Consider the following 53347-nt stretch of genomic DNA (forward strand, 5'->3'; position numbering starts at 1 on the left):
CATGGTGATAGTTATGGATATAGACTTTCTTATCATCTAATTGTGAGTATTTGGATACTTGTAACTCATCTTTTTCAATCGATTTGGGAAAAATGAGTTGCAGGTTTTTTTTTTAATTTTTTTTATAAGGGCAATTTTGATAATTTACATTATATTTTTAACGATATTAGTCATAAATTGACGGAATGGATTTATTTATTACCGTTTATAAATCTCAAGAGGTACATAGAATTTTTCAAAATTGGGGGATAAAATTATTCTTTCATCAAACCTCAGGGATGGTATGTATAAATTACCCTTTATTTTTTTATGAAATGTAATCACACAATCCACACACCAATCCCAAAAAGTTAACCATTTCTATTGGTATTTTTGACCGTCTGAAATTGATTTTTTGACTTAGTGGTTTGGTTTCGATCTGACCTATTATTAGTATTAGCCCAACCCGGTTCATCCTGACCTAAACCTGATGAACCGACCGATTGAGTTGGAGTTGCTCACATTTTCTTTTAGATCGACTGACAAGTGACAATCATCTTTGCTTTTTATCCAAAAACAAAAAGACAACTAGACAATCATCTTTGCTGTCCCTTATCCAAAAAAAAAACATCTTTGCTGTCCTCATTTTTTTTGTCTTGTGGGATTGAGATGCGGGCAGCTGGCTACCCTACCGTTGACGATACCGACCTAACAAAAGAAAAGGCGTTTCTATAAACAGTGATAAGATTTGGTTTATTGAAGGGAAGAAATACTAGTATGACAAAAAGTTTATACAGCAAGTACTAGTATCAATTTTTATTTTTGGTAAAACTTGCAGAAAATCAATTCGGGGTAGTGAATCTGATAAAAAAAGAAAAAAAAAAGGTTCTCAAAGTGAAGAAGCAAGACTGAATACGTACCGTAGAAGCGGAAGCTGCGGCTGCTGAACTGCAGAAGATTTCGAACTACTAAAAAAACATCTTTTTTTTGTTTTTTTTTTTTCTCTCTCTCTCATAGGTATTCCGGTAAATAGATTGCATGCATTAATGGAGAAACATAGAGGGTCGTTGCCTCACGAGTTCAGATCTGCTACTCACTGGGGTTGGTAAGCTGAAGAGTAGAAGGCAGAGCTTAAGGTTGGGAAGAGAAAGATGAACACCAGGAACAAATGGGTAGCAACCGTCGCAAGCATATGGATCCAGTGCACCAGTGGCTCCTCCTACGCCTTCGGTATTTATTCACCCGTCCTGAAATCCAGTCAGAATTACGACCAGTCCACCCTCGATTTCATTGCGGTCTTCAAAGATATTGGAGCTAACGTTGGTCTTCTCTCCGGCCTACTTTATGCCGCCGTCGCAATCCCTTCTTCACCTTCTCATTCTTCTTCTTCTTCATCATCATCGTCATCTCCTTCTTCCTCCTATTATGGGATTGGTGGGCCATGGGTTGTTCATGCGGCCGGAGCGATCCAGTGCTTTATTGGTTACTTCTTTATGTGGCTTTCGGTCATCGGATTCATTCCTCGCTCGCCTGTCCCGCTCATGTGCTTCTTCATGTTTCTTGCAGCTCATGCTCAGACCTTCTTCAACACTGCCAATGTCGTCACAGGTGTTCAAAACTTCCCTGATTATAGTGGCACCATCGTCGGCGTCATGAAGGTCCGTCTCTTCAAATTTTTTTTTTTTTTGGGTTTGGTTTCGTTTTTCTGTTAATATACATAGGTTGTAATTTCTGACTTTCTGTACATTAGTGTTAATGCTAGCATGGTAGTTGCAACTGTAATGTTGATTTTCTCTCTCTCTCATTATGTATGCTCTTGTATAAATAACCCATTCTACAATAATGAAATACAAACAGAGATTTACAATTCATAACAGTTTCCTGGTGGAGGATCTAATTGGTTTGATAGGCTGTCAATAAATTGTGCCAATCCTTGTAATTCAAACTGATGAAGCATATCCATGCACGAATTCATGTTGCGATTCCAGAGAAATTTGATGGGTTCAAGCTTAAATTTGAGGAGATTCCATTTCTATTATTTTCGAGCTCCCGCTTAGAACCTTGCATCATAAATCTTACAATATCTGATTATTTTTACTCTCTGTTCTTATGTAGTGGCTTTGCCACGACAGTTTGTACTCCTAATTCATTGTGTATCTTTTTCTTGCCCAACTTATTCTGTTCCCAGTTCCTAGCTGCTGAAAACAGGAAAACAAGTCATTTTTCACACCTGTCTTTTACTGGAATGATTTCTCTTGCTGGACTTGTCTATTGATAATTAGTATCTGCAAAATAGTGTCTTGAAGAGCATTGCTCACCTTACAAAGACCACCCTTTGGTGTAGGTTGTTTGAGGCCCAGTTTTGTTAGTGACTCTTAGTGATCCTGTAGTGGCTCCAATCAGAGGTTCATAAGAAATGGTCAAGGCTTCATAATTAAAGTCTCTGGTAATTTTGCTTCATCTCCGTGATTCAAATGAAGTGGATTCTGATGCTTGACAGTTGACAACCATGTTTCAGTATTGCATCAAGTGTTTGCTCATTAGGCTACTTGCACATTGGATGGTCCTTGGCATGTGAAGTTATGTTTGTATTTCCATTAAGTGTTTGCTTTGTAGTCTTTTAATACATTAAAGGGGCCTTGAAGTCTGACACATGATCAGCATGTTAAGTCATTTGGTTGCAGTACTAACCATGTTTCAAAAGGCTGCTTTTTAGGTATTTCAAGAGCCCCAATTTATGTAGTTACATATCATCAACAATGTCTGGTACTTTATAAATTCTAGCATTGGTAACAATTTGCTGAGAGGGTGCCCATCATGGCTGAGGCCATCATCTGTCACTGATGTGGCATTACCCAGAGATTTATCAGATTTTAACTAGTATCTTTTTAAGGTTTTGAGTTTGCTGATAGTTTATGGAATGCATTTTGCCAACTCTGTTAAACTAAAAGCACAGGATATGTGATGTATTTTATGATACTTATCAAACTACTGATTGATCAATATGTTCGTTTACCAGGTCTCTGTCTTGAAATTTACTTTCATGCCTCTATTTGATTACTGAGACCTTGTGTGGGTCTTTGAAGTGCTAATTTTTTAAACAGTGCTAATCAACTTTCTCTATTAGGGCTTTCTTGGTCTGAGTGGAGCAATACTAATTCAAGTTTATGACACAATATTTGAGGGAAATCCAAGCTCTTTTCTTCTCATGCTTGCACTGTTACCAACCATTGTCCCCTTCATACTCATGTCTCTTGTGAGAATCTATCATACCAACACAGGAAATGACAAGAAGCACTTGAATGATTTCTCAGTTATTGCTCTTGTTACTGCTGCTTATCTTATGGTCATAATTATTTTGGAAAACATCGTAAGTCTCAAATTGTGGGCACGCATACTCACATTTATAGTCCTCCTCCTTTTGCTTGCCTCCCATCTTAGCATTGCAATCCGAGCCCAGTTGAGAGATAGCCAAAGTTTAGTGCAGACTTCATCACTTGAGAGGACCCGAGATCCTGTTGGTTATCATGAGGTTCCCAGTGATGTGGATAAAAAATTGATTACCAATGATAAGAAGAAAATTCTAGGGGAAGAAGACTTGAATCTCTTGCAAGCCATGCGCACAGGGAACTTCTGGATGCTGTTCATTGCCATGGCATGTGGTATGGGCTCGGGACTGGCCACTGTAAATAACATCAGCCAAATAGGAGGATCTCTTGGTTATAGTAGCGTGGAGACGAGTACTTTGGTTTCTCTGTGGAGCATCTGGAATTTTCTTGGCCGTTTTGTAGCTGGGTATGTATCTGATTATTTCCTGCATCTGAGAGGTTGGTCAAGGCCATTATTCATGATCATTACTCTAGCATCCATGAGCATTGGCCATGTAGTGATTGCCTCTGGGCTGCCTGGGGCTCTATATGCTGGCTCAGTATTGGTGGGTGTTTGTTATGGTTCACAGTGGTCATTGATGCCAACCATCACCTCAGAGATATTTGGTGTTCGGCATATGGGCACCATATTCAACACCATCTCCATTGCAAGTCCAGTTGGATCTTATATTCTATCTGTGAGGGTAGTTGGGTATATTTATGACAAAGAAACATCTGCTGGTGGGAGCAGATGCAGTGGAACTCACTGCTTTATGTTATCATTTTTCATTATGGCGTCGGTTACCCTTATGGGGTCTGTTGTTGCCTTCGGATTGTTCTTGAGGACAAGAAAGTTTTATAAACTGGTTATATGCAGAAGACTACAACATTTTGCAAGCCATGAGGAGGGAATTTGATTGCTGGTTGAGGATAAGAACCACAACAATGTTCCTCTTATAGCCTTATTGTCAACTAGTCAATGTTATGTATTGTGCGATAATAACCACAACAATGTTCCTCTTATAGCCGTATTGTCAACTAGTCAATGTTATGTATTGTGCGATAATAACCACAACAATGTTCCTCTTATAGCCTTATTGTCTACTAATCAATGTTATATATTGTGCGGAGATTCACTTCTCACACGTCTTTCTTGTATGTTCTTCCTTATTTACATATATAACAATATGTAATTTTTATGGTTCTTATTCCTTTCGGTTAATTCATCTCAGCATTCTATTTTGGTTATTTATTTGAAATGCATGTTTAAAGATTTGCCTAACATTTCACTGTACAAAGCATGCTACTCTTATGATCATCTTTGTGTTCCCTTTTTCTTTCCTCATTCCATTTAGTGTGTTTGACTAAGAGTCCTTACAAACGCACTTGCCATTGCAATGGATGGAGACATGGCATGGGCTAGCTGATCGAGATTTTCACCAGGTTTGTGGGGTTTCATTTTTCTGCTCTATTTGGGAAGAAGAAACATTGGTTGATAATGTTTTCAACTAGCCATTAGATTTCTATAAACCTTGCGATTTTCATATCTACTGTTAAAAGCCCTTTAAGGTATGAATATTTTGGAATGTAAGGCACTATTAGTAGTTGAAATGGATGTAATGTTTTTCTGCTAGTGGTGACGTGAGGAACTGGAGGGTATTGTGGTATCTTTTTGTTGTTTTTACTGGATTTGAAGTGGTTTTTCGTCCTAGTCCACTGTCTCCAACTCTTCTTGTCTATCAGGGAATTAACAGAGCATGGTTCTTCACCCACCTATATTGATTCACATAGCCAATAAAAGGGGAAAGGGAGGTAAAAAGGTAAAAAAGTAAAAGCCCAATACAACATAATGTACCCACACCCAAAATACCCTTATTACATAAACTCCTAACACATTTAGTTGTTGGAGAACAGACTCTCCATGCCTATGTTTTATTTATCAATTTGACGATTGAACTTACAGATTTTGATCTATCAGGTTGTGTACTGAGCATAATGTTTAGCTCTAAACCACAAGTAATTGACATTTTTATTTTCTTTCATTAGATTTATTCATTTGTATGAGAAATTGACAGGTCTATTTACTCCTTCTATTCAATGCTTGCTAATCTGCCAGTGATTTGTTGTTATGTTGCAATGTAACCATTTCTATTCGGGACTCTCTGAAATTTCTCAATGAAATACTGAGAAACACAAGAAGTTTGGCTGCGGTTGCTGGTTTATCTGGAAATTTTACTATTTGCAAGATTCTAACCAACCGAGCTGAAAAACACAAGAAGTTTAGCTGTGGTTGCATGTTTATCTTGAATCTTACAATGTGCAATGCTTCTAGCCAGCCATGGAATTACATGTTCTCATAGCTACCATATTTCCTTGTGTGTAGGATATTTATATTATGCATTTATGTTTTAAGTTAGTTCATCTGAGCTCTTCTGAATAGTAGTCGTTTTTCATTGGAAACATTGTCAGGAGCAATTTATTGGTCAGGATATTAAACACATTTCCTTCTTTCTTGAAAGCCAAAGTACAATTTATGCATGTAAATCAACAAGTGGTAAGAATGCATTTCACTTTTGTCCTCGGTTTACAAATGGTAAGTGTTTGGTCAACTTCCAGATCGAAAGTCGGGAAGAACCACCGGAGGAATTTTTCAACTAATGTTGAGCATTTTACACCATAGTTGTGACTTTTAAGCATCCTTCTACCATCCGATGCTAAACAAATTTTATTTTCAGGTAAATACACCATTGGTGGCATGTGACTGTTTGTTACATAGAAGGTCATTATCCAATTAGCAAAGTCTTAAGGATTTATGATGAACATATATGGATCGAGAGAGTTACAAAGAAGTGATCTTGTGAGCCAGAAAGTACCTTGGTAATAATACTTTTAAAACCACAACCTAGTTTGCACACTCATAACACTCATTTCTCTCTCATCTGAATGCTCTGGGTTTGCTGTTGTGTGTATGTATGGGTTCAAATGAGTTTCTTAATTTGAAGATCTTGGTTATCCTTCTCAATTTTCAGAAAGTCTCATGGGAAGAAGTTGGTAATGCTACACGCAAGGGCAAAATGGCAGTTAGTGTTAGAACTGGGGAACTGGAGGAGATAAAGATTCACCTCTACCCCACAAAAAAATAAAAAAAATAAAAAAAATTAAAGGATTTGTTGGATGGGCAGGAAGAAGCAGCTCTCAGTGCAGAGAGGAATTAAAGTTTTCGTCACTCCCCTAGGGTATTTGTACAGAATAATTTCAAAACCTATGGTAGATATTTTTACAGTCCAAAGAAAAAACTCCCGTCTTAATTAAAACTGTTTTCTGAATTAAGTTGCAATTCTTGAATAGGTCCACTAGGCTTGAAACTTGAGATGTGAGCAAGGGTCGTCGGTGTAGGAAGCCCTTCTTATGTGGGCCATGCGGAGAAAGCGAAGAGGGTAATATTTACCTCTAACCCTCCAATTTTACATGTAGCTCAAAAGACTTATGGAGGAGGACGACCCTGGCTGGATGGGTCTCCTCGCTCGGTTCCACTCCCAGGTTTGAAGCCCGAAACCATCCTGGTTAAGGAAAGACTTTTGGGTAAGCAGTGAGCTGATCATCCTCGACGAAGAAGCTCTCTGTTAGATTATGGGTTATATGCCATACATGTAAGTCCTTATAACTTAGACTATACTCCGAGTTTCAAGATAAGAAAGTAAGTAATGTTCTTGAAACAATGGTTCCTGTAATCTCTTCTATACATTCATTTTAAATCGGGTAAATTTACCCTATTTAAAAAAAATAAAATTTTAAATAGAGTAAATTATACGTCACCCTTTGGTTTTCAAAAGAAATTCAAATCACCCCCTGTATTAGACCCCAATATGACAAATTAGCCTCTATCGTTAGTTTTATGCTGTTAACTGATGATGTCAACAATTTAAATAAATTTAAATCCCTAAACTACCCTTGACATCTAAACATAGATTTTGAAGGGTAGTGTTGTTTAGATGTCAAGGGTAGTGTTGTAAATTTAATTATAATGTTTTAATATAAGGGTAAAATAGTCCTTTCACACCAATAACTAATAGCAAACTAACACCGTTACTATAGAGGGGGACGGATGAGTATTTTCAAAAACTAGGGGGTGATTTGAGTTTCGTTTGAAAACCAGGGGGTGACGTGTAATTTACCCTTTGTCACATAGATAAATGATGTGGTTATTTTGACCATTGGATAGAGAGGTAATCTTATAGACTATTCAAGCTAAGTGTGCCACATTTCAATGCCTTATTCAATCAAATACCTTTTCATTTATTGACATGTGTCTTCATGTATGTCTCTATGCACTTTATACTATGATCGCTACCATGCACTTTCCCATAGTTTGGATTTTCCAGGAGCCATCTGACAAACTATGATAAGGCTGTGCAACTTGACGCGTGAGTAGGGAGACTAGGGTTCACAAAATTTGGTCCCATATATATGATTTGCCAAATGACAATTCTTAGAATTTAAAATGGATGTGTAAGAAAGGTTACTATCAGGACAGTGGACTCCCAAACTTCTTTTTCCAAAGTGAAGTATGTGTTAGATTGTTAAGCGTAGATATGCTCTTTCCCTAGTTATCTATGTCTAAGAAATGAGATAAATGAAAGTTTTCATTTTTGTGAATCTAACCTGTGGCGGCATTTTAAATTTATGGGTAAATTATATCTGAGGTATCTAATGTTTAAGGAGTTTAAGGTACCTAAAGTCTTAAAAACTACATTTGGGGAACCCAAACACAAAACAATATTAAAAAGATGTAAATATGACGACGAAATGATCAAAATGCCTCAAGTTCTTATATTTATCAAAAAGATTTCAATTGGCAACATCACATTTTTATTTTTTCCTAACCTTTGATGGATTAAAGCCGTCCATAGAACATTTTAAATCATGACACAACCTAATTTAAGATCACACTAGTAATAACTCAAAATTTTTTAATTTGAAGGATAGCATTCAACCACAATGTTATTATATTTTTAAATGTTTGATTTGTATTGTGATTGATCAGTTAATATTTTAAATCATAACAAATACACTGGTACAACCTGATCTAAGATTAGACCATCAAATGAAAAAAATATATATAATTCAAATGTTATATTTTGGCATGTTTAGAATTTTGATTTGTATCATAACCATTCATTTAACATTTTAAATCATAACAAATATAATACTAATGTCTGATATATGATCGGATCACCAAAAATATCCAATCATATGATTGAAATACCGATTGCAAGATACAAAATCAAATCATAGATCAGTTGTAATGCTTTTCATGATCCAATTATAAATCAATCGGTACTATTGTATTAAAGATGCTAAATGAAATCAAAGATCTAAAAATGCCAAAATATGTTTGTTGAATATATATATATATATATATATATATATATATGGGAAAAAGTTCTCCGTACGGGAGTGTGGCCTACGCCACTACTTCCATGAGTCTATCTCTCTCCTCCTCATGTGAAAAGACACCTCTGCCCCCTTGTTTTAAGGAGGAGAGAGATAGACACATGGGAGTGCTGGCGTAGGCCACACTCCCGTACAGAAAACTGCTTCCCTATATATATATATATATATATATCTTTTAGAATTTCATGATGGTTTGATCTTTAGATCAGGTTGTAAAATTGTGTTTGTCATGATTTGAAATACTAATTGAGCAGTCATGATTCAAATCACAATGTTAACAATGTTAAAACATTATGGTTAAATCTCATCCTTTTAATTACAATCTTTTTATGCAATGATTTAAAATTCTACATGAACGGCCATGATCCAAATCAAAGTAATAATATATATAAATGTGATGGTGAACTATTTCTTCCAAATTAGAATCTTTCTAGTAGATACAAGAACTTGGACCATTTTATCATTTCATCATCATATGTTAATATACATCTTGTTTGTGCTTGGGTATCCCAAACATAGTTTCTCTAACTTAAAATGTGTTAAATGTGGTTCAGAAATGAAGGTGTGGTAGTAGTAGTTCAGAATTGAAGGTCATCAGTCATTTAATAAAAACCTTTTGCCTTGGTTTCTTCATTTATGCTGGTGATGCCTTGGTGGTGGTGCAGTGTTGTTGCTTCTGCTACTGCCGCAGCTAGCCCATATAACAAACAACCACAGCAATCCAATGTGGAAGGAAACAAAGGCATTAGTTTGTAGCTGCATCATTTGAATTTGAACTCTGAAGAGACCTTTTTTTTTTCTGCAACACTTCATTTCTGGTGCTATGCTTCTATTGTATTGCCTATCTTCTTCTGTCTGCATGCTAAGGAATGACTACTTTCTCTTTCATATTAGCAATCAGAATGATCTCTCTTCACTACTCTCTAATTTGTCTTCTGTCTTTAATATCTCCACTTTAAGTTTAGCTTTCTATTGAAATGAGTTTTGGGAATTCGCCATTTTGGATAGAAAAGTAAATTCTGTCATCAGATCAGTGCACAAACCTCAGCAGAATCTTAAAAAGAATGCCTCAAAGAAGTACTATTACAAGGTATGTAGTAGTAGGAAAGAGGCTAAATTATGTGTAGTTTGCCATTTTTTCTAGGTTCCCAGAAAGAAAGAAAGAAGAGAAAGGAGTATATCTGAGCCCACTATAAACTGCATCAAGAATGAGAAATTAAAGGAGTTTAATTTGCAACAGTGTCCATACATTGGTAAAGATTATTATTCATATTTATTATATTTATATAAAGAAGTGTATGAATGATTGTAGAAATTTAGCCAAAATTGTGGAATGTCATCTATCTAAATGATTTAAGAAAAGAGAAAAAAAAAATTAAAGAGATGAATGAATGAGAAATTAAAAAAAAAAAGGGCAAATCACGTTTAAAATTGGATTGAGACACTCTGATCGACAATCTTCACTTGGTTGCTCTATTATTCGATCAATTGACACTGGTGGCGAACCTGAAACATGCAGCTGCGTTCTTCAGTTCATTCTCTTGAACATGCTCAATGGGTTGTGTGGAACCCTTTAATGAATCCTCTGAACTGCTATTCAGAAAGAAAAATTATAGTTAGATATGCTAATAAAAAACTGAAAAACAAAAAGAAAATGAAGGAATTTCATCATCCTCTGAACATGGATGGTCGATTGGTTGTACCTGGAATCATAGGCTTCTTTGGAATCAATGTAAGATTGCCTGTCATCAATGGTGTCAAAAAATGGAGGAATTTCATCATAATCTCGTGGAGCTTCGGTTGGTTCTTGTAGGATGGAAAGTCCTTGTGAGACAAGGAATGGAGATTGATTTGCTGCCACCACTGCTGAATTATTGTTGCTGATAGTACTGTTGGGGGCACTGTTATAAGGATTCTGATTCTGATTCTGAATCAATAATAAGTTGTCTTTGGATTCCATGTAAACAGCTGTGTTGTATCCATTATTAGTGACATTGTTTCCATTGGTGGTGGGAGAAAGGGAGATTCCAGTAATGGGCATAGCAGCATTGAAAGGTTGAAGATTATGGTGGAAGAGTGAGAGAGTATTGTTGGAAGATTGAGGAGGAGGAGGAGAGGTAGACATACCCAATTGTAATTGTGAAGAAGGAGAATGGTGTGGGGGAGAGGAAGAAGATAGGTGGTGATGATGGTGGTGTTGATAGAAGGCAAGCTGAGCCTGAACAGCAAGGAGTTCTTGCTGGACCTGTTCAATCTGGAACCTGAGTTGGCAGATGATACCATAGCAACCATGGACAGGGAATCTGTCACGCATGTTGGATTGAAAAATGATGGAACCCATAGCGTCGTTCTTTTGATTTGGGTTCAATTGCTTCAGTATTTTGAGGATGTTACTTACACCAAACAGTCTATGTGCATTCTGAAAGGTCTTGGGCTCATGAGGAGGGAAGTATGGTGCGAGAGGACAATCGGCCGCGCACTTCCTCCGTTGGTATTTGCACGCAGCACACGCCTGGCTTGTGCCGCCCTTCACGGTCATCTTACGTACGAATCCAAGATAGATGAAATTGATTGATTGATTAGGTTGGTAATTGAGAAAGATATGGAAAGTCACAGACGAAGAAAGAGGAGAAGAAGCCGTTGATGTTCATGTCGATACAGCTTTAAACTACAAGATCGAAATGGGAGAGAGAGAGATTTGATCGTTGACACCCAGATAAGAAAACAAAACGGAAATCGAAAACCACAAGAGAAACCAGCAGAGCATTAATCAGAACAGGAACATGTGTGATTGTTGCGTATTTGCTGGTGGTGGAAGACTGAGTAAAAACAGAGGAATTACCCGATTTTAGTGGGGGAGTTGGTTTTCCTGTTATCAAGTGTTTGACGAGATGACCGTTAAGGATATAGATGTCGCATGCTCGTGGAGTCTCAACTTCCATCGGTCACCACGTCATCGCTTCATCCCCACTCATGTCATGCTCTCTCATCCATCCATCACACCATCTCTCTCTAGTGTCACGATTCCACTCTTTTTTGTTCGTATCCATTTAGGGAATTCATATTCAAAAAATCGATTTCTAAATGCTATCTGAATTTAAAAAAAAAAAAAAAAAACTAATTGGATTCGGATACAAATAATGTTATATTCGATTTGAATTCGATCTGTTTACATCCATAATTCTATCGTTGTTCTTTTCTTTCTTTTCTACCTACCTATTCCTGGAAGGTCTTCACTCTCAGCTCTTTGCTGTCATGGACTTATGGTGTGATCTGTGAACCTTAGTCAGGTTAGCGGTTGTTGCTTTGGTTTTTCATTAGTTGTCCTAGGCAATATGGATATAGCAGAGACGCATAGGTTTTTATACTTAAGGGTGCCATTCCCTTCATGGGATACAGGGGATGCAAGGGCTATGCTGTGCACCAGCCAATGGGAGCACACACATTGGTCATTGGGCGGCGGAATTTCCACCATCCATGGGGGCAGGAGAGTCATTCAGCCCCCACTGTGCTTGGACGTGGCCCATGCGTCCTGCATAGGGAACTTTTCTCCTTATACTTATTATGCAATCTATGTGTATGTATATCAGCAGATCAGCCCATTTAATCCAGCTATTTATGAAAATTTTTATTCTCATTTTCTCATTTCCCAAATAAAAAACAAAAAAATTCGGATGAGGGTGGGAGCATAGAGAACCTTGGCGGCTTATAGGCACTTTTCCCTCTTTTTCTTTTCTTGGGAAAAAGAAGCCTGTCCGGGAGCGTGGCTCTTGCCCTCAGATACAGACCCCACAAAATGACTACCCTGCCTCCCATAGAAGGTGGCCGGAAATCCCATTCTTATTGATGCTTTCGCACGCGCTCCCATTGGCCCTTGCACTGGCATAGGGCCCATACTCTTGGACAAAAAACTCTCCTCCTTTGTATTAGGCTAGGGGTGTCAATTGCAAACCCGCACCGTTAGGACCGATCTGTACCGATCGATCAAAACCCGATACCGACACGACCAAATAATAAACATGTCGGGCCTTGGACCGGACCAAATATTATCCGGTCGTTCCCAGTCCTTGGTATGCGACCGACTGCACCGACCGAAATGTATTTCTATTGATAAAAAGTGGACAATAGTTGGCAAAAAGTCTAAATCTCCTCCTTGTGACTATGTAATATATACATTAATATATTCTATATCATATTATTTAGTAGACAAGATTCCAACCCCCATCACGTCACTCCTTACTTTTTAATATCAAAATAAAAATTTTACCCACAACCACTACATCGATCTACTTTCCTCTCTCCCTCTTTATTCTCTCTTTGCCCTTTCAAACTTCACAAAGCGCAATTTGAAACCCTCAAGACGGAATTAACTTGCAGCAGCAGCAACGGCATCGCCATAGCAAGACACCAGAATCTCCAATAGTGTCTCGGTTTACACTGTACAGCAAGAGGACGACCTGAATCACATCGCTAGGAATGTTATTCTAGGCTAGTGATGGACCAAGAGAAATAGAATGCCAGAGTCCATGGCATCTGAGACTCTCTCTCTCTCTCTGTTTGATCTTAATATGAGAAAGGATTGGTAAGTCATCGGGGGAGTGAGAACGGATTGTCCCTTATTTGTAGTTCACTCGACATAGTGTTTTTGTTATATGATATTCCCCTCTCTGAATGGGTTTTTTGTTTCATCATTAATGTGTTTTGATTGAGTTAAAGTTCTTCTAATTCTGTCTACTCTATGAAAGAATTGATTTCTGTTTTACTTTCGTTTGAGTTTGTGATTGGGTTGTGGTTTTAAACAATTACTGCTACTGTAACTCGCTTGAAGATGGTGATGATTTATGACCCACCATTGCTGCCGAAGATTGATAAACATGTATAAAGGCTAGCCCGTTTGTGGCCCGGTAACCGACCGATCGAATGCTACCATGTCCGTGCCTGACTTGGGAAGGCCCGTATGTATAATCAGTCGGGAACAGTGTGAGACTTAAAATAAGGGGTGCCCGATTAGGTCCGACCAAAACCGACCGATACCGACCGGTTGACACCCCTGTATTAGGCACTATAGTTGTGGAATGTGGGTTGAACCAAGGCTGTTCTTATTTTTAAGACTTACATTCTTGAGCGTATTATGATTTTATCCATTGATTTTAGGAGAAACTTTCTCGTGAAGAGAATTGAGGGTCATAAATCTCTCCTATTATTCGAAGTTTGACACTCTAAGGGTAGTCTCATCCAACCACACAATAAAAATAGAAAATCTCTTCACATGTCATCTAATTATCTTTCAATATCTAATAAGGGTAAAGATTTCCTACATTATTCACTTTTTAGGAACCCTTACTTAAATGATCCAAAAAAATTGCCACTTGGTAGATCAAACGAGAATCAAATTCACATGTCACATTTCATCCAAAAGTTTGCCACCTGCTAGAACAAATGTGCCTCAAATTAGTGGTCAGAGTACTTATAGGACCATTTAGGAAGCCCTTTCAAAACAGGGTTATGTAAGGGCAATTTTCCCATTTTAAGGGGAAAATTGCCAAAACATGTTCCATGTCTAGCGAATGCTCCCCCTTCATGGCCTACTACTCTACTTAGTTGTGCCTGTGGTAAGATCGATCATGTAGCAATTCGAATAATTACCACCTCCAATTCCTCTAATAGGGGGGAGTGGATCCCATCTTGGGCAGTGTTTTTGGGTAGGGGGTATGGTGGTCAGGTCCACCCCATGTGAGGAATTAAAAGGGGCAGCGAATTGGAGGGGATAACGATACGTAGCGATTCTAATCATTAGATAGATAAGCACGGTGTCGATTGACTTGTGCCAATTCTTAAAGCCAAAACCAATCATATATTCTACCATGTATTAGTATGTATTATTTTTGTAGTCATGGTTTTTTAAAGCTCTAGGTGGGCGACTTAGATAACTTATGCCCATATGTAAATTATTACTTATATGGTATTGTACATTTGGAGTTCAATTAAATATTTTGATTTTTTAGCACCCTATGTGGTGATCTCTCTCTTCCATCCTTTGAAATGACTCTCTTACCCCTCAAAGGATAGGAAGAGGAAAATCGACACATAGGGTGTCACAACCAGCCATTTCCATAATTCATTTACCCATATTTTTCATTTTTCATTTATCTTGTCTTATATTTATGTTGAGGGTAGAACAAGAATTTCACAAAGTACAAATCCATTGTACCAAATTCCTACACGTTCTGCTATTCTCTATTTTCTCATACTAGCTAGATGGATACACATAAAATAGGAAGATCGGTCAAGCCCCTTTTTTCTGCTGCAATTCATCATCTCCATCAACCCAGTCATCTTCTTGAAAAAGCATATTTTTTACAGAAGACGACAATGGAAACCTTTGACTTGCAAGTATTCCAAGTTTGGCAATGTAGCACATGAAAGACATGTTAATTGTATGAGGATTTTATTATGAATAGTTATTAGTGTTGCAACTGAATGTTATGTTTTTAGAAGTTAGAAGACAAATCTGAGCCATACTTTTCATAGTTTTCCAATCTAATCGTCTATTCTTTCTTAAAGTTGAGAGAGTACACACTGATGGAGAGTATTGCTATACATGCATGAACATAAACAAGATGCATACGAATATGGGAGTGTTTGATTAATTTATACTCAGGAATGTGACATGTGGTTAATCTTGACCATGTCCTCTTTATCCAATGTAAAAATTATTTGTCCACATAGCAAAATAAGTGTTTTTGTAAGGTTTGGAAAATTAACATAACCTTGTGATAATAATATTTCACTTTTTATTTTCCGAGAAACCTGTTAAGGAATCTCCATGATTGTCCACCTAGTAGTTACTTTTAAGGCAAGTGTTCATTCACAATCCATTAAGAAAATTAGTATTACATATTTGCACATGACAACTTAGATATTTATGGATATCATTATATAGGAAGCAGTTTTCCCTCATGGGAGGAATGGCGTAGGATACACTCTCAACAGAATTCTTTTTTCCTATTTATATTCTCATTTTCCCATCTAATAAGTACTAACATTTTTGCTGTTGGTTTTCTTTAAAATTTGTTTTTTTTTTTTTTTAAAGGTTACCCCTGGTCCGCATCGTTTCACCAATATGGGATCAATCATGTATGGAAAAGTGTGTAATGCATCCGATACCCAAACCATGAGCAAGATATCATGGTTTTAGTGTATTGTATTGGGTCGAATATTGGTCACCTTCAACACCGATATGATATTGATTTGTGCACGATTTGTACCATTTCACGGATATGATATTAAGATCGATGCTAGCGACACAGATTCGGACGATTCGATGCCGATACCTTCAAACAATGCATTAGATGTATGGGGTACCAGTTTATCAATACTCATCACACACGAATAGAATCAAAAGAGGAGAGAGAGGTTTGAACTTTGAAGTAAGGAATAGAAAAGGTTATTCCATCGTTATTGGAAACTGAAACCACGAAACAATTAATGCACGTGATAAAAATGGTAAGTATGTAACCACATCCATCCAGTCGTTGATCAATCAATGTCCACGTGTAAGATTTTGAATCCGCTTCAGCTCGTCAACCAATTCCTTGGCATCCGGACGGTCGTCCTTATCGGCAGCGACGCAGCGGAAAGCAAGCTCCGCCATGGCATTAACGGTTCTGATGGCCTCTCCTCCTTCCAAAATAAGAAGCGGGTCCACCACCTGGTGTAGTGACCCCACCTGGATCTTGGACACCATCATATCCGCTAGCGACACTTCCCTCTTGTCCCTATTCAGGTCCACCGCCTTCATCCCCGATATCAGCTCCAACAACACCACCCCAAAGCTGTACACGTCACTCTTTTCCGTCAACCTGAACGACCTGTGGTAGTCCGGATCCAAGTACCCCGGCGTTCCCTGCGGTCCCGTCCACACGTACCCTGACGTCGACGATGAAGAAGAAGAAGACGACGACTCTGGGAAAAACAGAAGCCTCGACAACCCGAAATCCCCAACTTTGATTCTCATGTCTTGCTCCACGAATATGTTCGACGACGTTATGTCCCTGTGAACGATTGCTGGCTTCACCGACATGTGAAGGTACTCTAATGCCATAGCCGTCTGCAACGCCATCTCCACTCTCACTTTCCATGTCAATGATTTCTTCCTTTCCAAGCTCTTCGACCCATGGAGATGGTCGGCAAGGGTCCCATTCGCCACGTAGTCGTATACCAGTACCAGTCCTCTTGGATCGCTACAGTACCCGTGGAGCTTCACCAGATTTTGGTGGTCTATCGATGACAGTATCAAGATTTCATTGCAGAATGCCTTGGTCCATGCTGCCGCAGCCATTGTTTGCTGTCTGTGGAGCTTCTTTACCGCGACGGTTCTGCCATCGAAGAGCCGACCTATGTAAACCGATCCGAACCCACCGTCGCCAATTTTGTTCCTTGGGTGGAACTGGTTTGTCGAAGCTTCGAGTTCTCCATAGGTGAACACAGGTGGGAGAAGATTTGCCGATCTGTGACGGTGGAGGAAGAGAGTCGTGGGGTCTTCTTCTTCGGATTTTTTTGGCGATTCCAGCCCCCTGAAGCGTAAGATCAATGTTGCTACCCCCACCACAACAACCAAGCAGCTAAAGATGAAAACAGTGCAGAAGATAACGATCCGATTCGGATTGTCCCGGAGAATCCATGGAGCAGAGAACTGCGTTTGAGAGTGAAAGCAGAGGAATGGCTGGAGAGGGTCGGAGGAATTGAAGCCACAAACGCCGTTCTTGGCCTGGCAACCCTTGCAGCTGGAGAAGTAATGGTCGCCATTACCGTCCCAGTGGACCTGGATTCCTAACTTGAGGTAACCATGGAGGTAACCCAATAAGTCTACATGGCAACCCTGCTCCGAAACATGGTGTCATTTGGCACCGCAGCCTGGGAGCAGCCGAACTGGGTTATTGTGTACTTCGCATTCCCAAGAACAGTGGCTACAATTAGGGAGAGAGAGGGGTTCACAGGGTCGAAGAAGAGAAAGGCGCGAGCAAGAAGCGTCGGAGAATCGAAATGGGGAACCAGAGAGATCTATGGATCGATTGGGGATGGAGCTAAAGAGACCACCAGTAGCGAGAGGAGAGCAGGGGGCTTGAGGTGAGGGTCGAGGGGAGAGGAGGAGAGAGGTAGAGTTGGGTTCGTGGCGAAGGAGATCAAAAGACAAGTTGTTAATGGAGATAATGGAGTGTGGGGAGGAGCACTGGATCTGAAACGACGGATGGCCACAACCGGGAGATGAAGAGAAAGGGAACGAAAACGGAGATGTAAAAGGGGGACAGGAAGAAGATCTATCTGCTGCTGCTGCTTCTTCCCGCGGGTAACATGTGTGCGCTGTTGTGAGATCGATGATTATCAATCGTAAAAAGATGAAAGCAACGACACAGGTGTTAGACCACAGATGAGGAGACATTAAAGGATATGAGTCAGTGCTGCACCAGTCATCAGACGAGGGAATGAGAGAAGATGGATTTGAAGTTTAAGGTTTACCTTCGATATCCTTAGATCTCCAATTTCTGTGGTGTGGTTTTGCCATTTTGGACTGAGATTTTGAGGTCTGTGAAGATTGAGAGAGAATGAAAGATAAGAGTAGAAGAGGACTGTAGAGGAAGGAGGACAGATCGATGGGCCTCTGGCTCCAAATAGTTGGAAATCCTTGTTAAAATCTAAACCTCTTCTCTTCTTTTCTTGGATTACAAGTTGTCTTTCTACAGTTCTATCTAACTACACTGCTTTCCCTTTTGAGCTTTGATCGCTTACTGCAAATTCTTCGCAAATTCATAAATAAGATAGGTGAGATTGAGCCATTCAAACCAGATGTCTCAAGGGGGAAGAACTCAGGAAATGCAAAATATACTTTTACAGGAGGAGGAGTGGCCGAGTGGGTCTTTTAATTGAATCAAGTGGTCAAAGGAAGTCTCTGCATTTTTTATATTAATTTTAGAAACAATCAAATCGGGGTGGAGCCCTACGCCCTAGGATTCAGATCCTCCATGGAGCAGGAATCGTCCATGCCCTATTGTTCTTAAAAAAAAGTTAGAAACCCATACTGCCACACACACACACAATTAACAGAGTTCCGATAAATAAACTTCTGCAGTCTCCTAGAATTTTTTTGGGTTATCGGTCCGGTTTTTTAACAATTTTTTTTTTCCGGGGTAATAATTTTTTAACAGTTCCAGACCTAAGGAATTAGGACAAGAACTAAACTAATAACCTAATCGATTTCAAACCTAAGATTCAAGATCATTAATTAAAGGATGAGTCAGTTCTGGCTTCTAAACGATTTCAAGCACTTCAAAATTTAAAAAAATTTCTTTAATATATGCTAATAATTAATTCCATAACATGAGATATTCAATCCACTATCATATCTTTTTTTTCTCAAATCACGTAAGTAGACCATATTAACTCTTGTTTTGTATTCAATTAATAAATAGAAATACCATCACCCTCATAAGTGAGGATTATTTTAAGGTATACTCTTAAATTAGCATTCCCAAATGGATCTTAATTTAACAACTAAATCTTTGGTAAAATAGCATATGAAACAAGGGTACCAGTCAAAATGAAAGGCTAAAAAAAATAAAGGTTTGATATTATCTCTCATGACCTTGAGTCTTTAAGAATTATATAATAATATAATATATGTGGTTATGATGTGAATTTGTTCCGGTACCAATAGTTCTTAATTAGTCTATTGGTTCTGGAACCGTTGGAAGACCAATAACTTAATTGATAGATCTGGAATTGAACCAATAACTTATCGATAGATCCAGAATCAGACCAATAGGCTATAATGTGGATCGATTCTTGGTTCCGACCCAAAATTGACACCTACATGGAGTGACGATGTAGCAATTTAGACCATTAGATAGAGAGAACATTATCTTAAGAGGAAAAGATCTCTACTTGGTGGTGTTTCCTACGCCCTCTCACAGAGTACCATGAGATGGTGCCTTTGCCCCCCTGGGTAGATACCCAGGTGTGCTCACCCATTGGCCCAGAGACTTGTGTAGAGACCATGCGACCAAGTAGAGATCTCTTGCCCCTTATCTTAATTAGCCAATGTTGTATTTCAAAGCCTAATTCTTTTAAATACACTCCCATGTCTTGTCCATGCACACTTAACAACACTCTAACCGCTACTCCACTCCCTTTCAGTCTCGAATTTTCAAATTTCTAAATGTTAGTAGGAGACCAGGGTCTCCAGTCCATTATTTTTGGGCCCATGAAAGTTGCCACATGGTACATATTTAAAGCATAGAGAGAACCCTTACTACATGGATCGTGCAAGAAACCAGCCCCCTCTCCCTTTTTTATTGTTCCATTTCAAACCTCATACGTTTTTCAGATTAAGTTTTTCTTCTACTGTGGAACATAGTTTGAAAACTAGGTTTTTCAACATAACTCACCATTTTCAAAATTTGGTGAATCAGGCAAGTCAAACTTGGTCAAAGTGATATCTTCACGTGGATCAATTCACCTAACACTTGTGGGTGTTTAGACAAAATTCAATCCAGTTTTAGTGTAATATTATCGTCTTCTTACATAGATCTATGGAGATTCCCTTGTTTGAATCAAGTGCTCAATATGGTGTTTACTTCTCCATGTGCTCATATCAATTTGTCAATTTAGTTAATAAGAGCTATGTTCTAAATTTCAAACCAGATATTCTAGTTTTGCTTGTAATGGAAATGGTAGTGCAAGTTTGATAGAAAAGCTGATTTAGGAGATTTAGAGTTTCACTGCTAATAGACAATTTGACTGAGTTTTGTTTAGAAAGAGAGAAGATGGAAGGTGTGGAATGATCACCATAATGAAGCAAGAGACAATCTTCCTCTACTATCCTAGAATGGACATGGATATCTCCTCACCTAGAGCTTTTCAACTACTTATAATGAATTTCCTGATTAGAAAGAGAGACCCATCTCTTCACCTAGTTTTGCATCCAATTAGAACTGATATGCATGCTTTAACTAACTCTAATATTTTTTTTTGGTTGACACTAACTCTAATTACTTAAAGGGTTTTTAGTAACAATATCTGTCACTACCTCTAGGGATGTAAACGGATCAGATTTGGCTCGGATAGTGTTATATCCGCATTCGCATCCGATTAGTTTTCGGACGGATTCGGATAGTGCTAAACAGATACAGACACGGATACGGATCAGATATTTTATTCGTTTACATGTAAATATAGGTTTTCAGATGGCTATGGCCTATCCGCATCCGCATCCGTTTAGCTTTTGGACGTATTCAGATAGTGCTAAATGGATACGAAAACGGATTTCAGCTATTCATTTACACCCCTAACTACCTCAGAACCTTGATTGTTTGAGTGTAATGTACTAATGTTGCAAGCATTAGAGAGACAACAAGAATGCCACATTACCATGTTTTTTAGTAATCGATATCAGGATCAATATTCCAATACTAATATGAATCAATGGTGCAGCCAATAAGATAGTCATATGTGTGGTATAAATGATTAAAAAGTATTAAAAAAATTGGTATGAGAGTAGTATTGTTACTAGAAACATAAACTTTGACCCTTCTCATCAAAATTCCATTCACGGTGATGATGGAGAGTAAGGTAGAAAAGGAGAAGAGGATTTCTAATACAATTTGCAATTGACAATCTTGCCGATTTGCCTTCATCCATGTGTCAAATTTTGGGTCTAAGTGAACCTTTTCACGTCCTTATCAAGTGGAACAAATTGGTTAGTCATTGAAAATTTTGAGACTCCAAATTTGATATCTACCGGATGCAAAGTTTCTTGTTCAGTGGTTGGGTTTACTACACTCCTTTTTTTTTTTTTTTTGTTTGATTTCGTTTAACAAAAAATAAGTACATCTTAAATTAGACTTTGAGCTAAAGACCGCTCCCAAGAAGTGTAATGCGCAATTTCCCCTCTTTTGACCAGCTGGCCGGGGAATCTTTTGGAAGGTGCATGTGTTAACCAACCATGCTGTTCTCATAATCGTTCATAGCAAGATCGAGGTTTCCAGTGATTGTGTTGGACTGAAGACTTCAACTTTAAGTGGTTGCCATAAATAAGAATCCAAATTGCACGTGTTTTGTACCATGCATGATGATCCTTTTAGTGTTGCATATATTTACAGAGGAACTCATCTATTTGAGGTAATTGCTCTTTGATCTTCACTTCAAAGCTTTCCTTGATGAAATTGGCTACATCTGACTATTTTCATCACAATTTTGTTCATAAAAAATTCTTTAATTGGATAAAATGGTTATCTTAAACAAAAAACATATAAACACATGATATTCAACGATATAAAGATCTAAAAATAATAAAATTGTGGTTATCTAAACAAAAGACATATAAACATATGACATTGAGTGATGCATATTTTAGATGTGCTACGTCCAAGGATGAGATTCACTATATAATGGAAGAAAATTACAGTGGAGTTCTCTCAAGAACACCAAAACGGCAACAATAACTCTCACCCAGAAACCCTAACACGATAATCCCCAAATCTCACTTGTTTCACTTTGCTTACACAACAAGACACAAAAACATATAAATACTCCTCCAAGCAGGTCGATCTATCGGGTCCAGTTTAGAATTTTTAAACAGTGTTGGATATATGAAATCTCCTCAAATAAGTGTGGATTTTTATATTTACATTTCACTTTAGATAAAATGTTTACATACGTTGGTTTAATAAATTCGAAAAAAATGCACACACACAAGATAATAGCTCAATGTAGAGTGGATCATATGGTCGGATAGCAGTAAAAACATGAAATTTGCCTCTTTTTTTCTACAATGTGGACGATGATTTAGCATTTTGATCATTATTACATAAATGGGGAAATCACATCTAGGAGACCATATGGCTAATACATGCAATGGTAACTTGGTATGGTATAACTTTATTGTATGTGATAATAAATGTAAGAATGAAAAAGACATACTTTTATTTTTATATGATTTTAAAATATACACTTACCAAATAAATTCCTATGGTTGATTTTCTCCAATGTCTTAGTGTTGTCATTTGAAGATTCATTATCATTCTTTCATTTCACCATAACAACATACACATGGATTGAGAAAGGAAAGAAGAAAACAATGTCTAATTATGAACATTTTGAAGGAATGATCAGCTCTTATTTGTCAATTGCTCATAATAAATGCATGTCTTTTAGTAACTGTTTAATAACACTTGACATGCATCTTATCAATGTATTGAAACATTGATTTATCACTTTCTATTTTTCTATGGAAAAAAAAATGATATTGAGATACTTATTAATAGAAGGATAATTTGTATTGCAAGTATTCCAAGTTTGGCAATGTAGCACATGAAAGACATGTTATATTTATAAGGATTTTATTATAAGGGGTTATTAGTGTCACAAACTCACAATTGAATGTTATATTTCTAGAAGACATATATAAGAATCATAGTTTTTCCTATCTAAGCATCTATTCTTTCAGAGTACACACTCTCTCTCAACTGATGGTTAGAGTACTGCTACACATGCATGAACATACACAAGATGCATGCTAATATGGGAGTGTTTGATTGATTTAGACTCGGGAATTTGACATGTGGCTAATCTAGACTATATCATTTCTATCCAATAGACAAATCATTTGTTCACATAGCAGAATAAGTGTTTTGCAAGATTTCAAAAAATAAACATACCTTTGCGATAATAATATTTCGCCTCTTATTTTCTGAGAAACCTTACAAATAATCTCCATGATTGTCCACCTAGTATTTACTTTAAAGGCAAATGTCCATTCATAATCCATCAAGGAAAATTAGCTTTACATATTTGCCATATGGCAACTTACCTATTTGTGGATATATATATATGCTCATTTATTTACCCATAATAAGTATCAATCAAAATGCATTTTCTCATGTGGGAGCATAAGGGTTTGAAAAATGGTTAAAATTTGTAACTTTAATTTAAGAATTGAAAGTTATAAGAGTAAAAATTGAATAGACTAATCCATGTATTGCCAAATGGCAAATAATAAAGCTTTATATTTCATTATGCATTGTGATGCCTATACGAATCCTTTTTGAAAAATAATTATAATAAAATTTAAAATATATACTATTTTCAATTTATTGTAATTGATTTCAATTTAAAATACTTTCTCTATTTTAATTTTAATCCTATTGTGATTTTTAATAAACCATTATCACCTCCAATTCTGACACCCTCCAATTCCCCTCCAATACCTCACATGGGAGCTAGAATAACCACTTACCCATTGCTTGGACACACTTCCCAAGGTAGTGGGTAAATGATCATTTCACTCCCATGTGAGGGATTGGAGGGAATTGGAGGGTGTCAGAATTGGAGGAGAAAAAAATTCCATATGGATCATGTTGCATGCGTGGAAGGGAGGAGAGAGAAGATTGGAGAGATCAGGTATCGGTCACCTTCAAACCTAAGGGTGTCAAACCTAAGTTTACCCATAATCCGGATCGATTAAGTATCAAAAGAATTCCCTGCCTACGGATCAGTTGACATTTTTCACAAATTTTACGAACAGAAACCCTTATTTTCATATTTGTCATTACTTGAAATCTACTCCTTGTGGGACAAATTCCACTTAATCTGACTCTAGAAATGAATCTGTCACCGGGTCTTGTCTTTGTATGAGCCTATATCCAGGTGGGCCTAGCAATGGAGTTTCCCTTGTAAACAAAGAATCCCATTTTGCCCCTATTTGAATAAGGCCGACCAAGAAACTTCTGTTGATCCCGTAGATTATGAATAGTCACACCTGAGATTAAAAATTGAGAACTGAACAAAGCAAGAGTGAGGAGAGATCAATCGAACCAACCAAGTAGTCTCCAGCGAGAGCAACAAGCAATCATGAAAAATAGTTCACTCTGCTTCGGGCCGGGCCGGCTTTCGAGTTGAAACTCCGCTCCTCAACTTAAGAGTCGTTACACGACACTTCTTCGGAGGTTTCTGGCTGCTGAGTTTGACGGTTTTGAGGTGAGCGAAGCAAGCAAGCCTTGCGTTAGGCTTTTGAGTTTTTTTTTTGGGAAAATTACATTACACCTCCTGAGGTTTATCCTAAATACAGAGTGACTTCCTATGTTTTGAAAATATACAGCCAGCATCCCTGAGTTTAGGGTACTTGTTACCCTCAGCATCCCTGAGGTGTTGGCTTTTGATGCTTTAAAATAACAAATATACTCCTAATGGAGTGAGAGCTTACCATTTTGCCCTTAGGTAAGCCCCAACTTCACACCCCCTTCCTCTTCCCCTTTCCTTCCCCTGCTACTCGAAGTTACCTACGACAGAGTTCTTCAAAGATCGGGGAGTTGCAGACTTGCGCCGCATTTGCATCTATCTCTCTCTCTCTTTCTCTCTGTGTGACAACTTATCTCAGTTTTCTGAGCAGTTGTTACCCAAAAAAAAAAAGGGTTTTCTGAGCAGAGATGAAGGTTATCACTGCCTACTTGCTCGTTGTTCTGTGCGGAAACACCAGCCCTTCTGCAGATGATTTGAAGAACATTCTTGGATCAGTTGGGGCTGATGCTGAAGATGATAGAATTGAGCTGCTGAAGTTAAGGGTAAAGATATTTCAGAGTTGATTGCATCTGGAAGGGAAAAGTTTGCTTCAGTGCCTTCTGGTGGCGGTGCAGCCATGCAAGTGCTGGCAGCAACGGTGGTGGTGCAGCACCTGCTGCGGATGAGCCGAAGAAAGAAGAGAAGGTGGAAGAGAAAGAGTGAACAGATGATGACATGGGCTTTAGTCTTTTCGATTGAGGGATTCTGACGCTGGTCCTTGAGCAGGAAGCCATTTCTTCCCATTTTCTAGTGTAGTTTTGCTCTGTGGATGGTTATTTTATTAGAATTTTGGAGGGTTTTGTTCTTTCCCTGTTAGGTAGAAAGATATGTTTGGGAGAAAATGTTGTCCGATATATTCATTAGGTTGATTTTCTTAACTTGAATTCCTATGTTTCTTTAAATGAAAATCCTTAAAATAGTTCAGTTTGGCTGAAAAAAAGAGAGTTCTTCAGAGATCAGCAACAATATCCACAGAACCCGTCATCACGATTTCCAGGGGCACTGCTTTGGTGGAGAAGAAGAAAGAAATAGAGAAAATATTGGATTGGTTGTTGGTGAAATCAGAAACAAAATGGAAAATGGTAATCGGTTTTAGGAGGAAGGGGAGACGGGAGTTTCTGGTGAGTGGGTTAAGTGGGTTTAATGGAGAGGATGAGGTGAAAATGAAAAGACAGGTTTCGGTTGTGATAGGTTAAGGTTTTAGGAGTTGGGAAGATTGAAGAAATGGAGATGGGTTATTGATTATGGGGTTTTCTATACTTGGAAGAAGCCTGGAGCTGCTGAGTTGGCTGGAATGGCGGCGATGAAAGCAACGACGGCAACGAAGGAGGAGAAGAAGCCAAAAAAGAAGAAAGGTGCGAGAGAAAAGAGAGGGTAAAGTTGGCATTTTACATTGTATTATTTAACAGTTTGTTGCTAATGATATTAGAAGAGGACAAAGTTGGTATTTTATATTGTATTATTTAACACGAGTCCACTAAAGGAGTGTGACTGTATATTTTCAAAATATAGGGGTCGCTTTATATTTAGGATAAACCTCAGGGGGTCATAGTGTAATTTTCCCTTTTTATTTTTATTTTTTTGCACTCCATACTATTTCACAGATACAATATTTAGAGATGATCCGATACCTATACCTCAAACCTAAATCAAATTGGTCAAACTGGTCCGACCTGATCAAGCCTGAACCAAACCGAAATGAGCCCTTATTGGGCCAAACTCGTTTTATAGTTTAGGGGACCAGTCAATTTTAGCTTGGTTTGGGTTAGACCGATAGGCTGCCGATGAGCCCAACTGATAGGGCCGAACCCAACCCCAAACTCTAAGAATTCTGCCTAATTCCTATCAAAAACCAGTCCATACCTGGTTTTCAAACGAATTGAACCCAACACCACTCAATAACACAAACCGAATCAAACCCTAACCGAAAAATCCTTAACAGTTTGGGGTTGGTTTCCCTAGAACTCACACCGAATCCAAAAAACCAAACCGAACCGCCCGAATTGACAACCTTACGGCCACACCATGCATGGAACTAATCAGAATTCAGGAGCAACATGATTGCCTTATTTGCCCCCTTAACTATTAAGGGTTACACGCAACGTCGCCTCTGTTTCTATCTAAACGGGAGAAAGAAAGCATAGATAAAACAACTTCCTTGTCGAGCACGTAATCCTCTTTCCTTATCAGCGAATTGAGCGAGGGATTCGGCGAGGGAATTCCAAGAAAAAAAGATGAGATTATTATTTTCTTCCATGAGCAAGCCAAACTAGGAAAATAGAGAGAAGAGAGGATAAAAAGGAAACAGGTTGATCTTTTTTCTCAGAAACTCTTTTAGACCTTCTAGCAGAGAGAGACTGTTGGCTTGGTTTCTGAAGGAAGCAGACCAAGGAACGTCTATGATGTCCAAGAGAAGGGCTACACTTGCATCCGTCAAATCAGTTGCAACTCTTTCTAAGGTATGTTCCTCCCACTCGAAGCTAAAGTTTCCCCACAAATTCATAGATGCGATCAGAACCTTTACCTTGGTGAAGCACTTAAGCACTGCCGCAGAAATATCATATTTTCAAGCGGAGCACTCTATCGTGGGAGAAAACCCTGATGATTCTGGTGAAGGATCTCCGTTGGACTGCCAGAATAATAATTCCAATGGGTATTATCAGAACCCAGATGCTTTTCATAGACAGAGCCTTGGAGTTTCTCAGCAAAACCCAAGTGGGTTTTACAGAGAAAACGTTAGAGAGTATCAACAGAATCCGGACCGGTTTCACGCGGAAAGCCTTAGAGAAGAGTTTCAGCAGAACCTAGTTGCGCAAGTTGGAAAGTTTAATAATTCTCATCTCGAAAACGCTAGGAACTCTAATGGATTTGCTGCGGACCTGCGAAGGCCAAATGTGTATCCTAGAGAACAATCTTGCCAACAGAATCTACTTGAATCTTACAAAGCAAGCGGTTCAGAAATCCAACAGAGACCAAATGAGTTTTACCAATGGAACCCAAATGGGCATTGCAGAGAAAATACTGGACAGTTTCAGCAGAACCCAAATGGATATCACAGGGAGATCGTCCGGCAGTTTCAACCAAATCCGAATGGATATTCCATTGAAAATGCAAGTGTTGGACAATTTCAGCGCAGCTCAAATGGACATCAGAGTGGAAATGTTGGCCAATTTCAGCAGAATCCAAATGGGTACCAGAGTGGTAGCGTTGGACAATTTCAGCAGATTCCAAAAGGATATTACAGCGAAAGTGTTGGAATGGTCAGGCAATTTCAGCAGAACACAAACGACCTTCAGAGAGAAATGCTTGGTACTCAAGCAACAAACGACGTGAAACAGGTTGAAACAGCTGAAAATAGGCAGTTCATGGGCACTATTGATGAACTGGATGCTTTTTGCAAGGAGGGTAAAGTGAAGGAAGCTGTGGAAATTTTGGGTTTATTAGAGAAACAGAACATGAGTGTAGATTTACCTAGATACTTGCAGTTGATGCAGGCTTGTGGGGAGGCTAAAGCTCTTCAAGAAGTAAAAGCTGTTTATAATTATCTGATTAGGTCAATGGGCCCTGTCAAAGTCAGCATCCATAACAAGGTCTTGGAGATTTATTCCAAGTGTGGTTCAATGTCAGATGCATATGAGTTGTTTAAAAAAATGCGTGAGCGGAATATGACAACATGGGATACCATGATAACGTGGCTCGCAAGAAATGGGCTTGGGGAAGATGCCATTGATATGTTCACTCGGTTCAAGGAAGCACGTTTGAGGCCTGATGGGCAAATGTTTATTGGGGTGTTCTCTGCTTGTAGTGCACTTGGTGACATTAGTGAAGGAATGCTGCACCTTAAATCAATGAGTAAGGATTTTGGAATTGTCCCCTCCATGGAGCATTATGTCAGTGTGGTGGACATGCTGGGAAGCACAGGCTCTTTGGATGAAGCTGTGGAGTTCATTGAAAAGATGCCATTTGAGCCAAGTGTTGATGTATGGGAAACCTTGATGAATCTCTGTAGAGTTCATGGGAACATGGAACTTGGGGATCATTGTGCTGAGCTTGTCGATTGTTTAGATCCTTCCCGACTGACAGACCAATCCAGGGCAGGCCTTGAGCCAGTTAGAGCTTCGGATCTTACAAAACAGAAGGAGAAGAAGAAATCGTCAGGCCAGAACCTTGGTCCACGAGTATAGGGCCGGAGATACATCCCACCCTGAATATGCACAACTGAAGGGAATGAGTGCACAAATGAGGGAGGTTGGTTATGTATCTGATACAAGATTCGTTTTACATGACATTGAGCAAGAAGGCAAGGAGGAAGCCATTCTTTGCCATAGTGAGAAACTTGCTATTTCTTATCTTCTCATAAATAGCGCTGCTCGTTCTCCAGTTCGGGTAATGTAGAACCTCCGTGCGTGTGGGGAGTGCCACAATGCATTGAAGATCATATCAAAGCTTGTCGGCAGGAAGCTCATCATCAGAGATGCAAAGCGGTTTCACCACTTTGAAAATGGTGTATGTTCTTGCGGAGATTATTGGTAAACTTAAAGCGATTATTTTACCCAACCTCAATTAATGTCTGTCAAAAATTTTTGTTAGGGAGCAAGTTGGCAATTGGTTGGTGTAGTGTTCTAGATTGGAACATATTAGAATTGATTTATTTTCGAAAGAAACACTAAATTGAATATCAAACAGCTGTGCTATCAATAGCCATGCAGTTCTATGAATTTAAAGAATTGGAATGTAGGTTGGGTTCCTGTAGCCGACCTCAATTAGTAGGGATAAGACTGAGTTATTGTTGGACTAAAATTGGAGAAGAACGATCATAAAAGTTGCATTAAAGTAAATCTACTTCATTTACCAAAAAAAATACACCTTAAATTAGACTTTGAGGTAAATAACAAAAGATATATATAGTGTCAAAACAAAACCGAAATCATTTACTGAAATCGAATTGAACCGTTTAAATCGGAACTGGCAGACTGTTTAAATAAATGGTTTGGTTATGGTTTCAGAAATGCCACCGTTTAGCTAAACGGTTTGGTCCGATTTTAATCGATTAATCCAACGGTTTCAAGCCGTTTAATCCAATTATAATCGATTATAACCGTTTAAACCAAACATCAAAAGATTCAAAACCTAGCAATAGCAACTGTTAAGTACTAACCACTAAGTCACAAACTCACTAAGTCACGTTTCATCAATCAATGATTTCTTTTTTTCAAAAAAAAAAACTAATAATTTCATAATTAATAATTAATTAGTATTAGTAAATAGAAGGTAAACCGTTTTCTACCTAAAAAGAAAAAGGGAAAAATGGATAATTCATGGGATCCATCGTCTATTGAAGGAATTGACTAATTAAAAGAGATGCACTATAGACTACAATCCATGTTCTATTAAAAAATGCAGGAGGTTTGGTTTGAAAATTATTTAATAAATCAGAATGTTATTCATAACCAGCTAACCTAAATTGTGTAAAACTGTATAAAACCATTTAATTGAAAATCGTGTATGACTATTTAATCGAAAATCGTGTATAACCATTTAAGCGAAACCATTTAAAAATCGTATAACCGAAACCGTTTACTAAACGGTTACGGTTTTGGATATGCAACCGTTTAGCTAAACGGTCTGGTTACGGTTTCTTCCTTCAAGCAGTCAAAATCGAATCAAGCCGAACCGTTTAGCACCCTAACATACATAAATAAGTAAATTAATAAATATATAATCCAAAAATATTTAAAAATATATATAGAAAGAAACTAAATTTTAAGAATATTTATTTTATTGCATAAGTTTGAAAGAAAAAAAAAAAAAGAATCTATAAAAAATGACTTCGATAACAAATCGATGCCACAAACCGATATAATCTAAAACTGAAATTTGTTTATTAGTTTAGTTTTGGATTCACCATTCCCACACTGAAGCCAACCCAACCCAAATCAAAGCCAGGCCAAAAATGTAGAGGGAGACAGAAAAATATATATTTTTTTTGGTAAAAGTAAAATAGGAAAACCATTTTTTCAAAAAAATCTACGTTTATTATCCATGTAGTTTGAATCTATTATGTCTACCACCCTTATCAATTTTCTAATTATGTCCGTACCCTTGAAGGCTATGTCTTTTAGTTTAATTTGAAAATTCAGTATTAGCCTTTCATATTTCCTATTAATTTGAAAAGACAGTTTTATCCTTTCTATTCTCTATTAATAAACTAACCCCACCCACCCGCCCTTGTTATTGTTACCGTTGCATACGTACCTAGAGCGAGAAGGATTTCGGAGCACCTGTTGCTCCGGCAAGGTGACCACCTACTGCTCCGGGCGACGGACGCCCCTTGATCCAACAGGTAACTTCTGCTTCGTCTTCTTCCTATGCTTCTTCTGCTTCTTCTCCTTCTTCCCTCTGCTTCTTTTGCTTGTAAGGAGGGAAGGGTTGCAAACCTTCCTTGCGTATCTTTTTTTTGTTCTACTAGTTATCATCCCATCCCATCTTTAAGCTTTTGGAAAAGCAAAAAGACCTAAATCCAATAACTAATTTTGCTTAATAAAGCTGTTTGCTTGTGATTCCACATCATTTTAGGCTTGTGCAGCGTTTGAGCTCAATAACACTGACCCATGTAGTGGCATAACTTACAGGTCAATTTAATTAAGCTTTCCAAAGTTAGAAAAAAGATCCAATGTATCTGTAGTACTATTTTGGCTTTGATTATGCCAGTGTCATTTACAACAAAACCACTCCATGGATCTTTAAATGTAGACAAAGGCATGAACCGCATTCATCACCCTCACCATTAAACAGTCGTCGCTCTGTAAATGTAACCATAATCTTCAAAATCTACTCTCTACAATTGCTGATAAAAACAAGAGGAAACAAAGCTCCAATTGAAAAAAAAAAAAAAAAAAAAAAAAAAATTGGGGGCGGGGGGGATACATTACCTCTGTACTGCATATGTCCTCCATTGATTTGGTTGAACATAAAAAATCCATAGTCCAGATACACACTTTGCTCTGATGGAAATCCAGAAGTGTCGATCAATTGTAAAGACACAGTAAGATACTCTCCCATTACTTCCCAATTTCCAGTCGGATAGAACCAGATTTCCCTACAAGAACCCAACGAGAACAAGAAAAGAGCAAGGCAGTATAATGGAATTAGGATTGAAATTTTTTATTCCTACCATTTGTAACCTCCGGCGGTGAATCTCCGAGAATGAAGACAATATTCACGCAAATATGCAATGCCTTGAATTTCTCATCTATATTCACCGAAGGAGCCCGAGGAGGGAATGGTTGGCGATGGTTGCTTCTTCTTGATCGGAGATGGGAATGGAGGCAGTTCTCTCAATTATTCATAGGCGATGAAAGTTCTCCCCTGACTTTTGGGTTTTTTTTTTTTTCATTTTGAGATATGAGAAGATGTTTTGGGGGTTAAAAAATAATATTACTTATTCCAAACGAGGGTAAATAGAGAATGATGTTTTATTAAAGGTAATATGGACATTTAGATTAAAATTTGACGATGACATCATCAGTTAACTGTTCTAATATGACGATAGTGGTACGGATATAAGGCTTTTTCAAATTACATTAATACATTCAAACTACTTGGGTGATAAACGTAAATTTTTCTTTTGTTTTTTTTTTTTTATACAGGGGAGATTTTGAAATAGATTAATATGACCATTTAGATTAAAATTTGGTGATGACATCATCACTTAACTGTTCTAATCTAACGATAGTGATACGGATGTAAGGCTTTTTCAAAATACAAGAGAGGTTTTTGAAATAGATTAATTTGAAGGGATGGTATACGTAATAGATTCGAACTACAGGAATATTAAAAGTAAATTTTCCTTTTTTAAAAAAAAAATACAGAAAAACTGATTGATTTAAAATGATAACTTGTTGAAGAAGAAAAGTGAGACAACTACATGTAAAAGAGCTTTTGTGCATTTGATTTTACTGGTATAAATTCTTTTTCAGTTTTTCCAAATGGTCAATACTTATTGGACTTTGTTGTCTACTCCAATTTGAGAGGATGTGAGATCTCATGTTAGAGGAGCTACTCTCATCTTTGTTTTATGTGGCTTAATGGGAATTCTCTTGAAGAAAAATTGAAAAATTGGACATACATGTGACATTAGATGAGAGAGTAAATGATAAAGATCCGTCCATAATCCACATATCTTCTTTTTAACCAGTTGGAACTAATCAAGATCTAGGAGCAGGATCTTTATCCCCTGCAATTCCCTGCCCGGTCTAGTTCCCCTATTGCCCCTAAAAAAGAGGTGCAATGACCATTCCACCCCTGCCCGAACACTACACTCGGGTGAGGTCCAACCCCCTCCTATTACAGGCACCAGGGAATTGCATGAGATATTTTCCTTCAGGGCAACATAGAGAATTGGATTGCCTTATTTGCCGCGTTACCTATTAAGGGTTACACGCAACGCCGCCTCTGTTTCTATCTAAACGCGAGAGAGCACAGATAAAACAACCCCCTTGGCCAGTCCGCAATCCTCCTTGTCACTGGATTGAGCGAGAGATTGGAGACAGAGAGACTGTTGGCTTGGTTTCTGAAGGAAGCAGACCAAGGAACGTCAATGATGTCCAAGAGAAGGGCTACACTTGCATCCGTCAAATCAATTGCAACTCTTTCTAAGGTAAGTTCCTCCCTCTCGATTCCCCACAAATTCGTAGATGCGATCAGAACCTTTACCTTGGCGAAGCATTTAAGCACTGCCGCTGAAATATCATATTTTCAAGCGGAGCACTCTATCGTGGGAGAAAACCCTGGTGGTTCTGGTGGAGGATCTCTGTTGGACTGCCAGAATAATAATCCCAATGGGTTTTATCAGAACCCAGATGCTTTTCATAGACAGAGCTTTGGAGCTTCTCGGCAAAACCCAAGTGGGTTTTACAGAGAAGACGTTAGAGAGTATCAACGGAATCCGGACCGGTTTCACGCGGAAAGCCCTAGAGAAGAGTTTCAGCAGAACCTAGTTGCGCAAGTTGGAAATTTTAATCATTCTCATGTCGAAAACTCTAGGAACTCTAATGGATTTGCTGCGGACCTGCGAAGGCCAAATGTGTATCCTAGAGAACAATCTTACCAACAGAATCTACCTGAATCTTACAAAGCAAGCGGTTCAGAAATCCAACGGGGACCAAATGAGTTTTACCAAGGAAACCATCATGAGTCTCGGGGGAGCGTGGATACCTATTACAGTGCAAGCGTTAATCCAAATGGGTATTGCAGAGAAAATACTGGACAGTTTCAGCAGAACCCAAATGGATATCACAGGGAGAGCGTCCGGCAGTTTCAGCCAAATCCGAATGGATATTCCATTGAAAATGCAAGTGTTGGACAATTTCAGCGGAGCTCAAATGGACATCAGAGTGGAAATGTTGGCCAATTTCAGCAGAATCCAAATGGGTACCAGAGTGGTAGCGTTGGACAATTTCAGCAGATTCCAAATGGATATTACAGCGAAAGTGTTGGAATGGTCAGGCAATTTCAGCAGAACACAAACGACCTTCAGAGAGAAATGCTTGGTACTCAAGCAACAAACGACGTGAAACAGGTTGAAACAGCTGAAAATAGGCAGTTCATGGGCACTATTGATGAACTGGATGCTTTTTGCAAGGAGGGTAAAGTGAAGGAAGCAGTGGAAGTTTTGGGTTTATTAGAGAAACAGAACATGAGTGTAGATTTACCTAGATACTTGCAGTTGATGCAGGCTTGTGGGGAGGCTAAAGCTCTACAAGAAATAAAATCTGTTTATGATTATCTCATTAGGTCAATGGGCCCTGTTAAAGTCAGCATCCATAACAAGGTCTTGGAGATGTATTCCAAGTGTGGTTCAATGTCAGATGCATATGAGTTGTTTGAAAAAATGCCTGAAAGGAATATGACAACATGGGATACCATGATAACATGGCTCGCAAAAAATGGGCTTGGGGAGGATGCCATTGATATGTTCACTCGGTTCAAGGAAGCACGTTTGAGGCCTGATGGGCAAATGTTTATTGGGGTGTTCTCTGCTTGTAGTACACTTGGTGACATTAGTGAAGGAATGCTGCACTTTGAATCAATGAGTAAGGATTTTGGAATTGTCCCCTCCATGGAGCATTATGTCAGTGTGGTGGACATGCTGGGAAGCACAGGCTATTTGGATGAAGCTGTGGAGTTCATTGAAAAGATGCCATTTGAGCCAAGTGTTGATGTATGGGAAACCTTGATGAATCACTGTAGAGTTCATGGGAACATGGAACTTGGGGATCGTTGCGCTGAGCTTGTCGATTGTTTAGATCCTTCCCGACTGACAGACCAATCCAGGGCAGGCCTTGTGCCAGTGAAAGCCTCGGATCTTACAAAACAAAAGGAGAAGAAGAAATCGTCAGGCCAGAACCTTCTGGAGGTAAGGAGTAGGGTCCACGAGTATAGGGCCGGAGATACATCCCACCCTGAAAAGGACAAGATCTATGCACAACTGAAGGCGATGAATGCACAAATGAGGGAGGCTGGTTATGTACCTGATACAAGATTTGTTTTACATGACATAGAGCAAGAAGGCAAGGAGGAAGCCCTTCTTTGCCATAGTGAGAGACTTGCTGTTTCTTATGGCCTCATAAATAGTGCTGCTCGTTCTTCAATTCGGATAATCAAGAACCTCCGTGTGTGTGGGGATTGCCACAATGCATTGAAGATCATATCAAAGCTTGTCGGCAGGCAACTCATCATCAGAGATGCAAAGCGGTTTCACCACTTTGAAAATGGTCTATGTTCTTGCCGAGATTATTGGTAAACTTAGAGCGATTGTTAAACCCAGCCTCAATTAATGTCTTTCAAGAATTTTTGTTAGAGAGCAAGTTGGCACTTGGTTGGTGTAGTGTTCTTGTTGGAACATATTAGAATTGATTTATTTTCGAATAAACACTAATTGAATATCAAACAGCTGTACTATCAATAGCGATGTACTCCTATGAATTTAAAGAATTGGAATGTAGGTTGGGTTCTTGTGGCCGACCCCATTTAGTAGGGTTAAGACTGAGTTGTTGTTGGATTCTTGTCTTTGATTGGAATGGTTTTCTTATCTTATAAAACAATGGTTAACCTGAAACATCCTTGGTTGATTATGTCGATGTTTGGTGAGTTTTTTGTTTTTTTTTTTTAATTTTATTTTTTGTCTCTGTACAGATCAAGATGGCCAACAGATTGCAAAGTTGAAAGTAGTGTTTATTGGGGAGTTTTGGTTAAAGTTATGAGTAGTCATAAGCAGAGAGTGAGATAGTGGTAGCTCTAGAGAATTGCCCATTTTTGTTCTTGTGTGAACTAAAGAGCTAGGAATCATGGTAACAATGTGCAACTATAGAACACATGTGAGCTGGTAGGAACTAGAAACCCCATCACTGACTTGATCAATCCATCCAATGATTCAATTGGATGTGGCATGCATCCTAGAAAGGGTTATCTGTAGAAGGGGTGATTTCTTAATTTTCAGCTTCATTAGAGCACACTTCCTCGTCAATATTCTATAAAAAAATATCATGTAACCTAATTTTTTTTATATGAAAATATCAAATTAGTTCTAAGATGCTGGAATGTTAACTTCTTGATATATCTTGCAATATTTGAATTGCTTTTAGTATCAATCTCTTAAAAGGATTCTTGATACACTCAGTGAGGTCTTTGATGGTCCAAATTGATGCTCTAACTCCACCTTGGTCTGAGAGTGGAGGGGAAAAGTTTAGGAAAGGAAAATTGTTTGGAAAGATGCAATTGGGGGGGGGGGGGGGGTTGTTCAGCAATCAAAGCACCTGTGTAGTTGTAGTTCTACTATTCATAAAAACAAAATGGCTTGGCTCTTCCCTTGGTCTAACCTATTAAATTATTATATTATCTTTTGGCAAAAGTTTTTCTATATTGCCGACCAGTTAAAAGATTTGGTGGTCGGCAGTGATCCTATCCATCTAACTGGTATCTAACCATCCTGACCTTTCTTCTATTTGTTACCTATACATAGATCTATTGATTACCTATACATGTATGAGAAATGTATTCCCTACCCACTTCTGGCATTTGGAGGAGATGTTCTACAACAGCTGCTCGTACTACTAAAGATTTAGAAAACGGTTCATGGCTGTTACCGCATGGCAAAGAAGAGAGCAACTGCCGCCATGGTCTCCAAGAAGACAGATGAGAAACCGACTGGAAAAAAAAATGGGGATTCTTCTGATTCCCTGATGTGTGCACCTTATGCGTCTGAGATGTTCTAGTACCTTAAATCCATGGAGGTATGTATGAGGCGGAAGGGTTTCATTTACTTGGTTTGACATCTCTGGTCTTAAATTAGGATTATTGTTTTTCTCTGGCAAGTGTGAACTTAGGTTTTTTGATGGTATGCCATACTGTTGCCTTGTGTTTTGTTTTATGAACTTCCAAAAAAAAAACAGCTTTTAAATGTACCTCTGTTGTTGTGGCAGAAGAAAAACACAAGGAAGGGGGATACCATCTCCATGTAGGTGTTAAAAAGACTAGTGCAACAAAGCACACAGCAACCAAGCAACTAAGGAGAACCATATTGGATTTCCGAATCTTTTATGAAAATGGTCAATTTATCCATGGTATTCTTTGTCTTTTGAGAACATTGGCACTAAATTGTGGCAGCAGTCAATTGAAAATTTGAAATGAAGAATTTTATAGATAAGAACAGTATTTCCTTGATGGAATCATCAAAACCATGAAAGTTTTATTTGGTGGTTCATTCTCTAGAGTCTTCAAAGAAAAGACCAATTTGGGTCCTGCATTGAGCTATCTTGCGTTCTCTACAGTATTTCCTTGATGGAATCATCAAAACCATGAAAGTTTTATTTGGTGGTTCATTCTCTAGAGTCTTCAAAGCAAATACCTATTTGGGTCTTGCATTGAGCTATCTTGCGTTCTCTACCATGTGGCCTGATGTCAGTGAACTGTGGGAGTGTGACATGGTGAAGACAATTAGTGAGACAATGTACAAAATGATAAAAGATAATGTTAATTTTTGAGTTCTGCATGTTTGTAAAACTACCTACAAAGTTTTCTCTCATGGTTTCCTAATGCAATCAAATCATCAAAAACAGTTTTCTAAATAATTGTCTATTATATTTTCCATAATAACCAAACAGTAGTTGGAATAACCCTAGGAAGGTTTATTTTATTTTATCTCTTTTCATTTTCCTATTGTTCTTTTTTATTTATCAAATTGAATTAATCTCCTTCAGTGAACTGTAAGAGAAAAAGAAGAAATAAATTAATCCTTGAAAATTTGACTTCTTTTTGCTTTGAGTCTGACTTTTGAAAAAGATCATTATCTGATGAAAGATTAGCTGTAGTTCAAAGTTGATTAAATCCTGATGGAATAATCTAGTAATCTGATATTTAAATCTGCTTCTCAACTTACTAAGTTTTTATTTTTTCTTAGATAAATAATGTTTGTGATCTGAATTTTAAATTAATCTGTTTCTTGCATGCTTAAAGTAGCAAATTGTTCTCCATTATAGTTAGTGCTCAGTCATGACTAGTAAGTAGTTATCTGTATTGCTGTGGTGTTTTGTGCCGATTGCTTTATTGAATAGATGCACGAGGACATTGTAGTACTGTAGAGAGAAATTGGCAGGAGTGCTCGCAAATACTCCTTGAGTACACTTAAAGGCATTCTTTATTTTCCTCACTTTCATCATTTTCTTATCCACTTCCATACATCAGGATTTCCTGCCCCAGGACCTAGTTCCTACTACAAGTAGGCATTTACTCTCGTAGTAGGCATTTAGTCTCATTTCCTCAAGATCAACTTTCTCCTCCACCATAGTTCACTTCACACTACAGGATGACCATACTATTGCTCTATAAAGGTATACATCCTCTCATTATCACTGACCCGGTTGTAGATGCTAAGAAGACTTCGCCTAAGTGATTGATACTTGCTCCATATGTCACCACATAACTTTACATTTGAACAATCTATTGGGACGCTGAGGAAACAGTTCAATTTGCTGCACAATACCCTTCCAAAATCTCATTCTAGAAAGGGTTTGTTACTGATTCAAAAATCAGAAGACGACATTTGTGGAAATAACAAATGTCTAGATTATATCCTGCTCCTCCCCAGCACTCCAGAGCCATTTAAATAACAATGCCTGGTTGATACTTATAGCTTCAGGCATCCAGAAACCCAGAACAAAAAACTTTCGGGCCTAAGAACCTGGTCCCAGTCCACTGGGGGGGGGGAAAAACCCTCGCAGTTCATAAGGTGGAATTTCCGATATCTTCCCAGCCCTCCAGAAGAGATATCTCTGAATCTGTTGCATTCTATTAGCAAGTGAGACAAGTAAAGGAAACTAGGAAATAAGCATGAAGCCATCCATTTAAGAAAGCTTTTTTGAGGTTCATTTTGCCTCTCTAACCAGATTTCCAGTTCTACCATTTTTTTTTATTCTTTCACAAGCTGGGTCCCCCAAGTCAATCCAGGCGGCATACACAGTAATTAGTCGAGAAGGTACTCACTCTTTATTGATGGCAGCTCAAAAGGTCTTCAACGTTTTCCTACACTCAATACCACTTACTGCACTTTTGAGAAATTAATCCTTAGCCCAGATACATCTCAAAAACTCTTAACAGTGTAACCTTCCCTCCCCATCACTACCACCACCACCACCACCACCACCGCAACACACCCCCCCCCCCCACGGCCAAAAAAAAAGAAGAGATAGAGAAAGAAGGTCACCATGGAATGATAGTTAATTCGTCGATTCTTTTGGGAAAATAGTTATCCCTAGTTATAATTGTGATGAAGGATAATAAGTTGATGTGGTGGCAGGATGTTTAGTACTCCACATTTACAATCTTTGTTAGTTCTCTACATCTCACTGCCCTATGCCTGTGGAACCGTAGGGTTTGTTTGTGGTTGCCATTGTTGAATGAAACCTATTATTTTGTAGGATTTTTCCAATGGTTCAGATTTGGATGTCTCTGATAGCAGTGAGGTTAGTTATGTACACAGAACTGAAACGGTAATTCTCCTCTAGTTGAGACTGCAAATACATAGTGAAGATGTTCTCACGAACAAAAGATTACTGCAACTGTTGCATGACCCTGATAAGAGACCATCATTTGAATTGCCCGTTGTGCTGGTAATTGATTCTTAGCTGAGTATTTATATTAGTTATTCTCTAGCCATTGAGGGAATTACCATCTCAAGCTCACCTGAACTCAAGATGCATTTTCCTTGAAACTATGCATATTAACTGCTCATTTTGTTGTGTGCTTCTTGTATAATTTGTTCTCTTTTTTATAACATGAAAATGATATCATGCAATCTCTTGGTGGTGACATATTAGTATATTACTTTTGACAGATTCTCCATTCAAATATTCCTTTCTTTTTCTATATAAGGGTGATAGATTAAAACATCAGTATTTATGCAATGACATGCAAACTTACTCGACATTAGACTAGGGAAAATCTACTCTACATACCAAAACCTGATTCTTTTAGTCACAAAATGGCTTTGCTATTTGAGAGTGATTACTCCAATGTCAAATTCTTGTGAGAAAAGTAATTACCAAACTATGATTTGTTGCCTAAATATTCTTGTGGGTTCTGGAAATTACACATCACTCCACTGTGAATAAGCCTTCAACACTGCTTTGCTAAGAGGGCTAGGTTAAAACAAGATAGGTCTCTAAAACCTAGACCTCCCAACTTCTTACTTTGGCAAAGCGGAGACCATCTAACCCAGTGCACACCTTTCCCCGAGTTACCTTTCCACCAAAATTGTCTCATTAGTTTATTCAACTCATCGCAAACTCCCATAGGGATAAAGAACATGGACGTAGCAAAGGAAGGTATAGAAGTAACCAGAGATTTAAGCAAGATCTCTTTACCTGCTGCTGATAGATAGTTTTCCTTCCAACTAGACAACTTTGATTGCATACGCTCAAAAGTACTAGAAAATAAAGCATGTTTAGCTCTACCAAATTCAGAAGGAAGACCAAGATATTTACCATGGTTCAAAACCTCCTTAAAACCTGTAATAGCAACAACCTCCCTTCTAGTGGTTACAGGGATGGAGGAAGTGAATAACACACTGGATTTAGTGAGGTTAACTTTCTGACTAGAAGCATTCCTATACTTCCTAATAGTGCCAATGATAAACTGAGCGTCATGATCACTGGACTTGGAGAAAATCATGACCGAGTTTCCCTCCACCCACGGTGAATGGGATCCCATTCACCACGGGGCAGGAGAAGGCGGGAAAGGGTATCGGGAGGGTATTTTAGAACATACTAAAACCCTAGGATGGTGGGTGTACCGTCCTCTATGGGTGGAGGGAAACTTAGTCCTTGTTTAATTATCATAAACTCACTTTTCTAACGTTGAATACATAAAAGCGTGAAGACGAGAAGAAAGCAGATTGAACAGCTGACTACTGGCATCGTGTAGTACAAGAAGGCAGTCATTAGGCGGCTGTAAGACAGATAGCGTGCCCTAGCCTACTGGGTTAGGGACTCTGACACTGCAGTCATCGCTCATGCCTGGGGCTCCCGAAAGGAGTGTCAGGTGGCCCTCCTGCCACAAGGGTGCGGGGCAAGTGAGCATGCCATACTTGAAAGCGACGTTGGCTCCATACCTGGGGTTAAGGGAATTTACATAAACTGTGAATTAAGAAAACTATATTCGTCTCTTATGGTTTCTTTTATGATGCATTTTCCCCATACTGTCTTGACAAATATGAACGCTCCCCCCCACTCCTGCCAAATTCTGGAAACGCTTTATATATCTTCCTCACCTCCTTGTTACTTTTTATGGTAAAAGTTGTCATGGTCCTTATTCAGGCATCATAAACCACTTCGCAGAAGATAGATTCTCTTTTAGAATTTCTTTAACTTCTATGTTTCCCTTAGCCTGAGTCATTTCTCCTTCTCTGCTGTGCTCCACTCTGGATCAGGGAAAAAGTCACAGTGGTCTGTACTAGGCTGTTCCTTGAAAATAAGAGATCAATCTTAGTACATCAAAAATTGTCATGCCTCAGCCTTTCTATATCCAGGTGTGATGTTAATTGTTGATCTGATCATTTTGATATCTTATCTTCCCTATGTTACATCTAAATTATTAGGTAAGTAGCATTACCATACTCAAGACCCCATTTCCAACTTCTTTTATCTCCACATGCCCAAACAAAAAAAAAAAAAGGGTAACTGGAATTTTTATCACTTGTTCTCTCTCTCTGTGAACTAACTTGGTTGAATATATCACTGTTGTAGTACTGTAACCAAGGTTTGGTTGATGATGATGATGTGTTTGTGTTTGTATTTGAGAGTGTGAAAGATAGAAGGGAAAAAGAAAAGGATATTATTTCTGTTTTCTGGATTTGAGGCTGTGGGGTTGTACTGTTGGAATAGCAGACGATGAGAAAAGTATGAGAATGGGCATATGGAAAATGCAGGCAATTAAATACGTTGTAGACTAGAGAGCAAAGCCGCGCTATTTATAGTCTTAGTCTTAGAGTTGAATTTCTTGCAGAAAGTTCTTAATTAAGTTAATTAATTAGTTTTTATTACCTTCTTATTTTATTATTATTGCAGATGGAATTGGTAAAATTTCATTGCCTGTAACCCAATCAGTAAATCCGTTATTAAGGAAACAGCTAGGATTTTCATCCTTCCTTGATAGTTCAATTGTGAGGTCTATATTGTCACCTGCAATATCTGCTCTTCTACTGACATAGAGACAACATAAACATAAATAAATAAATAAAGGGAAAAGGTTGGGTATGCTAGTGGTATACCGTATTATGCTATCTGTTAGATTTGAATTCAAAAGATCCACGTCTGCAGTGTGAATTATGTAAAGGTCTGCGAATGCGTATTTGACTCTATGATTATTCTTTTAAGGGAGAAGGTTTCTCACATCACACTCATGGCAATGCTGGAACGGTATCATCCACATGAGGCTTATATGTTAAGGGGAGAACAGAGAAATTTTTTAAAAATAAATAAATAAATAGATAAAAACTTATGGGACAAGGCGTGCGGTAGGTTAGTTGCGAGAGAAATTATTTCCCATTTTTCTAAGTATGAGTTATGATATCATTGATAACTCAAAATCCCTTCACAAATTCTTAGTAACCAATCCTTTCCAATAGGTAACTCATGCAAAAAGTACACATTAGCAAGTCTTAATTATTTAATTAAGAAAGATAGAGAATATTCAAAACCTACAAAACACCCACAAAGAATATATCCATGAAGCAATATTGTGAATTACGTATGATGTAATATAGTCATGACAATCACATTATATTTATAAAACTATTTGTTTATTCTAATCGACACAGGTGGGATTAATTAATCAAGAATTAATATGAGATCCAAAAAACAACATCGAATTTGCTTTCTCTAATCCTCGTATTTCATAATTATATGCATATAGTAGAGAAAACAAATCCATAAAGGCATTGGTACCTTGTTTGAGTTATCATACCAGTATCAATACGGGCACCATGTACAAAACTTTGAACTTGATAGTAAGAACTAAAAATGATGTCAGTTTGTACTTCCTTCTCACCATCTATCCTCATTAGTCGTCATTAAATATGTGGGTACCTTTCTCTTTTCTTGGTAAATATATCATTTCACTATCTGTTATTGATTTGACTTGTAAGATATCAATATAAGCAAGCAACGTGTAAATTAATTAAATCCCTCTTCCTCAATTTTAATACTCATATTTGCATTGTATTTTGTATGGATTCTAAAAATAGATTCTATAAGTCTAAAATGTATTCTGAAATTTAATTCATTTTTATTAATTTTTTCATTTTAGAATGCGTTTTAAATTCAAAATCTATTTTAAAAATGCATACCAAATACATGTGTATTGAACAATTTCTTCCGCTCTTTTTGGATAAAGATAAGGGATAACTATTCCCAATTCTTATAAAAGAGAGAAAAGTTGGTGGAATAGCTCGTAACAGCAATTCAGTGGAAGAGCTTTTTAAAATTGCCTCATTAGGACTTATTGAGCATTGAAAACGATGGATAACAATAAACTTTCATGACTCATCAGCCAAAAAAGGCTCCCCACTTATCCTTCTAATTTTTGGAGATTTCTACTTCCCTATCAAACATATGTTGAGCATGTCTTCACTCTACACTCTGACCAAGGTTTTAAGTATCGGTGTCGAGGTGGTATCGGTCTCTATCCGTGATATCTATATTGATACCGATATGAAATCAATCTGATAACAGGCTGTATCAGTCGATATTGGGCGAAATTTCAAAGAAAAGATCATGGATCGATCTATATGATACGATACCTTGATCCATGGTCTACACTCATCCATCACTATAAAGCTATAAAAAGACTCTCACAATGCTTGAGTGGAGATTCCTTCTTATGCCTTCTCACAGGATGAGTCGTTGAGTTGACTTCTCTCTACTCTGAATGATTCTATTTCTCATTCCTACATTGGTTCGATTTCTACTCTGCCCGTGATGACTATGCTCCACGTATTGGTCGAAGTCATATATGTAGTAAGCCTAAATGAATGAAAGATTGTGTAACACACACAAACACTGAAACACGCAACGCAATCCCATGTGCCTACGTTACGTGGCTGCCCAGTAACATCGGCGGTACAGGAATCCGAACTGTGTCGGTATAGTCGTTAAACTAGGTACTACAGCTGGAGGTCCACACGACATTGGCCCCACTTGTCAAAAAGTGTCCCCACATGATACTAACCGTACGCGTGGAGATCAGGCAAAATGCCCAGTTAACGGTTGACAATAAATAAACGTGTTCACACTTCACAAAGCAGAACTAGCTACCACCGTCCGAAAGAGATTACGTCCTGTTGGTGTGTGTTACCTAGTCTGAGCCTGAGCACTCTTTGTCTTCTTTCTTTGTTCTCCTTTCCCCTCTTTTCCTGCTTCTTCTTCTTGGAAGTTTTCGAGAAAACCCTTTCTTCCACGACTATAAAGAGGGTTTTATTTTAAAAATTCTTTTAATGTACGAAGATTTCATCAGGTAGGATTTAGTCTGTTTGTATTAATTTCATTTTCGATCTTCAACCGAATCCTAAAGAAAGAAATTCAGATAAGGGGCGGTGTTCGATCAAGATGGATTTCTTCCAGAAAGGCAATTCTGTCTATCTCCGAAGCCACCTGAAAAAGTACCTTCTAGCCGAGGACGATGGAGAAAAGGTTCGCCAGAGCAGCAACGGATCGTCAAGCAAAGCGAGGTGGACGGTGGAGGCCGTGGAAGGGAAGAGGCATGTGGTGCGCCTGAAGAGCATCCATGGCCGCTACCTCACCGCGTCTGAAACGCCCTTCCTTCTGGGCATGACAGGGAAGCGTGTAATCCAGTCCATGCCCTCTTCCCAGTGGGACACTTCGATGGAGTGGGAACCGCAAAAGGAGGGATCTCAGGTGAAGCTCAGATCATGGTCAGGCACATACTTGAGGGCAAACGGTGGAACTCCACCTTGGAGGAACTCCATAACCCACGACATCCCTCACACAACGTCCACACAGAATTGGGTTTTGTGGGATATGGAAGTGGTGGAGAACGCTCGAGCTGAGTCTTTCGCCGATTACAAATCGCGGATATCGAGCTTTTCTTCTGTGTCGGATGAGCTTGTGCTTGAGGACTCTGAAACAAATTCGCCGCGGTCGATTGCGTCGAGCAAATCACCCATGTCTTCATTTAAGTCTTTGGTGAAGAACAACTCCCATCATGAATCTTTCAAGAGCCAGGTTGGTTCGCTTTCTTCCTGTTTCTATCTAAATCTAAATTTTAGTGTTTCCTTCTTAATTGGATTACTGAATTCCACGAACCTGACTCTTGGGGTTAGAATATGGATCACCTTTTTCGAAGTTTGCAAATTTAAAAAAAAAAAAAGAAAAAAATTTAGGGGAAGAGTTTTATGTTCTTGGACGTTTGGCAGCCAATAGGAACATGTATGAAAGCATCAATAGGGGTGACTTCTCTCAAAAACATGAGGGGTGAGTTGGTCATTTTATCCAAAAAATTTTATTATGAAATTGCCTAAAAAACGCTATAGATTCCTTCCCATTATCGTTACATGTGCTGCTACAGCTTTATTGGCGGTAGACTCTTTTTTTTGGGGTTAAGTGCTCCTCCAATCACACTGTTTCTCCCATATTAACTATATAGAGCATGAGTACAATGGCGAAATATATATATATTTATTGTTACGATCCAACCTCAGCCATACGAGATGTTGATCTCACAACGGCTACACAAAGTATTGTACGTAGAGATAGGAATACGAATTCAGATTCTCTACTACTAAAAAAAAGTTCAAACTGAAGGTTGTTGACTTTTATATTTCCTTCCGTGGTACGGTGGGTCCCACCGCATGGGATTGAACTGGGATAATGTCTGTTTTTGTGTGTGATGGGAGTATTATTAGAATCACAGAATATGTGTAAAGCCAGGTCCAGGTCCAAGTCCGAGTGGGCAGTGCCCGACCCATTGAAACCACATGGAAATCGAAGCGCTGTCTGTGAATGAGGTTGAAGTCTTGATTGAAGAGGTAAGGTGACGTGGCCTTTGTGGCTGCTCTGCCAAGTGTAATTGCAGAGTGGCAGGAAACAGGAGACAGTACAGGACAGGATCGATGTGGCAAGGATAACACCGTTATCCCTAACCCCCTCGCCGCCTCGGGCGATGAAAGGTGGATCTCTCAGTCAAAGCTGGGATCATTCCGCCCACAGTCCCTTCCTGGCTGGCTTCCTTTCTTCAATTCTTCCTTCTTTTATCTCTCGAATCGTGTTTCTGTTTTCTACGCAACCCCTCGAAGTGTCCTCTGTCTCGGTAAACGCTTTGGAAGGCCGCCTCTTCTCGCCATGGTCTACTCTGTTTATTTTGTTTTGTTTTATTACATTCCCAACACAATCGTTCCTTATTTGCTTTCTCTTCATCTTTATAACTGGTTCGATTCAAGTAACAGAAGCCCTTACTTTTCCTTTGTTTGCAACTTATTAATACTCGAATTGGTAGGAATATCATTATCTGTAAATTGTGGAATCTAATTCTGTGTTGGGGTTTTTTCATCAGAGTGGAATGGAGCTCTTTCACAATGCCAAGACCGTCCGTCTTCGGAGCTACCACGAAAAATACCTGCTAGCGGATGAGGACGAGGAATCGGTGTGCCAAGAACGAAACGGCTCATCTCGGAATGCCAAATGGGCCGTCGAGTTCCTCGAAGATCCAAATCTCATCCGTCTCAAGAGCTGCTATGGCAAATACCTCACCGCCTCCAACGTTCCCTTCCTTCTTGGGATGACTGGTCGCAAGGTCCTTCAGACTCTGCCTCAGAGGCTTGATTCCTCTGTGGAATGGGAGCCCATCAGGGACGGTTTCCAGGTGAGACTCAAGACTGGCTTCGGCAACTTCCTACGTGCAAATGGGGGTCTCCCTCCCTGGCGAAACTCCATCACCCATGATACACCCAATTTGATAAATGCAACTAAGGATTGGGTGCTCTGGGACGTCGATCTCATCGAGATTAAAGTCGATTCTCCAACTCGTCCATCCCCAGTAATTAAACGACAAGAAGATTCTGAACCAGTTTCTCACAGATTACCAAATATTGAGGTTTGTATTTGTTTCTGATTTCTATTGCTTCTTATTTCTGCTTTCAGATTATCTTCTAAACTCACGGTTTCATACTAATATTTTGATTTCAAGCCTGATGGCAGGACAATCTATTACAACATCGCTGATGAATATGGTGATGTTGAAGATGACATCGAGGATCGCAGTTTAATTTTCAAGGGGGATAGCGTGGATGAACTGACCCGGAAGTTGGAGAAAGAGACTGGGCTTCAAGGTATCAACGTTTGTTCTCGCAATATCTTGGATTACAAACTTTACCCCCTTCGATTGCAACTTCCGCCCAATAGTACCACCATGCATGTGGTTGTGGTTCCAGACTCATCAAAAGGTGAGTCTCTCTCTACCTCAATTAATTCTCAATTTACTGCTGCACTCTACACCGCTTTTGTCCTTTTGATCTTATGAGCCCCAGAGGTGATTGGTGTCCTAATTAGTTTGGTTGGATTGTTATTTAAGTCCGCACAGGCCATTTGAGTGCGGGGATAGGTGCCGCAAGAGCCAGGGAGAGACAGACGGAGCTCGAACTAGAGGCTGCTAGGGAACGGGGACAACAGCTCGTTGATCGGTCGGGGGACCCTGAATATGAGGATTTAGCCGCTGAAGGTGGCCATAATTACACGGAGAGAGATGAACTCAATGAGATGGAGAAAGCTATACAGGCCAGCATGGCCACTTTTGAGGCCGAGAGGCAGAGACAGGCGGAACTTGAAATTGAGGCTGAGAGGCAGAGACAGGCGGAACTCAGGCAGAGATATGAGGAACTCGAAATTGAGGCAGAGAGGCAAAGACGGGCGGAACTCAGGCAGAGACAGGAGGAACTCGAAATGCAGGCTGAGAGGCAGAGACAGGCAGAACTCAGGCAGAGACAGGAGGAACTCGAAATGGAGGCTGAGAGGCAGAGATGGGCGGAACTCAGGCAGAGACAGGCGGAACTCAAAATAGAGGCTGAGAGGCAGAGACAGGCGGAGCTCGAAATAGAGGCTGAGAGGCAGAGGCAGGCAGAACTCAGGCAGAGACTGGCTGAACTCAAAATACAAGCTGAGAGGCAGAGACAGGCGGAGCTTGAAATAGAGGCTGCTAGGGAAAGGGAACGCGAGCTCGTAGATCGGTCGGGGGACCCTGAGTATGATGAACTCAGTCAGATGGAGAAAGCTAGACAGGCCAGCATGGCCACTTTTGAGGCTGAGAGGCAGAGACAGGCGCAACTCGAAATTGAGGCTGAGAGGCAGAGACAGTCTGAGCTCGAAATAGAGGCTATTAGGGAACGAAGACGACGCGAGCTTGTTGATCGGTCGAGGGACCCTGAGTATGATGAACTCAGTCAGATGGAGGAAGCTTTACAAGCCAGCATGGCCACTTTTGAGGCTGATGAGATGAGACGGAGATCAGCTTCTAGGGGTGCTGGGACATCTCATACTGCGCGTAGAGATGTTTGGGGACCGTTTTAGGGGTTCGCTACTGTTAGAAAAATGAAAAATTTTGAACAGGTTGAGAAGGGAGTCTACTTGACGAGGGAGCGAGTTGTTCCTCCTAACATCTTTAGCCAATGATTTTATAACGGCATCTGGTGCACAAACTCAGATCCCTTGTCTTACAATGGGAAAGATGATAGAGAAATGGAAAAGATTGGTAATGCTGCGATAGTATTTGTCGGTTCAATAACTTGGCAGGTTGCTGCAGTAATGTGAAAACCAAGACAGCATTTGATATGCATTCTAAGTTGATTTCACAATCTCGGATGATAAAAATAAGATGCTAAAAATAATTGTTTTTATCGATCAAAAATGCAAAATCAACCTAGAATGTATATCAAACGCAACCCAAGTACGCTTCATTGCATGTCATGCCACATGACATGAATTATTTGAACCCACAATTGAAATTGCGTAGTGATCGAGAAGTGACTTGTTCTACGAGTCTATCAGAACATCTTCTCTTTTTTCCCTTCCAGTTCATCGAATAAAATCATATTGTCAATGTAATTTATTACTATTATTATTTTTTGGATAAAGGTCAATGTAACATATTGGTTTATATGCATAAAAGAATAAAAAAAATATTATACATATGCGAAATTCCTCATCATAATCTTTTCTGGTAAATCTTTTTTTTTATTTGGGTGGTAACGTCTTTTCTTGTAAATTGAAGCATGATAATTGAGACTCACCGTTGTCATCAATACCATTGGATTGACATGGATAGTAGTAGTCTCTATCATGTACCATAAGGAGTGGAAGTTAATGATAACACAAGAGTTCAATCAAATTGTCCTTAAGACTATTGAGGTCGGTCCTTCATAGCTTTTAGATTGGAACTCAAAAGAGATCCACTTATGTGGTGTAAATTATGTGAAGGCCCTACTAACTCTTACCCGACCAGTGATAATTTTTTTAAGAAGGTTTCCCTCGTCACACTCATGGTAGTGCAGGTCTGGAATAATATCATCTACATGGGACCCATAAAAATCATGTTAGAAGGCATACGATATTTTGGTTGCGTGATAATTTCCTTCCTTCCTTCCTTCCTTCCTTCCTTTTGTTTTTAGTATGAGTTATGAAATTATTGCTAACTCAAACTCCCTTCACACATCGTTGTAACCTATCCTTTCCAAGAGGTAACTCATGCAAACAGGCCCACATTCCTTAGTCTTAGTTATTTAATTAAAAAAGTAGAGAATATTCAAAACATACACACATACACACCAAACACCCACAAAGAATATATGCATGAAGCAATATAGTCAATTACGTATGTTGAATTAAAGGCATGATAATCACATTATATTTATAAAATTATTTGCATATTCTAATCGATCCACAGTGAAATTGAGATTGATTAATCTCAAGAATTAAAATGTGATCTACAAAACTACATTGAATAGGCTTTCTCTAACCCTTTTATTCCATAATCATATGCATATGATAGAGAAAACAAATCCATGGTGGCATTGGTACCTTGTTTATTGTATCAGTATCAAATACCCGAAAACTTTCCAAGAAATAGGTACAAATCTTGGGAGAGGGATAGGCACACTGCTTGTGTGCGGGAAGCTAGCGGGTGGCACCAATGGAGGCGCAGGACAGAGTATCATACAAGAAAGGTAAGGGGCTCAATTTCAAAGGGGGAAGTGAGAGATAGATACAACAGTTGTCAGTTGCTAGCTTCGTATGCCTAGTCTTTTCCCATAATTCTTTGATACGTGCAACATTACGTTTGATTGAATGGGATAGACTCGAAATCTTAAAACAATTGCTATAAAAAAATAGAATCGGTTGCCTCCTAATTATACACGAAGACATCATGGTTTCATCTGTAAAGCCAAACCTATCTTTTATCTTTCTTTCTCTACCTCCTATTTTATTTCCAGTAAATATATCTGTGTACTTATAATTCTTTATCTCTTAATCTTATATCATTAAACCTTAACAAATACTAATAACATATCAAATATAATAACCATTAAAATACCAATATGGTACAATCAAGGAGTATCATTGTGGTACCCTTCTTTCTCCTCGTTAAATATATTGTTTCACTATCTACTATTGATGTGATGAGTAAGGTGTCAATATGAACGGGTAATGCCTTCTAATTTTATCTATCATATTAGTGTTAGAACATTTCTTTCTACTCTCTTCTCAATTCTTGTAAAATAAAGAAAAGTTGGTAATATAGCTTGGACCATGCAATTCAGTGGAAGTCCTTTAAATTTTTTTTTGGGGGGTCAGAAAAGAGCTTCTAAATTTGCGTATGACTGTTAGCCCATTGAAAACGATGGATACCAACAACCTCGAGACTCATCAGCAAAAAAGCTCCACTTGTCCTTCAATTTTTGGAGATTTAATTTTATTATCCCATCAACCATACATTGACCATATCTATCATTAGAAAGCTATTCACCTGTATAATATATAAGAAAAAGATCCTCACAATCCCAAAGGGAATTTTTTTTTTTCATGCCCTTTTATACAATGAGTCATATATAGGGTTTACACTTTACACTGATTTTCTCTCTCTATTCGAATTCTCTTCTCTGCTAAATGAATTGTCTCAACCTATTCAAAAAAAAATTATTTGTCTCTTTATAAACGACTCCTTAATTAAAATGTTGGGGACCGCTGAATTTTACCGCTTTCTTGCCCCTATCGAAAAATAGAATTGACTAATCCTAAGGCAAAAGGTCGAGAAACTCAATACCACTATTATTGAATAGTTTAGAACCCTTTTGGCTCAACATTATGGCTTCGGCGCTACTACAGTGCTTCGCTAAGTCAAAGCGCCTCACTATGTTTTCATAACGCTCAACTATAAATCTTGAACCTTCGCACTGACCATTCACTTTCTCATAAGCAAAAGCTCTTCTCTTTGTCCCTTAAATAGAAGGGTGGGGGGAGGGAGGCTATTATTCGAAGTTATATGTAGTAAGAGTGTATAAGTGTGAAACACACATATACACGCAACCCAATCCAATGTGATTATGCAATGTGGCTGGCCCAGTAACATGAAAACGAACTGGGTCGGTATAGTCGTTATACTAAGCTGGAGGTCCACACGACATTGGCCCCAGTTGCCAAGAAGTGAGCCCACGACAATACCCGTCCGTGTGGACATTGGGCAAAATGCCCAATTCCTAACGGTTGCTGCAAATTCATACAAAGCTGGCTTTTACCTAGTCTTCTTCCTTTTCTTCGTTCTTTGTTCTTATTTCCCTTTCTTTCACCTGCTTCTTCTTGGAAGTTTTCGAGAAAACCCTTTCTTCCACGACTATAAAGAGGGATTTATTTAAAAATTCCATTAACATACGAAGATTTCTTCAGGTAGGACTTAGTCTGTTTGTATTAGTTTCATTTCGATCCTGAACGAAATCCTAAAGAAATTCAGATTAGGACCGGTGTTCGATCGAGATGGAATTCTTCCAGAAAGGCAAGACTGTCATACTCCGAAGCCACCTGAAAAAGTACCTTCTGGCCGACGACGATGGAGAAAAAGTTCGACAGAGCAGGAACGGATCGTCAAGCAAAGCGAGATGGACGGTGGAGTTCGTGGAAGGGAAGACTGACGTGGTGCGTCTCAAGAGCTGCCATGGCCACTACCTAACCGCGTCTGAAATGCCTTTCCTTCTGGGCATGACAGGGAAGCGTGTAATCCAGTCCATGCCCTCCTCCAAGTGGGACACTTCGATGGAATGGGAACCGCAAAGGGAAGGGTTTCAGTGGAAGCTCAGGTCATGGTCAGGGACCTACTTGAGGGCAAACGGGGGAACTCCACCTTGGAGGAACTCCATAACCCACGACGTCCCTCAGACAACGTCAACCCAGAACTGGGTTTTGTGGGATATGGAAGTTGTGGAGAACACTGAAACTGAGTCTTTCGCCGATTACCAATCGCAGATATCGAGCTTGTCTTCTTCTGTATCGAACGAGTTTGTGCTTGATGAGTCTGAACCCAATTCGCCGGTGTCGATTGCGTCGAACAAATCACCCAAGTTTTCATTTTCATCTTTGAAGCCCCCGAAATTGAAGCCTCCAAAATTGAAGCCCCCAAAATTTTCATTTCCCAAGTCTCCCAAGCTGTTTCTTACAGCCTCCGAGAAGGCAATCTCTGTATCGGACGAGTTTGTGCTTGATGAATCCGAACCCAATTCGCCGCTTTCGACTACTTCGAACAAATCACCCAAATTTTCATTTTCGTCTTTGAAGCCGCCGAAGTTGAAGCCCCCCAAGTTTTCATTTCCAAAGTCTCCCAGGCAT

The 53347-nt window shown here is 38.9% G+C and overlaps 3 protein-coding genes, 1 long non-coding RNA gene and 2 pseudogenes across 6 annotated transcripts in view; 3 read left to right on the forward strand and 3 right to left on the reverse strand.

Moving 5' to 3' along the window:
- Positions 1-4336, forward strand: part of LOC122655955 (protein NUCLEAR FUSION DEFECTIVE 4-like) — a 10214-nt gene extending 5878 nt beyond the window's left edge. Inside the window, exons 2-3 of one of the 2 annotated variants that reach the window (XM_043850354.1) lie at positions 1364-1637; positions 3107-4336. In XM_043850354.1, coding sequence (XP_043706289.1) covers positions 1364-1637; positions 3107-4264 — 1432 coding nt within the window. In that variant the 3' untranslated portion in view covers positions 4265-4336. Of the gene's footprint in view, positions 1-1078; positions 1638-3106 lie in introns of those variants that run through there. The other variant, XM_043850353.1, reaches the window with a different exon arrangement.
- Positions 4337-10224: 5888 nt separating this feature from the next.
- Positions 10225-11340, reverse strand: LOC122655956 (LOB domain-containing protein 27-like). 2 transcript variants are annotated; one of them, XM_043850357.1, is made up of 2 exons: positions 10505-11340; positions 10225-10391 (listed from the first exon to the last, which is right to left on the reverse strand). In XM_043850357.1, the coding sequence occupies exons 1-2, from the start codon at positions 11338-11340 to the stop codon at positions 10286-10288; spliced, it is 942 nt and encodes a 313-aa protein (XP_043706292.1). In that variant the 3' UTR covers positions 10225-10285. The 2 variants fall into 2 exon arrangements, with proteins under 2 accessions (XP_043706292.1, XP_043706291.1); XM_043850356.1 differs by having other exon boundaries at positions 10225-10394.
- A 2435-nt stretch (positions 11341-13775) lies between these two features.
- LOC122655959 lies at positions 13776-28377 on the reverse strand. Its single transcript, XR_006332021.1, has 3 exons — positions 28251-28377; positions 27512-27521; positions 13776-13787 (listed from the first exon to the last, which is right to left on the reverse strand). It is a non-coding gene; the product is annotated as an uncharacterized LOC122655959 (long non-coding RNA).
- LOC122655954 lies at positions 16307-18381 on the reverse strand (annotated as a pseudogene).
- Positions 25270-36610, forward strand: LOC122655958 (annotated as a pseudogene).
- LOC122655953 (pentatricopeptide repeat-containing protein At4g32450, mitochondrial-like) lies at positions 27029-35759 on the forward strand. The gene is made up of 3 exons (XM_043850351.1): positions 27029-27049; positions 27297-28173; positions 34317-35759. The coding sequence occupies exons 2-3, from the start codon at positions 27314-27316 to the stop codon at positions 35716-35718; spliced, it is 2262 nt and encodes a 753-aa protein (XP_043706286.1). The 5' UTR covers positions 27029-27049; positions 27297-27313; the 3' UTR covers positions 35719-35759.
- Positions 36611-53347: the final 16737 nt, after the last annotated feature.

The sequence above is a fragment of the Telopea speciosissima genome, chromosome 3, assembly GCF_018873765.1.
Source record: "Telopea speciosissima isolate NSW1024214 ecotype Mountain lineage chromosome 3, Tspe_v1, whole genome shotgun sequence".
Lineage (NCBI taxonomy): Eukaryota > Viridiplantae > Streptophyta > Magnoliopsida > Proteales > Proteaceae > Telopea > Telopea speciosissima.

Coding starts and splice junctions, on each gene's coding strand:
- LOC122655953 (XM_043850351.1), top strand. CDS start 27,314: ATGATGTCCAAGAGAAGGGCTACACTTGCATCCGTCAAATCAGTTGCA. Junction 28,174..34,316: donor TACAGCGAAAGTGTTGGAAT/GGTCAGGCAATT, acceptor TCAGAGTGGAAA/TGTTGGCCAATTTCAGCAGA.
- LOC122655956 (XM_043850356.1), bottom strand. CDS start 11,340: ATGACCGTGAAGGGCGGCACAAGCCAGGCGTGTGCTGCGTGCAAATAC. Junction 10,395..10,504: donor AAAGAAGCCTATGATTCCAG/GTACAACCAATC, acceptor CTTTCTGAATAG/CAGTTCAGAGGATTCATTAA.